Below are 62,628 nucleotides of genomic sequence, written 5' to 3'. Positions count from 1 at the left end.
GGGGGATAAGAGACGTTCAACCACCTGCAGCTTCCAAAGCCTCAGGACCTCTGAAAATCAGCCCTTCAGAGGAGACCCAGAAAGGTCTATAGAGCAATGCCAGCTGCAATGCATATTGCAGCTCACAGAGCCTGCAAATCCCAGCATGCAGCATCCCATACTGGCCAGAGCAGGGGCCATGGAGACCACAGGCACAGCTCCAAGCATGGGGGATGACAGAGGGTGTATATCCTGTCCCAAATGTGTTGCATCAAAAGGTGAGCTGGCCGCTGGCAAAGGACAGTGTGACTGTATTTAAATGTGGCACCTTCACCATGTTCCATCCACAGACAAAGCCCATGCTTCGAAAGGGGGGAATTATCTACACCCCATAGATAGGGAAACTGAGGCATAGCCTCAGAGGGAAAGTTACTTGCCCAAGATCACACAGCAAGTTCAGGACAGAGCTGGAATGGAACCCAGGAGTCCTGGCTCCCAGTCCCCTGCTCTAACCTTCCATGAACAATGACAGACCCCAGACTTTTCTTAGCCCATTTTAAACACCAGCTACAGCATTTCCCTCCCTATCAGAGCACATGGTCCAGTTCTTGGATGCTACAGGTCCCAGCATGGTCTTCGGGGCTGCAAAGTTTGGACACCTTAGCCCCTGCTTCAGCACTTCCCCTCATCAGTCTGATAAACTAAACAGCCCCGGCCCTAGCTAGTCAGAGGCCAGAGAGCGGGGGAGCAGGGAAGGGCAGAGAGGGTCTCTTGGAAGGAAAGAAATCAAACTGCCTCAAGAGGCACTGGCAGGGACCTCAATGCACGAGCATACACGCACTGCTGGTTCCCCACAAGTCACACTGTGTTTGGAGTCTCCTATTTGCACCCACTCCCTGGTGAGCCTTGGCCCTGGGGCAGAGTAGGGCTAGACAGGAGTGTACCTCTGCCTGGCAGCAGGACTCTGCCTGAACAGCTTTCATTTGACCCAAACTTATTGGAGCATCTCCTGGGGCTGGTCCCAATGTCCGACACATTCACTCTCCCCTGGACTCTAGTCCTAGTCACTTCAACCTCAATATTCCCCTCTCTCCCTACCCCAAGGCCTCAAAGGGGAGGCCAGATGTTGAGCTTTGGCCACCAGAGCTGGACTCTGGGAGCCACCAACAGCCAGCAAGGGCTCGGGAGAGGGAGGCAGGAAGGGGGCCTGGGCTAGGGACCCATTGCCAGGTCGCCAGTTCTGACCTAGCCCAGGGAAGTTGTGACTAGATGTTGTTGGCTGTCCAGGATGTGAGGGGAGCTCGTGGGATGGGAATCCACCTTATGCTCTGCAGCACTGGTACAGACATGGCCAGGTATGCTGAAGGGCTTGTGAGATGCAGGGACAGGGATCATGCTGGGCTGGAATATGCTGGTGATTGAAAGGTTTTGGGTGTTAGCTGGCAGCACCCCCCTGCCCCACCCTGTTTGACTCTTGGCCTGTGTAGACTGCCGAGGTTACCAGTAGCCACTGGACCTACAGGTGACCAACACTGGGGCCCCCCCAACCAAAGCATCCTGGGGACCTTTCTGCAGCCACAAATTCATCCAATGCACATGGGCCTCCAGAGGGGTACATGACCCCTCACCCATGTGCCACCACACTGCTCTTATTGCTGTCACTCGTTAACGGACCACCCCCTCCCCCTGGCATACAGGTCAGTATACATCACTGAACGTCCTGGCTATGGGGGGCCAAGGTCAGATTACACTATGGGATTTTTGGGCTGAATAAGGTCAAGGTCTGCGTGAGAGGCAAAGAGCCACGGCCCCAGAAAGATCCTGGCAGAATCTACTGCCTGCATCCAGGCAGGCTGAGTGTTAGATAACCAATTCCTTTCTGCAAGAAACAGGCTGTGGGGCCTAGCCCTGAAAAAAGCTTGTGAAAATAAAGGTGTTTCCAGTGTGTGATTTCAAACAGCGTTCAGAAATCCAGACACTCAGCACACACCACAGGCTGTGTTGGTCTAGGGATACCTGCCGGACTGTGGTAGGAGAGGAGGGGTCAATTCCTGGTGAGTGTGTCAGCCCAACTCTGAAATACCTGTGGTGCATAGGTCACTCATTCCTCTCAGCGCTCTGGGAAGCAGAGGGGTTGTTGATCCAAGGCTCTGACTCTGGGCATGAGAGCTGCTAGAAGAACCTGCACAGCAGTTGTGACAGTTGAAGTCTCAAGCAAGTTTTGCACTAAAGCTTCATGGCTCATTACCAAGGCCCTTCCCCCTCCAAGAGAAAAAGCTACAGTTAAGCACTTTAGTGCCCTCAGACAAACATAGCACTGACTACCTGAAGGTCCTTGGTTCAGTCCTGACTTTGGCAGGCCCATCATCAAGTGCCTTTGCCAAAGGAGGCCCTTTTCAATGATGACAGCTAAGTGCATTCCCCCCTTTGTGATATAGGGAGGGTAAGGAAAGAGCTTCTGCCTCTACCTAGGGGTGGAAGGAAAGGAATCCTTATGGCCAACCAACCAGCTGCAGGAGTACTCCAGGCTCTGTGCCTGTGTAATCTGCAATCTGTACTAAACTGTATCAGCACAGCAGGCCTCAAGCTCAATAGGTCCAAATGCAAATTTAGACAAACTGAACTCTCCTTTCTGGGGCATACAACTTCACAGGCTGGCCTAAAACCTGATCCGGCTCATATCCTGGCAATTTCAAATGCTCCTCCTCCAACAGATTTGCAAACCTTATGTTCCTTCTTGGGTCTTACCTCCTGATATGCAAAATTCATTCCCAATTAAGCTTCTGTCATTGAACCATTACGAGAATTACTATGGGGAAGTTTAACCTTAGTGTGGACAACAGATGCACAAGCTAGTTTTGAAATGGTGAAAGACTTGATTGTACATAGTCCAGTACTTGCACTATTCAGTCCTGCATTGCCCACAATTGTAACTACTGATGCTTCTGATTATGGACTTGGGGCTGTCGTCATACAACTTCACGAGGACAACAAAGAGAGCACTGTTGCATTTGCTTCAAGGACACTAAGTAATCCTGAGAGAAAATATTCTACAGTCAAAAACGAAGCACTTGCTTGTGTCTGGGTTACTGAAAAATGGAGAACTTACCTGTGGGGCTGCACGTTCAAGTTGCGCACAGACCACAGCCCTTTGATGACGTTGCTCGCCACGAAAGGACTGGGAAGAGCAGGATATCGTATTGCTAGGTGGTCTGCAAGACCACTCTCTTTCAATTATGAACTGGAATATGTCTGGAAACCAAAATGTGGTAGCTGATTGCCTTTCTCGCCTGCCTTTGCCTTCACCAGATTATCCACCAGAGGATGAGGATGTAGTGGTTGCGCTTATTACAAGCACTCTTACTGCAGTTACAAGAGAACAATTTCAAGCTGCTTGTTCAGTGTGTCCAATTCAACAAAAACTACAGGAATTTCTGACAAAGAGATGGCCCACTATCCCCAAAAACCTTGACCCAGTTTTGCGGCCTTATTTTAGAGTTCAGGATGAACTTTCTTAGCTCGATGGCTGTGTGCTACGAGGTACACACCGGCTACTTGTGCCAGAAGAATTACAGTCAAAATTCATACACCTGGCACACGATACTCATCAAGGAATTGTCAGAACCAAACAACGACCACAGGATCTATATTGGTGGCCAGGGATGGACTCTCAAACTGAAGCACTCATAAAATCCTGCGTCACTTACCAAATGCATGATAAGACAGCAGTGACATGTACCCCTCCATTACAGCCCTGTTCCTCTTCCTGAATCTGCATGGGAAAAAGTGGCGATTGACATTATAGGACCCTTTGATACTGCTCCAATTGACTGTCGTTATGCCATCACCTTAATAGACTATTTCAGTAAATGGCCTGAGGTAGCGTTTACATTGCAAATCTCTTCTGCTACTTGATTATCATACACATTGTAAGAAAAGTGATCACTTTAGATAAGCTATTACCAGCAGGAGAGTGGGGTGGGGGGAGAGAAAACCTTTTTGTAGTGGTAAACACCCATTTTTTCATGGTTTGTGTGTATAAAAAGATCTTCTGTACTTTCCACAGTATGCATCCGATGAAGTGAGCTGTAGCTCACGAAAGCTTATGCTCAAATAAATTGGTTAGTCTCTAAGGTGCCACAAGTCCTCCTTTTCTTCTGCTACAGTAATTAAGTTCCTCTCTTCAGTTTTTAGCAGGGAAGGTAACCCCAAAGAACTGGTTCCAGATAATGGTAGTCAATTTACTTCCCTGGAGTTTGAAACTTTTCTAGTAGAGAGGAACATTTTACACAGAAGGTCATCCCTATACTACCCTCAAGCCTATGGGGAAACTGAATGGTTTAACAGAAGTTTGAAAGAGAGTTTGCAAACGGCTAATTGTGGATAACCTTCACTACTGATTTCTTGCAAGCATACTGGGCATACACGACATGCCATAACGCAAAGATCACCCGCAGAGTTACTACACGGGAAACAGATGAATACGAAACTGAACATTGCTGGATTGTTAAAGGCATGACCTGAGGCCCCAACCGAGGATGATGTGAGAAAAACAGTTGAACAGAACCAAGCAAAGTATAAGGCTTTCACAGACAAGCGGTGCGGTGCTAAGGAACCAAAGTTTCAGTGTTGTTCCTTTGCTAGAATACGAAAACCTGGAACTTTACGCAAAGGGGACCATAAATTCACAGCTCCTCTTAAAATCATAGGTGTAAGGTCCCTTCTTCTGTATCGACTTTCTGACAGGAGAGTATGAAAGTCTTGCACCTGTCTATGCATCAAGAGGAGATCATACAAACCCAGTCTGCATTGGATGACTTCACCGTAGTATCAACACAAGACAGTGCCCTGGAACCGGGGCTTGAGAGATGGCCTGTCAGACCCAGACGACCACCTGTCTGGACTAGAGACTATGTTATGTAGTATCTATAGTGTTTTTAGTGTAATAATTCTGTCTACAGTCTAGTGTTTTGTTTCCTATTTGTTCCTAGGGTTAGAACAACGTTTATTATAATTGGGAGAGTTTCTTAAGAGAGGAGGGAATGTGGTGTTTAGATGTTGCTACAGCGCTCCCTCACACCCCAGATGTGTTCCTCCCTAAAGCTTTGCCAAGGACAGCTGGGGGGAGCTTAAGTAGGGTATTTACATGCAGCGCCACCTGATGGCTGAACAGTATAATGCAGATTAGGAACCATTGTACCCGTGGCCAGCCCCCCCCCATCTTCCCCACCCACCTACTCCTGCCCCAGACACCGCACAGCCCCCCGGGTCACAGTGTGGCGCGTGTCCGTCCCCCCCCCCCGCTTCTCCCGCCCGGGGTCACAGTGCGGCGCGTGTCCCCCCCCCCAGGCCCAAGGTCACAGTGCGGCGCGTGTCCGTCTCCCCCCCAGCTCCTCCCACCCGGGGTCACAGTGCGGCGCGTGTCCCGTTTCCCCCCGCCCGGGGTCACAGTGCGGCGCGTGTCCCGTTTCCCCCCCCCAGCTCCTTCCCCCCCGGGGTCACAGTGCGGCGCGTGTCCCCCCCCAGCTCCTTCCGCCCGGGGTCACAGTACGGCGCGTGTCCCCCCCCAGCTCCTCCCCACCGGGGTCACAGTGCGGCGCGTGTCCCGTTCTCCCCCCCCAAGCTCCTCCTGCCTGGGGTCACAGTGCGGCGCGTGTCCCCCCCCAGCTCCTCCCGCCCGGGGTCACAGTGCGGCGCGAATCCGCCCCCCCCAGCTCCTTCCGCCCGGGGTCACAGTGCGGCGCGTGTCCCCCCCCAGCTCCTCCCCACCGGGGTCACAGTGCGGCGCGTGTCCCGTTCTCCCCCCCCAAGCTCCTCCTGCCTGCGGTCACAGTGCGGCGCGTGTCCCCCCCCAGCTCCTCCCGCCCGGGGTCACAGTGCGGCGCGAATCCCCCCCCCAGCTCCTTCCGCCCGGGGTCACAGTGCGGCGCGTGTCCCCCCCCAGCTCCTCCCCACCGGGGTCACAGTGCGGCGCGTGTCCCGTTCTCCCCCCACCCAAGCTCCTCCTGCCTGCGGTCACAGTGCGGCGCGTGTCCCCCCCCCAGCTCCTCCCGCCCGGGATCACAGTGCGGCGCGTGTCCCCCCCCAGCTCCTCCCGCCCGGGGTCACAGTGCGGCGCGTGTCCCCCCCCCAGCTCCTCCCCCCCGGGGTCACAGTGCGGCGCGTGTCCCCCCCCCCCAGCTCCTCCCGCCCGGGATCACAGTGCGGCGCGAATCCCCCCCCCAGCTCCTTCCGCCCGGGGTCACAGTGCGGCGCGAATCCCGCCCCCCCAGCTCCTCCCGCCCGGGGTCACAGTGCGGCGCGAATCCCCCCCCCAGCTCCTCCCGCCCGGGGTCACAGTGCGGCTCCTCCCCCGTCTCGTCGGTCCAGGCGCACTCGCAGGTAATAAGCCCGCGAGCTCAGTGAGAGTCCCGCCCCCTCCCGCGACCACGTTTTTCGTAGCTGGGATCCGCCTCTGTTGCCTTTCCTCACTGCCCCACCTCTTGGTCGCAGCAGCCAATCACGACTGTGGGCAGCAGCCAGGGGTCACGAGGAGGGCGGCGCTAAGGAGCTACTCCCGCCACCTCTCCTCGCTGCCCACCCCCGGGAAGTGGGCTCTGGCCAGCTCTGCCTGGGAGTAAAGAGCCGCTCCCCTCCCCGGCCTGGACCGAACCCAGCATGCCGCGCGGCCGCGCCTCACTGCCCACAGCTTTGATCTGATTGCTGATTCGCTAGCAGGGCCACGGGTGGCGCTACAGCGCCCGCCTCCTGGGAATGGAATTGCTCGGATTGGGTGATGGCTGTTGCATTGGTGTCACACGCCGTGGTCTGATTGGCTGGATGCGGACAGTGGGCTCGGTGATCGGCTGTTTCAGGGGTGGCTCCGCCCCGCAGCTCTGTGATAGGTCAGCGCACAGAGGGGGGTTAGCCTCTCTCTCGTCGCGGCTCCGTGTGGTGATGGCGGCTCTGACGGGGAGCGCGGGCGCGGCGGGGCTGCTGCCCTCCCTCTCGGTGCCCGGCGTGACCGAGCTGAAGCCGCTGAGCCGCTACGAGGCCATGCGGCTCGGGCCCGGCTGGAGCCACTCGTGCCACGCCATGCTGTACGCGCCCAACCCGGGCATGCTCTTCGGGCGCATCCCGCTGCGCTACGCCGTGCTGGTCAGCGGGGCCTGGGGCGGGCCTCGGGCGGGTTCCATGGGGCGGGGCCTGGGGTCCGGTTGGGGGCTGGGGCCTAGGTCAGGTCCGGTTGGGCGAGGTGGGGAGCCGGGCCTGGGGCCGGGTTTGGGGTTTCGGGTGGGGTCGGGGGCGGGGCCGGTTGGGCGAGGGCTGGGGGCGGGAGTCGGGAGTGGTTGGGTGGCGATTGGGGCCCGCGGTGGGGAGTGGGGAGCCGGCCTTCAGGGTGCGGGAACGCCATGAGTCCCCTTGGCGGGATGGAGAGCTGGGACCCCCGCCCAGGGCTAGGGCTGAGGCCTTCCCCGCGCTACTGCACCAACTCCCTAGGGTGGCTGCCTGTCGCTGCTCGAGCACAGATCTGCTAGTTCTGCCCTGCCTGGCCCTGCCTCGCCCTAGCAGGGTGTGAGCAGCCGGCCTGAGGACAGTGGCTAACCTTCTTCCCCTACACACCACTAGCCCTCCCAGCTCATGCTGCGCGTTGAGCGGGGTCTCCCTAGGCCAGTGGATTCTATGCTGGCAGTTGTTGCAGAATAGGCCCTTTAATCCATAGAGAGAGGGTGTGTGTGTGTGCGTGTGTGCGCGCATGTGTCTCTACCTATAGTTGTAAGGCCCTTATGGCTTTGCAGACGTGAACTTCTGCAATGCTGTCTGCCTGAGTTTGCAGACGGGGTGTTCCATTGCCTCTGCTGTCGCACAGGATTTTGCTGAGCAAGAACAAAGGGAACTGAACAAGTCTGGCTGGTTTTGCTGTTGCTCTCCACAGTGCTGTAAGTGACATTGAAACTGACAAGAGTCATGTCCGTTTCACTCTGCTGCTCCTTGGGAAGGGCTGAGCAGAGCCCAGAGGTAGTCACCCAGAAGGATTCAAACCCAGATGTAGGGGAGGGGCAGAGCAGCAGAAATGCCCCCTTCATAGCAGCCTGCAGAGGAGAGATCCATCTCCGTTCCTGCAGGCAGAAAGGCTGGAGCTTCAGATTTTTCAACCATCCACTATCTGAGGCTGATCCAAAATGTGGAGCTCCAAAACTGGCATGCCACTCCTGGACAGTAGCTAGGAGGTGGGAACTGAATGTGCCCCTTGAGCTCACCAGTGGCTGTGTCTTTTCTGTGTATCTCTGGTTGGTAGGCTTGGTCCTCTGGCTGCGATGTGTCTGGTGCACTTGTCAAGACTTGATGCTGGCTGTTCGCAGGTCACCTGACTCCAACAGTGGCACGAGGCTGGATGGGTTTCCCTTTTAGGCTCTTCATATGGTGCAGTACTGATGTGTCAGGATTCCCCAGTACTGTTTTGTCATTCTGTGGGTATCTCATAAGAAGGCGATCCGCTTGAGGCTCAGCTTCATCCTGCAGAGAAGTAGGAATGGGCTTTCTGGGGGTACCACTAAGCTAAAATTGGAGGGGGTAGGCAAAATGGACAGTATCAAACTGTTCAAATACCAAGGATTTTCTGCTAAAAATGATCACAGTGAAAGAGCTGTTTGGCCTTCAGCACTTATTTCCTAGTGAGATGAGTGGGGCAGTTCATGCCTCTCAGCTGCAAAAACTGTCTGACAGCCCAGCACTGGGTCAGGTTCTAGGTTTTCCTTCACAAAGGCAATTTAAAAAGAAGCTAATATTGTGCCAAAGCAAGTGGGGCAATGGAAGAGGGGTACAATAAAGCCTCAAACCTCTCTGATTAGGGTACAGACTGTCTTGTGCCTCACCTGCTTTAGCCCCTTTGTCTTGGAGAGGTTTCCTGTGGTGGTAAGTGTCCAGCTCTTGGCTGGGGGTACCCTCTCCTCTCCCACAGGGTCCCTGGGGCTATGTGCTGTGCCCCATTAACATAATGCGCCTCTATTGCAGATGCAGATGCGATTTGATGGACTACTGGGCTTTCCTGGGGGGTTCGTGGATCGCCGTTACTGGTCCCTGGAGGATGGTCTGAATCGGGTGCTGGGCTTGGGTTTGGGCTGTGTGCGCCTGACGGAAGCTGATTATCTGTGCTCGCACCTGACAGAGGGGCCACATCGCGTGGTGGCGCACTTCTACGCCAGGCAGCTGACCCTGGAGGAGCTGCACACCATCGAGATCTGCGCGGTGCATTCCCGAGACCACGGGCTGGAGGTGGGGTATTCGGGGGGGTGTCTGGAAGCTCTGAGACTTCACATCATCGGGGAATGAAGCTTCCCTCACTAGGCCTGCTGGGCTGCTATCCATTGCAGCTGGGCGGGGGAATGCACCGCATTTAACAGCTACTAGTGGCAACTGGCAAGTGCTACGCACTGCCACATGGCAATCCTAGTTGTGAGCCCTGGCCTTTCACTGCGGAGCTGGCAGGAATGCGGTAGCATAGGGAGGGCTTTGTGCTGCACTTTGAAGGGGAGTCCTGTTTGCTTGTCAGTCATAAAGATGGTGCCTCTGACATGCGGGTTGGGTGAACTTCAAGTCACCCTCAGCTCTGGTGAGCATCACGTGAGGTCTGGATGTGTTGTGTCTGACTGGAACTGTGATCTTCTGTGTGGCAGTGCATTGCTTTAATCAACAAGGTATTGGGCCCAGCTTGGATTGCACACAAGTTCGTAAGAAGTCAGAGAAAGAGACATGAGTTTCTTTCTGGGGAATCTGGTGCTACAGCATTCTCTGGCAGGGTTGGCGAGCTTGTGCCAGGTCATCTAATGCCCCTGATGTAGAACACAGATGGTGGAGGACCCTTTGTACAGCCTGGGTGCGATGCTGTGATCTGCCAGGAGTGATGCTGCGTGTGCACTAAATGTGACCCTGGGTTGTGGCACCTGTTGAGGGGGACATGGAGCCACAGCACTCTTGCAGAGTGGTATGAAGGGCACGGCCTAGACCCAGAACATAGATCATCCCTGGGGGCAGTTGGTGGTACACCTGGGATGTGGTGGTGGGGAGTGGTATGGAACATGGGGTAGGGAAAGGTGGGTGGTAAGCTGTGGTGCTTATACTGGGGGATGGGATAGAGCAAAGGGTAAGGTGTGGTACACTGGAGGGAAGAAGTGGTGGTGTTTTGGGTTGGTTGGTGGAATGGGTAAGTAGGGTGGGTGGTCAGACTGGGGCTAGGGTGCTTGTGCAGAGGGTATGTGGGGCATCACCTGGGTTTGGTATGGAGTAATGGGCAGGGGTGTGGTATTCATGCTGGGGGTTGGGGTGTTGGATGTGGCACCTGTGCTCATCCTGGGGGAATAAGAGGGGCTGGTATGAGGAGGGCATATGTGGTCTGGGAGCTAGGATGTGGTCTGGGGAGGTATGGCACCTGCAGATAAGCTGGTGCTCATCCTGCATGGATCATGGTGGTTGGTGGGGCTTGCACTGAGGGTGGGCTGAAAGTGTAATTTGTTGTTACTGAATTGTGTGTGCTGTTGCAGGTGATGGGAATGGTCCGTGTCCCCTTGTACACCCAGAAGGACCGCATGGGCGGACTGCCAAACTTCCTGGGGAACTCCTTCATCGGGACTGCTAAATTCCAGCTGCTCTTTGCCCTGAAGGTTTTGAATATGGTGCCTGAGGAGAAGCTGGCAGAAGCAGTGGCTGCCACCCAGAAGCAAAAAAAGCCTGCAGCTGAGCCTGCTGCTGTGACGGCCAGTGTGACGGCTGCTGTGACGGCCAGTGTGACGGCTGCTGTGACGGCCAGTGTGACGGCTGCTGTGACGGCCAATCAGATGGTGGCTAAACCAGCAAATGAGCTGGCAAATCGGCCTTTAGCTGTGTCAGTGGCTGAACCAGCAGCAAAGCCAGCAGCTGAGTCAGCTGCAGAGCCTGTGACTGAGCCAGCGGCTGAGTCTATGGCTGAGTGATGAATTTTTTGTTTGACTTGGTTAATAATGGGTAAAGAGACTTTCTTCTTACTTTCCAGACAGTCACTGGCTGCAAATGCTGCCCATTTGACTCCACCTCAGTGCTCCTCAGGTGGAATGGGATTAGATTTGCCTGAAGCAATGGAAAGCTATATTTTGTAAGGCCCATACACAGTACCAAGCTTTCCAGATCTCTCTTAACTGTCCCCCTCTGGAGTCCATGTGCTTACCTGAGGACTCTCTTAGAATGCTTTAATTTACAGGGATGCTCTGCTCCATTCAGGTCCCAGCTTGGGTATTGTTTTAATGAACTGAAATGTTACTTTTTAAATTGTTCCAAGCAGGGTTTTTAGCCCCCTGCTGCAGTATTGTGAACCCATCACAGCTGTGTTGGGGGGGTGGGGGTGGGGGGAAATAAGTGAACCCAGCTGAAGAGAGGCAAGTCTGCCAGCTCTAGCTCCATGCCATGTGCAGAAATGAAACTACCCTCCTGTAGGAACAGTCCAGGGATGCTCCTAGTTTTCCCAGGTTTCGTGACTTTGGTATCACATGGAAGTTTTTACAGTGGCAGCTTACCTGGCTAGTGGCAGTTCCCAGGTGGCTTAGTTGTCGGTGTCCCTGTGGGGTGCAGAAAGGTAGTGTGTGGCTTTGCGTATGGTGAGTTGGGGGAGCAGGAAAATTAAATAAATGGCTTTGCTGTACTTCTTCGCACTTGAGATCTTTTCTTTCTTGTAATGAAAACTGGAGAGCAAAGCTATTTGAGTGGCTGTACGCCTTGGTGTCTGCATCTGTGTGGAATGGAGCAGCCAGCACTTGATTGCTGGGAGCTTCCATTTGCTGAGTTGCCAGACTCATAAGAGGTTAGTAACTTTTGATTTTGTTGTAGGGTGATCCTGGGCTTTGTGTCCCCTCTGACTACAGTAATAGCACTTAACTGGTTCCTTTCCTTTCTCCACTGGACTAGCCATTTTCAGTTTACCCTTATATTTCTCACCCCCTTTTCCTTTAGTCCACCCTGGCCCACAGTCTTTGTTCCCTTATTCACTTCAAACTCAGGTGGAACTGGAGCAGTCCTTATTTGGAAATCCACCAGGCATCACCACTATAGGTCTGCCAACATCACCATGCCTGTGCTGGACTGTGGTTGCCACTCTTGGACCTACATATTGAATTCCTTCCCCAATATGGTTAGGAACTGTTCCCAGGTCTCCTCTTTGGCTGCAGCCAGTGCCTGTGGTCTCAGTCTCGGGGGTGGGAGAGGGAGAGATGAGTGTCTGGAGTTCTCAGTGGCCATGAACCACTGTCAATGTCTCGTAATTTGGTATTTTCAAAGAATTGCCTTCTTCACTTCTGCATAATCATTTACCAAATCCTTGCTGACGGCACGAGTTGCATCCAGAGCTTTCCCTGACAACAGGGGAACCAAACAGATGGCCCCTTTCTCCTCCTGTAGTCAGGCATGTTATTTCCATTCATTCACATCTGACTCTGTGTTTTCCTGCTCAACAGATGAGATAATTTCAGCTCTATGAACTATCCTCCAGCAGATCCTCTGCAGCCCAATCTTGCCCTACCAAGGGTCATAGGGTGGAGCCTGATGCTGCCATGTCTGTGTTTCAGGTACTCCTACCAAGCTGTTTGCTTTGGTCACTGAACAATCATTCTGAGCCAAGGGAGCTCTCTAAACTGAGCCTGTAGCTCTCCACTGTGGGCCTGTCTCTGTATCCCTCTTCTCCTGACAGCTCAGATTGCTGTAACAGGATGCTCAAGGCAGGAATAGATTCCTTGATGCTTGGTATGGTGTTCTCCTTCTAAGATTGGCCAGTACCTCACTTTCTTCCCATTAATCCTCTTCTCCACTCCCTCTTTCTCCAGCCCCCTCTGCCTCTTGGAGTGGAATGAGTTTTCTCTAGCTTGAGAGCCAGAGTCTGACCCCAGAGTCATCTCTGACGACATGTCTCCATCTCCTGGTTTGTGCCCCACCAGGACATCCCACAGCTCACACCAAATGTCACCAAGTTATTATCTGGTGGGCCTGATGAGCTGACCAACCCCTCCATTTGTTCCAGTTTCTACTCGGGCCTTGGACCCCCTGTCTCCTTGCCCAGTAAGTTCTTGTCCCACCTAGCCAGACTTTTCTCCCTCCTCCTGGTCTCCTTGTCCAGTTGATGCTAGTTCCCTCCAACTCCCTACTCTGCCTCCTGCCTCATATTCTCCATTTCCCCTGGCTTCTCATTCAGTCTGTATCCTTCATGCTTCCCCCAGCTCCTTGTGCCAGCCACTCAGTACTCCCCCTGCATCTGGCTCCTTGTCAGCTCCATCTCCCCCCATACTCTGCTGGTTCCCAGGTTCCGCATCTGATCAGTTCCCTCCTCTGCCCTACCCACTGGCTCCATGTCCCTCCTCCCTGACACCCAGCCTCCACATTCAGTCTCTGCTCCCAGGCTCCTTGTTCCATCTAATCCCCCCAGCCCTCTTCTACAGCGCCTTATGTCTGCTAGTCATTTCAGTGTTTGAAGGGGATGGCTTTGTCTTTTACTGTGCCTGATCGCCAGTGAGAGCGGGCAGGGGATGGCACCTAGCACACAGGAAAGACAGCTTCTCTGCTCCCTAGCCCCATTGCAGCCCTGGGCTGGAGCATGCTCAGTGGGGCTGTAGGGTTGGTGCATGCAGTCCAGGTTGACGTGGAGTGAGGTGACGTGGGGGAAGAGAACATGCACCATAAAAACAGTTTTTAGAGACTTTTCTTTCCAGGGTTGGTGCTAGATACTAGACAAAGTGAGTCACATTTTATTGGATCCACTTCTCTGGAGATTTTTGGAGTTAAACTTTAGCACCCCCAGCCCTTCCCCTGCAGCCTCAACACAGCAAGCAAGCTAGCTCCTGCTGGGCGGTGTGGCTGCTAGACATGCTGCTTTGAGCGGCATGGTATTGGGGGGGGGGGTTGGATAAGGGGCAGAGGGTCCTGGGGGGCAGTCAGATGGGGCAGAGGTTTGGGGGGTGGTGGTCAGGAGATGGGTTGGATAAGTGTGGGGAGTCCCAGGGGGCCTGGTAGGGGTGTGGATAGGGGGCAGGGAGGGGGTGGTCAGGGGTTCTGAGGGCAGCAGGAAGTGTGTGTGGGGGGGGGGGGGGGAGGCTGTTGAGGAGGCACAACCTTCCCTACCTAGCCCTCCATACAGTTTTGCAACCCTGCTGTGGCCCTTGGGCCAAAAAGTTTGCCCACCCCTGCTCTAGCAAGTCTTCACAAAGCATAGGCAAGCTCATTTTTTGAAAGGCTTAAGTGGCCAACTGTGGGTGGATTTTCAGACAAAGACACATGCCTGACATGAAGGCCTATGCCTCTTGCATGTCCCTGTTCCACAAAAAAAATCTGTTTTCTCATATTGACAAAATGTCTTGCCCCTCGCCTGCTTTTGAGAGAGAGCTGGAATTTAAAAAAAGTCAGCTCGAGGCAGACAACCAGCATGGACATGTGGAGTAGTTAATAGTTGCCCTAGAGAGATGTTAACCATCTCTGCTAGAGCCTGTCCACTCCATTGATGGGTCCACTGTTATTGGCAGGAGAGGTGCTAGATCCAGCTCCTGCTCCCCTGACATCACTGCAGGGGCCCTTAGCTAGATTGCCCTGGAGCCTGGGGAAAGAGGTCAGGTTAGCCTTAAAAGTCTTACCTCAACCCAGCAAAGATGTATGTAGTTTCAGGGAAGTCCCTGTTAACCTCTTTCACAATAGCAATCCTGGACATTCTCTGCAGCATGTGTCTCATCCCAATGCACTACAGTGATAGCTGTCACCCCTCTGTCTATCCTTGTAACCTGCCAGATCCATTGCTATGGTTGCTTAATGCCAATGCTATGGGGCTAGGGTAACTGGCAGCCAGCAGCACTGCACTCAGGATCTGGTTAGTTCAGACAGATTGCTCTGGTGAGGCTGCACGGGAGATCAGTGACAGCTATCATGGGGCTGAAATAGAGGAAGAAGCCACCTCCCCTCACACTTGTGCTGGTTGGGTAGTCAGCAAGGCTCTGCTAGGTCCTTTAAGGCTGTCAGCTCTGTGAGCTCTGATGAAAGGACCAGAGATGATGGGAAGATAAAGTGACATCAAGTATTGCATCAGCCAGCCCCCATAGAGCTGGAGAGAGCCAATGCTCAGGTTATACTTGCCCAGGAAGGGGGGGTAGTATGACTTCCACATAAGATGCCATTTCCCCCCTTCAGCTACATGGGTGGGGAGAGGCAAAAATAGGAGCAGCACCAAGGGATGTGCTTGGATCAGCAGCAGTGAGATGCTTGTCAGTACAACCCCCTTAATGCAGCCATCCAGAAAGTGTGTTTGAGGGGGACAAGGGGCAAGAAGAGGGTGAACTATGAATCTTACTGACCCCCAGGAGAAAGACCTGCTGATGAGACAGAAGAGCTGCTACGCAGACAGCCCTGACAGTGCAGAGAACACTACCAGGTGCCACTGTCAATGGGAAGTAGTGCAAGTCACTTCAACCAAAATTCATAGGTGTGCAGGATTGTGCTGACTCTTGGCAGGGCTCTCCCCAGCCACTTTCTGAAAGGAAATGGCTGTTCCAGCAATGGGGTCACTGAAGCCCCTCAGCAATGCTCTCTGCTAGGGCTGACTGGGGCAAAGCTTGTCTGGGAGGATGGCCCAGCTAACTCACCCAGCACTCTAAGGAGAACAGGTGCTTTTTGCCTTTGACACCTGTGTTTATGGAGCACACTGCAGCATGGTTGCCGTTGGCAAGAGCAGCAGTTTAAATCCAGACTTATACTTGAAAACAAGCAGGAGAATCACAAAAGAAAAAATCATTTTAATTAAAGACATTTAGAGAGACAGGCTGACTGTGGCAGCAATATGCTCTTCAATAAATAACAGGGCAGGAGGGGTGGTGTGACTGACAAGCTGTTGCAATGAGGACAGAGTTCATACAGGGGCATCGCAGGTAGGACAAGTAGCTTGTCTCCTCTTGCTGGAGTACTGGTAGTTAGCATAGACAACAGCTATGGGTACAAAAACAGTTGGAAGAGTTCAAACCCAGACCCATGGGAAAAAACATTCTGTATTGTACAGCTATTTCAGAGAGATAGTAAAGTGCAAGGAACACAAACCCCATGCACACTGAAGCATATTTAGCAACTAAATCCTCAGGCACAGGTGTACACACTTAAAAAAATGAGCTACTGGGGGGGAGGGGGGAGATACAAAACCAGTTACTACAAATTAGGTTAAGATGCCTTGAGAGAAACCAAAGCCTCTCCCTCTGGATGTGAGGAAATGGAATCTGCCTGGAGCCACTAGATGAAGGGTCATTTACATTGGAAAATTCACAGTCCTAAATACTACAGTGTAGGATACATGATTGAAAGCTCAAACAGAGCACCTGGCAAAGTCTGCTTGGGCAGGGAGCCGGGCTTGAATAGGTGCCCCTGTAATTTCACAGCTGGGAGCCTCCATACAGCATTACCAGGAACAGTTTCAACTGACAAATCCTTTCAGCCAGAGGCCTTGGCCAAAGCAGATTGGCAATGGCTGCTCTGCCTGGGAAGATCTCACTGGCACAGAAGGGAGAGCTCAGGATTTTTCCCACTAGGGACCCAACTCATTTACAGTGGGAAGAACCAACAAGCCCCATCTAAAAACATGTTGAGAATAAAGCCATCTGTCACACAATGACTGTGAATGGCAAGGCCTCTCCAGGAAGGGTCTGTAATAGGAGTTCAAGCCAATCAGACCCTGTCCCTCTGAGTACCTCTACGGCAGCCCCAAAACGGAAGGATTGTTGGTGATTTTACTGGCAGCTAGAGAATCTGTTCCTCTGTGGCGCATGTTAATGCAGCAGCTGCACCAACAACAGACTGATCACTCCCTATTTTGGTTCCTGTGTGTACAAGAGCAGGCTAACTCAGCCATGTGGCCCTGCACTTCATTAGCACACACAAATTAAAAATGCAATACTAGGACATGTGCATGGGGATAGGACAAGGGAGTGAACAAGGAGGTTCCACAGGGTAACTGCCCCTCCCTAGGAAAAGCCCATCAGTCCTAGGATGCCCACATTTCCTCCACTTCCTGCACACAGAAGCTAGAGAGGCCCAACCAGGAGCAGTACAAGTCTTATGGCAGGCAGGGGGAAGGCTAGATGGCACCCATTCCTAACTACACAGAAAGCAGGTTGCCAGTGAGAAGCAGATTCAGTCTATTACAGACATCTCTGGTCCCCTCACCCTCTTAGCTCCCATACCACCAACAGCACAGGTCCAACAGGGGAAGCAGGATGGCGTTTCCTGACTAGAATACAGATGGGCACTGAAGGGAGAGGAAATCTCAGGCTGCTGTAAATCAGCCAGAGTCTGGAGACCTGGGCTGGGCAGATCAGAGGGATGTACCCCACAAGGGCTGCAGCCCTTAACATCCCATGTGGCCCAGCAGCTGAGTGCATAATGAATACTGGGTTAGAACTTCTTTACACTGAAAACATTTGCTAAAAGTTTCTGTTGGATGATTACGAAACAGTTCTTCCTCCCTCGCCCGCCCCCCATACAGAGCACACTGGTATCCATACCAGGCAGGTGGGCCAGGGAGACAAGAAAAACAAGGTGACAGGAGAACAAGGCTGACAAGTTCTCTGGGGAGGTGTCAGCCCATCCCAAGGAAACAGGCTTGGTTCAGAGTAGCCCTTTAAAAAAACCACTTCTAAGCAGCTTAACTGTCATGCTGGATCTAAGACATTTCAGTGTCAGGAGAGGACTGTCATCTTGCCCAGCCTGCTGGGTGGGGTGGCCCTGGCTGCAAAGCATGGAGTGCACATACACATACAGAGATTCCATTCCTTCCTGGGAGACAACTTTGCAAGAGAAGGGCTCCCCAGCCAAAAGACCTGAAAGATGTAAGGTACATGCACAAAAATGAAGCAGAGCTGGTGGGGTAGGAGGGCTGATTCTCAGTCTGAATGGGTGAAGATCATCCCATTGCAGGACCTGGTGAGATCACTGCATGGCACTGGCTAGATCTCCCCTCCTCACAGAGAATGGGGGAAGTTTGCCCATAAAACTCTGGTCCCAGCCCATGCTGGTCAGTCACTGCCCTCTTTCTCAGGCAGGGGCTCTACCTGCCACACTGCACTGAATTAGACACACAATGACGACTGTGCAGCCCCAACACCAACCCATTCTCCAGCTTTCCCCAGAGGCCCTCTCCCTTCGAGTCATTAGCCTCCTTCAGCCCACATGATCTACACCAAGTGAAGCATCCATTTTGAAGCTCAGACATTTCCCCACTGCACAGCAGCAGTTTGTGCATCTGTACCAGCTCCACAAAAGGAATTTTCCTGCTAAAATCCCAGCTGTTCTTACGCATTATAGCTAGAATGCTTTGACTGAGAAACAATCTATTCCAGCAATATAACAAATGAAGCTGAGCATGTCCTGCTGAGCTGGGAAATGAACAACACCTTCAATAATGATCCCCACTGCTGCCTCAAGGGAAGACACACAGTGGCATCCCAGGGCCTGATTGAAGAAACTTCCTGGGCTTGGCTCCAACCCACATGGGACAGGGTTAAGAGTGCAAGCTGTATCTGCAGCACACATTCTGTATTTAAAAAACGGGCTTCTCAGAGCCTCCTGAAGGGGGGTGCCAACACTGCCCTTTATTTGGGATTCTGGCAGTGCCAGGCAGAGGCCCCTGACAAGACAGATGCTATTCTCACCCTATTTAGATAGCAGCTGGCATGGTAATAGCAAGGGGATAGTTATCCTCTACAGTTAGACATTGACTTGTCTTTAAGTGACATCTGGAGAGCTAGTTCTTCCAGCAGATTTAAGTTACTTTAAGCAACTTTGTGCTGTAAGACCCCATCACTCCCTGTCTCAATAGTAACCTCCTAGATACCTGCCACCCACACTGCCAGCAGCAGGAGACAACACACCAACTTTAGTTCAAGACTTCCTCTGCCAACTCCCAGTTTCAAAGTGGGTACATGAACAGTGGGGACAGGGGTGCAGAGCCAAGGGAGCACAGCCTCCGCCAGGGGAAGAAGGGGCTTGTTGACCATTGCTGGAAGGAGGCCAGGCATTTACCAACAGTGTATGCTTTGCTCCTATTTGCTCCGTTCTAAATGCTCCCACTAGCAGAGCTGAGGGACAGCACTATTCTAATGTCCTGCTTGCACTCAGGTGCCACTCCTGTGGCTATGGGATCTTTTTGCACATTAATTTAATACGTGGGGAGGGTCTGGGGCCTTCTGCCTATTGGGGAGGTCAATGTCTGGCAAGCTCCACATGGGGAGACAAGTGTCCTGCACAAGTCTTGTACAAACAAAGCAAGCATTTCACTATTGACAGTCACATTGCAGCCTCCTCAGGGACTTCAATACCAGACTCCTGGCAAAGACGCAGGGAGGCTGCCCATCCCCTGCACATCTCTCATGGCCTGCAGTCTCTACAAACACAAGAGGGGCAGCAGCTAATTTACTTCAAAAGCAGCAATCTGTGCACAAATCTCATTCCTAGAGAGCCTGCGGGAGATTAACTTAGGTTCCAATGGTGACAAGGTAAGGGAATGGAGATGTCTCACTCTCTTTCCTCAGGGGCTCCAACTACAGGAATAACTCTATACATCTCCCCCACTCATATCCTGGTGAGCTCTAGCTCACACTCAAGGCAGAAGGATCTATACAGTATATATATATTTCACTATGAAACAGTAATTTCAATCCCTGTCTTCTACTTTGGAGCATCGTGAATCAGACACTTCTTTTTAAGTCATGGGGTGATGACTATCTCTGGGCATCTCAGCAGCAATTTCCTTCCTGTGAGTGGTCAGGAGTGTTACCAGCAGCAACACAGACTCCTCAGCAGGAGCACGGGAGCCCAAGAGAAATGTGCCCCATTTCCATTGGGCCTTGGACTAAGAGGACATGGCCCAGCCCTGGCCCTCTGATGTATTGTGTGGGTTCTAACATGGTTGATCAGTGCATGTTGATTGCCTTATTGTACATTCCTGTCATTAGCTATGCTATGGCAAAGCAGATGACTGCATCCTTGTCCATCTCATGTACAACTATGTGCATCTACGTGAGTACTGGCCAAAAGCAAGGGGAGAGGGAGAGGAGGGGAGGAGTAACACACAGAGCTGTAATAGGAAGGGCCACTTGCCTACAGCACAGTGACACCCCTTATAAGACAGTAATGACTGTCAATCCACACAAGATGCCTTGGGACTCTGGCAAGAAGATGGCAAATCAGGGCTACAGCAAGTCAAGCATACGGTCTGCCAAATCTCAGTCAATCCACCGCTGAGTGGTCAATTTTAAGAGGCTGGGTTGTTGATAGGAAGCCCGCATAACTGGAATCAGTGCAGAGCCAGATGATTCAGGAGATAAAGGGAAGAATGATCCTATTAAAGACAAGAGAACAGCTGTCTGAAAACCATGGAAGGGACAGGACAGACATTGTGCTTACAGTCTAAGACGCCGGGGCTTTGCGCATTTAAGCCAGTGGGAGGAGAATGGGGAGTTTGCTATTCTGATTTCCAGACCCTGTGGAACTGGGGGGGCAGTCTCAAATGCTCAGGGCCCAGCTGAGGTGCTCTAAAAGCTCAAGGAAAGGGGTCACCAGCAGCAGATTGCTTTTAACAACATTCACTGGGCTCAAATAAATTACATCACATTAACTCTCGGGGGTGGGGGGGCGGAGGAAATCAGGGCCTTAAGTCAATAGGCATTCTGCCATCAACTGTAGCAGGAGCAAAGTCAAAAACAAAAGAGGCAAGATTATTAAATAGTTGCCAGTTTACAGCCCTGCACAGAATCATAGAATCATAGAATATCAGGGTTGGAAGGGACCCCAGAAGGTCATCTAGTCCAACCCCCTGCTCAAAGCAGGACCAATTCCCAGTTAAATCATCCCAGCCAGGGCTTTGTCAAGCCTGACCTTAAAAACCTCTAAGGAAGGAGATTCTACCACCTCCCTAGGTAACGCATTCCAGTGTTTCACCACCCTCTTTAGTGAAAAAGTTTTTCCTAATATCCAATCTAAACCTCCCCCACTGCAACTTGAGACCAGAGGGATCCCAGGGTGCAGCTCTCTCAGAAGCTGGGCTCTAGCCGTTTCCAAGAGGCTGAATTGTATGCTGAGCCGCACAGTCTATGTTGCAGTGACCCTTGCTTTAGGCATCTTGCCTCATATGCCCCAGACGCTTCAGTGGAGCGATTATGCCACTGACTTGTTGCAGTGCAGTGCTCCAGAGAGAAGGTAAACCCCATTCTCACAGCTCCCTACCTCTCGCTTTGCTGTCACCATCTGACTGTGTCACGTTGCCCGGCTGTATTCAATACCACTCTTTGCGGAAATGCCAGACCATGGCAGCAGGCTGCGGAGGAGACTCTGGGCTTGGCGGTATATCCGGTGAGGAATCGAACATGGGCTCAGGCTGGCGAGCGTTGAGCCAATGTGCTGTAGGTAGTCAGTGAGCCTCAGTTAAGGAGAAGAGGGATATTTACAGTGAAATGTAAGAAACAACCTAAAACACTGTATTGACAGCAGCCCGTAGGACAGTAATAGGCAATGAGAGCTAAGCCATGCAAAGCAGCACTGGCCAGCTACCTGCCCTTCATATCTAACTGCTCAGGTACAAATAAGCAGGTCTGTACTGCACAGTAAGAGGAGGACACTTGGGGAACATTCCTTGTAATTTGCCCAGGAAATGCTTTAGCTGAATAACCACTAGTGTCCCTTTCACTCCACAGCACTCCAGCTGCTGGAGCCATGGCCCGTCTGACAGCAGAGACATTTTGATTGCTCAGATACAACCACGTTACCATAAAGAGTTAGGGAGAAGGGACTTCTTTATGCTCCACCGAGACTGACTGACCTGAAGTATATCCTATAATTTAGTTTGTCATCTCTGTTCTGTACCCACTCTGCCTCCCTCAGGAGAGTGTGGATCCTTAGAGCCGTTCAGAAGTGTGGAGTAAGACAGGTCACTGAATAGCATGCGTCCAGCTGCATTTGGAGCCCACCACACCATTAGCGTTGTGAAGGCTCCACTCTGCATGACCTACGATGGTTAGCAAGTTTCTGATATACCCAACAAAAGGGCAGACATTGCCTGACTTCTCTGGACAGGAGGAAAAGAGCTCACTAGCCCTTCATTTCTGAGACTTGACTTCAAGTCCCCAGACATGTCAGCAGCGAAACCATTTGGAAGGCACCGGGTGGAAGCCACCACACAATGGAGCAGTCTCTGCTCAAGCGGAAGCCAAGACCGGATCAGAAGATGATGCTGTAGGTTGGGATTAAGGCTTTGGATACTAAGTGTTGCTAGCACAGCTGTGTCAGCTAGGAGCATGTGGGGTGGGAAATCACACCCCCTAGCCAGCACAGCAATGTTGGCAACCCCCCAGTGTAGACACAACTATGCTGACTGAAGGGTGCTTCTGCTCCCCGATCATCATTAGCTATGCTGACAGAACAACTGTTGGTTTGTGCTCCATCTCCACCAGGGGGCTCTGCTGACACAGCTATGCCAGCAAAGCCTATGTACTGTACAAAGGAGTACTTGTGGCACCTTAGAGGTTAACAAATTTATTAGAGCATAAGCTTTCGTGAATTTGTTAACCTCTAAGGTGCCACAAGTACTCCTTTTCTTTTTGCGGATACAGACTAACACAGCTGCTACTCTGAAAACTATGTACTGTACAGGAGTCCTTAGATACATTGACAGAGCCATGTGGGGAGCCCAGGACTGGAATAGCAGGGCAGGAACTGCAGGTCTTGCCTCAGGTGCAATCAGCAGAGCTGTGCTGAGGGAGTTTTGCACAGTGCCCATCCACACCACACCTAGTCCTAGCTAAACAGTTGCATTACCATCAGTCACCCAATGTAGACAAGATATACATCTCTAACCTCACAAGAGACATGTACTGTTCTACTGAACGGATCCCACAGCACCCTTGAGGAAGTCCGGCACAAACATGCCAGAGACAAATCCAAATCTCTTCTGGAAAGCAAGGAATCCAGTTCAGTGAAGCCTACCCTTAAATTGGGATGAGTCACCAAATGCAAACAGACTTGCTTTGCAGGATTTGTTTTACTCCAAATACCATGTGTCTGGTTATCTCGCTCTGCAGCTAATCAAATCCAAGGTAAAGGATATAAGATTGTCCAAGGAGGATGTCCGCCATTGATGTATAGAACGTAGGTGAAGCCGTCTTTGAGGACCCCTCTGATAGAATAATAATAGGGCAGGTAGTGGTGCTGTCTAAAGTCTCTATTTTCATAGAAGTTAATTGCTGTATTGTTGGTGGTGAGGACATGCAAGTAGATGGCTTTACAGTGGTCTTGGGCAGTTGTCGATATATGATCCTTCAAGCTTTCAAGTAAGAGGGAACCTATCAAAGGAAGGAAGAACAGCATTACACAGAGCAGCAGCGCTCTCACTGGGACAGGGTGGAGAGTGCAGCCAAGCCTCTGCACGCACCATCACTGCCTCTGAACAAAGCTCCTAGATTAAGTTCCCTGTAAGCTGCGTGGCCACGCAGCAGGCTCTCAAGGGCCGTGCAGGTAGGCGGGGAGAGGCGCCCCTCCCCCAGCCCCGAGCTCCTGAGGCCACAGCCCTCACCCCCTGCACACCAACCCTCAGCCCCACCTCCAAGCCCCCTCCCACACTCTGAACCCCTTGGCCCTTCCTCCACCACACATCAACTCCATATTGGTGTACATAAGAAAATTCATTCTGCACATGGATGTAAAAAAATTAGAGGGAACACTGCTCCTAGATCTTTCCTCATTCTCATTCACCCTTTTCAGAACAGCCAGCAGAACCTGGGTTGGGTGGTCTTAATAAGCTCCTTCCTCTCTACAATACTGGGCTTCAGAAAACTCAAGGCTGTATAGGGTGGGAGCGGTCCCTCCTAAAAGCCATTGATTGGTGGGAGTCTGCAGGGCTGGATTTAGACTGTAACAAGGTTTACACATGCAGCTGTGGCCCCCACAGTTATGAGCATTCCAGGCACAAGGACTTACCAGCAATAGCCCACTGCCAGCCAAACAGCTACTCCCATTGGGCTGGCAAGGTGGTTGCTGGAACCATTTAGTTTTAGAATGGCTGACCTGTCACCTTGACTAGCAGCAGCTAGGTCACAGGAGTACATTCAGTGTTCTAGAGAGACAAGGCGGGTGATGTGATATCTTTTATTGGACTAATTTCTGCTGGTGGAAGGGACAAGCTCTTGAGCTACACAGAGCTCTTCTTCAGGTCTGAACACTCAGTGTTTTAAAGTCATTTTGAAATTGTAAAGAGCAAAATGCAACTGACAAACAGGTCACATGCACTTGTCTTGCTAAACTCTAATTAAAAGATAAGGGAGGGCTTTAGCTCTCCATCAGCTCCTGGGAGTTTGGCTCCAGCCATCTAGAATCTTTCATCTGGCACTTGTCAGTGAAGGGGCACAGTGCATGCACTTGGCCTTGGGAGACTAGGTCTGGAGGTTCATCTGAGCAGTCAGTACCGTGTGGTGGACCCAGCTTTATGTGTCTTCACACACGCCTCTAATGTTGAATATCTAGCCTCACACACTAAGAGGCTCCTTTGACCTGAAGTGGCTTCTACTGGTTCTGTACCCCTAAATGCCCCAAGTCTCATATGAACAGCCCAGGATACAGTCAAGGGGCACAGCTTCCATGCATGACTTCCAGTGTGAATCTGGGATGGCCACATTACAATAACTGAACAAAACACATTTGCCCAAGTTAAGCTATTGTTAACTTCTCCCAGTAGAGGTACCACTGGGCAATGGTAAAGACATGATTCACTAGCAGACGTCCTAACACATGAACCTCATTTGTGCTACGGTTTTACAATCCATGTGTAAAGAACCACATAGTGAATGGGATTTTTCAGAAGTGCCCAAGTAGTTTAGGAGCACAAGTCTCATTGAAAGTCAGGAGTTGTACCCCTACGCCATGTAGGTGCTTCTGAAAATCCCTACCCAGTACATAACGTTACCCCCTCTGCCTAAGTACAAGGCCAGCTAAGGAGGCTGATATAAAACAAGAGGTCTCTTCTGGTCCTAAACAACAGGTCATCCAGTCCAGCCCCTAGCACTGAGGTAGAATTAAAACAAACTAGATATCAGCAATACAGAACCTGGTTTTGGGAATTCAATGTGGAAGAGTATTTAAATATAGAAGCTGCATGGTAATTTCTCTTCTGTGTACCTGGAAAGATAAGTACTGCATTGCTAAGATTTTGCACACTTTCCCACCCATCCCAGGAAATCTAAATGAGTAATAAAATAAGAGCAGTTCAATTCTCAACAGTTTATTGCACTTTTCTGTATCCCACGCTCCATCCCGTTCCTTTCTAGGTGCGGGAGAAGAAAGAACCAGAAACGGAAGCCATGTAGAATCTGCTACAGAAATCAGAGCTACAATAAAGGTGGAAAATGCCTGGAGCAAAAAGTCTCCTGCATGAAAGGTTTTGCTCTTACAATCATAGAATATATCAGGGTTGGAAGGGACCTCAGGAGGTCAACTAGACCAACCCCCTGCTCAAAGCAGGACAAGTCCCCAATTTTTGCCCCAGATCCCTAAATGGTCCCCTCAAAAGGATTGAGCTCACAACCCTGGGTTTAGCAGGCCAATGCTCAAACCACTGAGCTATCCCTCCCCCTTCCTCTTGAGTGGAAATGGAAGAGCTCTTGGATAAGAAAAGAAGGGCTCTCAAAACATCAATCCCTCAAACGTCGTTATGTAGTTCTGGAACATTTCAATGTACTAGTCTGTAATAGCTATCTAATCCTGAACGCTGATCCAAGGCGATGGATGGACTTTAGAGAGGGTCTTTCAGAAAAATGTGTTCCTAAATTCTGTCCCAATTTAATAAGTGCAAGAAATGTTGACTTTAACGGAGAAACTCCAGCAAGATGCACCAACCAGCTGGGGCATCTGAAGGTGACTCAGAGACCTCCTTATGAAAACAGGAGATCCCTCCCTTTACCAACTTCCCTGAATTCCGTTCTCCGGATAACCTAGAGTTTGTCCCAAGACAGCGCTTGAACCAAGGCTTCAGTTTGGTGCTCTCCCACACAGACACAACCCAGATCATTTCTATGGCATATCATATCAGCCTGGGTCTGCAGATGTGAGCACTCAGGGGAGGACAATTATAATCCTATCTACTGTGACAAAGTTCCTTCTCTACCTTGGTGGGTCTTGCGCTTATTGGCGGATTTGCTCACCTCAGAGATTCACGGCAGCCCTCAGTTTGGCTGTTTTCGTGAACCCATAGTCCAGGTCAACTCCTTTTGTGTCTGATCAGGAGTTGGCCCGCCCTCTACTCCGGGTTCCAGCCCAGGGCCTGTGAAATGCAGCTGTCTAGAGTGCCTCCTGGAACAGCTGTGAGACAGCTACAACTCCCTGGGCTACTTTCCCATGGCCTCCTCCCAACACCTTCTTTATCCTCAACATAAGACCTTCCTCCTGGAGTCTGATAATGCTTGTACTCCTCAGTTCTCCAGCAGTATGCCTTCTCACTCTCAGCTCCTAGTGCCTCTTGCTCCCAGCTCCTCACACGCACACCGCACTAACTGGAGTGACAGCCTTTTTAAACCAAGTGTCCTGATTAGCCTTAATTAATTCTAGCAGCTTCCCAATTGGCTACAGGTGTCCTAATTAGCCTGCCTACCTTAATTAGTTCTAGAAAGTTCCTGAGTGTTCTGGAATAGTCCCTGTTATCTTACCCAGGGAAAAGGGACCTGCTTAAGCTGGAACTAACGTATCTACCTTCGACCACTCTCTTATAGCCATCTGGCCTGACTCTGTCACACTACTGAACAGGTCAAATAAATCAAGTCAAGTCTAACATGGTCCCAGCTGCACGACACCTTAACGTGGTCACTGCTTTCAGACTTGGCATGGGTCCCAGCTGCTAGTGTCTGAATGGCACATTTCTTTCTATGAATTGGATGCTTAAGGACAAGGATGGTACATGCTCTCACACCAGAAAACCATACTAACCTGTTCTGTAAGTGCTGTTCTTCGAGATGCGTTGCACATCTCCACTCCACTCTTGATGTGCGTCCCCCATGCACAGTTGTCAGAAATTTTTCCCTCAGTAATACCCATCAAGGAGGCATGAGTGCCCTCTGTTGCCATGCATCACTGCACAAAGGTATAAACTGTGGAGCCGACCACAAACCCCATCAGTTCCTTCTTGCTGGAAAAGTCTGATGCAGAGGGATGGGAGGGCGGGATGTAGAATGGACATGTAGAACATCTCAAAAGAGCAACAGTTATGGAACAGGTGACAGTTTTTTCTTTTAGCAATTGACCATGTGAATACTCTTGGTGGCTCACAACTCAGGAAATCAGGAGGGCAGATTAGAGAGTCTATCTGAACAAGCACTGGAGGACAACTCACCCAAATATGGCAGAATGCTGAGTGATGGCATAATGGGATGCAAACATGTGCATTGAAGACCATGTTGCCACCCTACAAATGCTTGGAACTTGAACAAGGAAGGTCACAGAGAATGCTTGCAATCTTGTCAAATATGCCATCACTCCATTTGGCAGCATGTCAGCCAAGTCACAGCACAAGCAAATACAGGAGGCTAACTGAGACAAAATCCACTGACAAGAGAGTGGGAGGCTCTTCATCCTGTCTGTGACCACCACAAACAGCTGGGAAGACAAATGGAACTGCTTGGATCTGCTGAGTTAGAATGCCGACACTCTCCTGACATCCAGAGTGTGCAGCTGTTCCCCATCTTTATTCAAGAGGGACTTCGAGGAGAAGGAAGGCAGGTAAATCACTTGGTTGACGTGGAAGTTAGAAACTCAATTTTGACTCAAACTTTGGATGAGGACGTGGGTAAACTGTCTTAAGGCTTAAAAGGAGCCCCATAAGTTTTGACAACACCAAGTTTAAGTCCCACGGAGAAACAGGATCTTGTACCTGAGGATACAACTGTTCCAGGCCATTCTTTTTTTCTAAAAAGATGTCAATAAGATTTTTGAAAGTGATCACCAACTTGACAGGGGAAAGGAGAGCGAGCTGCTAGGTGGACTTTGATAGAATTAAACAGTCAACTCTTGCTGTTTTAGGTACAGATACGCCAAGATATGCTGGATTCGGCCAAATTCTAGATTGTCAATACCAGACAGAGAAACGGTTCCACTTCGAGAGGTAACTAGATCTAGTAGGTGGTTTCCTACTATTTAAAAGCACATCCTGAACCTCTTTTGAGTACTACTCCTCCCTAGAGTCTGACCATGGGCCATCAAGGTTGTTAAATGAAGTGCCTGCAGGTTTGGGTGGAGCAGGGGACCATGATCTTGAGATACTAGCTCTGGGGCCAATGGAAGTGATATCAGAGCTTCCACTGAAAGGGATAGGAGGGTGGAGAGCCAGTGCTGCTGAGGCCAAGCTGGGGCTATAAACATGAATCGAGCATGGGCCAGTCTGATTTTTAGCAACCCTCTGTGAAGGAGTGGAACTGTTGGGAAAGCATACAGGAGCTTGCCTGTCCAGGGCAAAGAAAAGTGTCCATGAGGGAACCCAGACTGTGATCTCGCTGGCACTTCCTGTTTGTTCTCGTTGCAAATGGGCCTGCTTGCAATGTGAACAAATTCCCACAGCTTGAAAATGAATCTGGCTACATCTAAACAGAAAGACCACTTGTGTTGAGTTGTAAATGACCTGTGTGTGTGGCTGCATTGCTTTTTGACAGAGCAGGGACAAGTGGCCCCCTCCCTGGCTGCTGAGTTAGAACACTACCACTGTTCTCTGAAAATGAGCAGGCTTTTCCCCTTGACATGGTGTAGGAGAGCTATCCGACTGGTGTCAGGCTTTCAACTCCCTGACGTTTATGTGCAGAGTCAAGTCCTTTGTGGACCATAACCCTCGCATTTGCAGGGAACCCAGATGAGCTGCTCAACACCCAAGGCAGACACGTCTATCACCAACATCAGTGGCAGCTGAGGGTGGACAAACGAACACCTAGGTATACGTTGACAGGGTTTGTTCCCCAATCTACAAGGTAAAATATGAGAAGGCACCCTCACCAAGATGTTTAGAGGGCAATGGCTTGGCAAGAATATGGAAGACAGCCAATTTTGTAGATGCCCGAGACGTAAGTCTGTCACACCAGATTATACAAGTGCAAGAGGCCATATGCCTAAGAAGCCTCATACAATTAAGTGAGTGAACCTTGAGATCTAAAACAATGGAACAAATTGTCTGAAACTTTGACCTTGGAATGAAAACTCTGGCTTGAGCGGAGCCCAATAATGTTATTGTAAATTCTATCCTCTCCCCAGTTCAGAGGATAGACATCTGAGTTGATCAACAGACCCAATGCATTGAAAGTTGACTGGATACAAACTACTCTGAACTGCACCTGAAACCGCCTTTCACAAACCAGTCATCCAGGTAAAGACAGACTTGTACTTCTTACTCCTGCGGGAATTCTGCGCCACCACACCTGTGCAGAATTTATGTCCCCTGCAGATTTCTTGGTTTCTCCACAGAAAAATGATTTTCTGGCAGGTAAGCAAAGGGAAGCCACAAAAGCAGTCACGTGACCCTCCCCAGCAGTATGTTTCGGGTGCCCAGGGCAGCCAGTAGAGAGGTAAATCACCATGGGGCAGGGGTGGAACTGGGGAAGACATGGCTGGTGGTTCCTACCCTGCGCTGGACTCAGCTGCTAGTCCCGGCTGGGCTGGGCGGGACGGGACTTCCTCTTCCCCTGCATGGCATCCAGGGTTGGATCAGATCCAGCCCCAGGATTTCTCCCCTGGCTGCAGGAAGCTCTGCAAACTCCCCCCTCCACGCTTCTTGTGCCCATTGCTCCTCAGCTGCAGGGGGAGCGATCACTCTACAGGGAGCTGCGCCCCCATCCGTCCAAACCCCATGAATCCAGACCCCCTCATACCCAGAAACCCCCCTGCACCTGGACCACCCTGACAAGCCACCCGCACCCCCACCTTACCGAGCCCCAACCCCACTGAGCCCTATTCCCCCAGCATCTGGACCCCCCACTGAGCCCTATTCCCCCACACCCAGACCCTCCTACTGAGCTCCAACCACCTTCACCTGGACCCCCCTGCAGAGTCCCATTACCGTTGCACCCAGAACCCCACAACAAGCTGCTGTGCATCCAGATCCTCCCCGCACCCGGATCCCCCACTGAGCTGCCCACATCCAGATTGCCCCACACAGAACCCTCTTAACCCACATCTGGATTTCCCCTACGCTAAGCCCCTCCACTCTTGGATCCTGCCTGCCTACCCACACCTGGTGCACCTGGATGGAGGGGCAAGGCTCTGGGGTGTTTCTGGGGCAGGCCCGGTCCTTGTGCTGTGTCAGGGTTGGGTGCAGCCTCACTGCTGAGTCAGTGTCCCGAGAGTGGGGAGCTGCACAGTGATCTCCCACCTCTGTGCAGCCAGCGGCCTGTGCTCCCCAATACCATGCTGTAGCTTCCACATTTATTTGACAAATAAAATTTTTGAAAATGCTGCGGTGCAGACTGCCCTCAGGAGTAACTCCTAACTTTCGCAGGAAGGCACACATTTTGTAAAAATCCAGGAAGCTGATGACAGGGCTAAGAGGCAGCACCATGAACTGGCAATTAGACTGGTTTATAGGAACCTGAGATACTTCCTGTGGCCTTGATAAATCACCACATAGAAATACGTGTCCTTTAAGTTGAGCGTGACATTCCAGCCTACAGGGCAGGGATAATGGAAACCGGTGTGACCATGCAAAATTATCTTTTTTAGAGATCTTTTGAATTGCCAGAGGTCTAAAAATATGAGACCTCCCTTTGCTTTTGGGATTAGGAAATAGCAGGAATAAAACCCTGTTCCTTTGACATTCGGGAACCTCTTCTATGGCTTCCACGCAAAAGAAAGATTGCACTTCCTGGAAGAGGAGTTCCTTGTGAGAGTGGTCCCTGAAGAGGGATGGGGAGGGAGGGTGGGAAGGAGGGGAAGAAACAAAATGAAGAGAGTGTTCCCACTTCCAAGTCACTTAAGACCCATTGGGCCAAAGTAATTCAAGACCAAGCACTGAGGAAGTGTCTGTTAGGTCCTGGCAAGGTTCAAGAGTAGGGTATCGATGGAACTGCTGAGGATGAAAGTGTTTCCTTGACGGGTCAAAAGTATACATACCAAGGAATTCAGAGTCACCTTGGAGCTGTGAAGTTTATAACCTGTCTGCATCAGGAAGAGGGATGACCCTTCAAATGGCAGGTCTTGAATAGTCTGCTGTACTTCTTAGGCCAACCCCAAAGAGTACATGAGCACCAGTGCATGATGATGGCAGAGGCCAGAGTCCTAGCAGCCACTTCAGCTGCATCTAAACTATCCTGAAGTGAAGTTATCATCACTAACTTCCCCTCATTCACCTGCGAAAGGAACTCTTGTTTAGCATCCTCCCACAGCTTGTCCCTAAATTTCAGTACACAGTTCCAGGTGTTAGAATCATATCACCCTAACAAAGCCTGCTGGTTGGTGATTCTAAGCTGTAACCCCACCGTAGAACACATTTTTCTACCAAATAAGTCAAGCTTTTTGGCGTCCTTCAACTTAGGGACAGCCGCCTGCTGCCCCAGCGTTCCCTCTTGTTGGTAGCTGAGACAACAAAGGATCCAGGAGAGGGTTGGGAATAAAAATGCTGGAAGCCTTGAGAGAGAACACAATACCTATCCTCCGCTTGTTTTTACGTGGGAGGGGAGCAGCAAGACACTGCAGTTGGGAGACAAGAGTCAGAAGATTAAGAATAACCTTCTCCTGACACCTGCTGAAGATTAGTGTCAAGAAACCAGAGATAACTGAAGAGAAGCCATCACCACCATCTTTCCTCGATGGTACTGACAGGTAAGAGGTCTGGGATACAGGAGGTTGATGTGGTGCTAGGTGCTGCACCATGGAGCCTGATGATCTGCCAGTACCATAGAAACAATCTCCTGCACCTTTGGGGACACTGGCACCAACAAGCTCAACAAGTTCCTTGTTCCTACACATGTGTCTGTCATGGATGGTAATGGAATTGTCTTTAACTGGTGCACAAGAGACAAAAACTTTGGGCCCCAGATTCAATCGTGCCTGCCCTGCAGCCAGAGTTGATGGTGCTCTCTTGGCTGATGAATGAGAGGTGGAGTGCTTCACTTTTTATTGCACTCTATTTGACCCTTTGTCCCCTTGCTTGATGGACTTGGGAACTGATGATCTTCCTGTCCCAGCAGCCTCCGTGGAAGCCTTGTTTCTTCCCAGGCACCAGAGAAAGCAAGGAGTGCTAGGACTAATCCAACATTGGAGGTACGCTTCTCACAGAAGCCAAAGTGCTCAGCACCCTCCCCCAACCAGGAAGACTCTTAAGGTCGTTTCAGAGCAGCCTACATCAAAAGAAACTTCAATCTGGCTTCTCTATCTTTCTTGCTCCTTGCCTTGAAGTCCTTACAAATTTGACACCAACCCCTAATGTGAGACTCACCCAGACACTTTAAACAACTTGAGTGCAGGTCACTCATGAGCATCGATTTAGAACATGAAAGACAGGCCTTGAAGCTCAGTGACTGAGGCATTCCTTGGTCCCAACAGTGGAACCCCATATTGGGGAACCAAGAAAGTAGTAAACTTTGGTTAGTGCAAGTTCTAACACTAAAACCCATGCAAACAGGTAACTATAACATGCTGAGAGTACTTGTTAAAGCAAGACAAATACATTCCAACAACTGTCATGGGCAGTAAGAAAGAACTGAAGTGGGCTGGGGCAGCTCCCCACTTTATACCTGCATGTAGTGGCGAGTGACAGCAGGGGGAGCTTGAGCTGTCCCAACAGATACTGCTGAGGGAAAATTTTTCCACCAGCTATGCACACTTCCCAAGAGTGGAATACACATGTGCAAATCACTTGAAGAAAAAGTATTTTATCTGGCCTTGAAGCATACATTCTGCCACATCAAAGGGGTAAGACATTTGTTACTTTAGGATTTCCCCATGGCAGTGAAATTGTTGTGCTGTAGCTGGGGTTCAAACTGATCACTGCACTCACTTGATGGACATATTCTGATCCACATTATGATGTTATTTCTTGAATCCCCCTTGTTTCCTCTCCCTCTTTTTTTTTTTTTTTAAAACAGCTGGAGATGTCATCACACATTTGCAACCTCCGAGGCCTGTAGTTCTCCCTCACAGCACAACACAGGCATGGTATGATCAATGGCGGTGCCCACTCCCCACCCCTCATCATTATCAGCATGCCTCAACCCCGTCCTGGAGGGACCAGCTTCATGGGCTTGAGGAGTTCTGTTTCCATGGCCACTCAGTCCACAGCAGATCTGCTGGCACTGCTAGCAAGTTTGACAGTTATGACGGTGTTTTCAGCATGGTCAGCTATCCACTGGGAATTGGACTGAGATCCACTTACTCTTTTCAGAGGCCACTGAACAGCAACCAGATGGTATGGACTCTCAATCACTCTGTATATGCAACAGCGGGCTACTGTGATGTAATCTGTATCCCATTTCCAATTCTGTGAGACATGACAAGTTCTATACAAGCTTAGCGTACAAGCTAGTCTCTGAAGTGGGCAGAGTCAAGGCATTCTTAGTTCTATAACCTTCACCCACATACCAAACATGAGTCACGAGGGATAAATAAACCACACAATGGATTGGTGCTCAGCAACAGACATAGAAAAGCTATTTAGAATGTTCTTACCTATTCCATGTTTTCTAAATTCTTTCACCACTCCTAGACTTAAAATGTAAGCAACTTGAGTATCGACCGCAAAATTGGAAGCTAGAATATCCCCATCCTGAGCAGAGACATGACAAAGCATTTAGTAGGATACAGGTGTATAGCACAGTGTATAATGTAAAAACAAAAGCAAGCATCAATTTACAGAAGAGTTTTCTTATACCAGGTGCCTTTATGGAGCTGTTGGAAATGGGGAGATAAACACAGCCCCCTAAATGGAGGAAAAGGAAAGAACCTATTTGGGCTGGGGGAGGGGTTTCTGCTATTTTCATATTTCTTGCCAGTTGGGGGATAGTAATCATTAAGTTCCTTTAATGTCCTCCACAGTTAACTGTTAACTAAACACGCTTGTTTCATGTTTAGTCGTTTACTGAAAGGTGTTAAATGGCATTGTGGGGTTCCACATTTGAGTGTCCAGATCAAACGTCAGCAGTTTACCAGCTAGAATGTGCTTTTTCTGCCAACCTGCATAAGAACGGCCCTATTGGGTCAGACCAGTGGTCTATCTAGCCCAGTATCCTGTCTTCCGACAGTGGTGATCCATGCCCTGTCATCCGCTCCCAGCTTCTGCAAACAGACTCTAGGCTTTGAGTCAAACTGGGATCCTCTCTTACACATCAATAGTAATACAAATGTTCTACAGGCCATGTTATGCCCTCAGCAACATCACAGCCTTCAATGGGATTTGCACAGGTGTAACCAACTGGAGCTTAGTAAAATGAACTGCTGGTGGTGCACAATAAAAGATCCTGAAAAATGTAGTCTTTTGACTTCTCTCCTTGCCTGGCTACTCATGTGAGAAATGGGCCCCAGAGCAGGTAATCATTTGGGGGTATACGCACATCTTATTTTAGACTATGGCTTGCCTACCTCTTTATGCACCTTTGTTCTGCTCTTTATTTCAGCTACTATCATTCCCACAATGGTGCCTCTGTAGGTGGCTCCAAGGGAAAAGAACTTCTTGTTGGAAGTGATGTCCTGATACCATGAGTCAGGGTACCTGGGAAGAAAAACGAACAATACCCATGAATGCTTAGGGGGACACACAGCATTTCAAATTGAGCCATGAGCCTGCAGTCAGGCCACCCTGTGGAATCTGTCAGGGTTACAGCATAAGCTGGGCCAGAATAAGACTTCAGTGGGAGACCTGCAATAAACACTCAGATGCTGAAGGAAGTAGTTGGTAGTCTAGTAGGCAGCACTCTTCTACAAGAGTCAATAGATATGCAAGCTAGGAAGCTTTGCTGATGGAGGGAGTCTCTTCTGGATGGAGTTAAAACTAAGGCCTCCGCATGTAATCATTAAAGATCTGTTGGCACTTTTTGTAAGGGTGTGAGTGTTGACCCAGGTGTCTGGAGTACATCCCAGCTTGGCTAATTTCATTCTATGCTACCAGTAACCCATCTGACAAGTATTCCCTTAATGGGGTGGGGGGAGAAAAGCAGCCCTCTCCAAGATTTCCCCCCTTTATTACAAAGCTCCTTGTAAGATGCCCACAGTTCCCTTGGTGAGGGCTTTGACATTCTTTAGGATGTTGGTGCTGAAGAAACGAGAGTTTATCTGTTTCTGCTGTTCATTCTCAAGACCCCCTGAATACTGATGGACCATTGGCAGTGTTGTATAGGTGACATAGGACTGGACAGGCAGTGGGTGATGGTCAGGACTGAAGTACATTAGCACGTGGGGCAGCTGTCACAGTACCTGCCTATGCTCTCAGCTCCGCACTTTCACACCAATTGTTTATAGACCGTCTCTCTACGCGCCCCCTCCACCCGCCGCAGGACTGTTACATACTCTATTGGGAACCAGTCACCGCAGAGCTGTTTCACTACATCTATGTCATCGTGGCAGAGAAGACGCAGGTTTATGTCACTAACTGCAGTTGGGGGCACCTCCTCTGTCATTCACACCTGCGAAGGAAAAGGAAGCATATTAAGAAGGATGCACCTGAAAGCTTCAGGTTTGAGACCTGTTAGTATCTGGAATAAAGGCAACACTGGGGCTAGGGGGAGTCTTCACTGCCAGGCAAGTCATTCTTAGGCCAATCTGAATCTGCACAGCACGGGGAGATAAAAATAATGATTTTTTTAAAAATGGATTTTTTCATTTAAATTACAAGTTTTTCTTTTAAAAATAAATCTGTTTAAAATTAAATCTGAAGTTAGTACAAAATATGTTAATTAAAAAATAAATACTTGACTTCATGAGCCTTCATAAAAAAAAAAGCTTTGGGTTAAAGACTGCTTTTCTAAATAAAGACAGAATTAGGAGGGAAAACATTCAAATTTGGAGGTCACACTTTATAACTATGGCACAATAGGTCATGTACTGTATTAGGAGCTTGAGCCTGTGGGAGATCCAGGCCTGTGCTACTGGATTCAAGAGACTTGCAAAGTCATCACAGGCTTTGAGACCTGGCCTCTAACTCCAGGAGACACCATCCTGTATCTCATCACGATCATCTGCTGAGCCCACCTGGGTGATCTCATGTTCCTGTGTTATAGCTTCTCCTTACCTGAGCTGTGATTGGCTCAGTTCTCAAATTATTAGTATTTATGATTCCACCCATCATGGATACTTACTCTAGTTATAGTGTACCCGCCTAAATGGCAAAAAAAAAAAAAACCCATCAAATCCAGTGTAAAGGCTCTATCTATTTAATTGTAAAACAACATGTTTTAACAATTCTCAACCAATAAGCACCTTTCTTTAGAAAATAAAGAAGTACAAAAGGAAATATTGATTTAAGTCAGGGGCGGGCAAACTTTTTGGCCTGGGGGCCACATCGGGGTTGCGAAACTGTATGGAGGGCTGGGTAGGGAAGGCTGTGCCACCGCAAACAGCCTGGCCCCCACCCCCTCCCACTTCCTGGCCCCTGACTGCCCCCCTCAGAACCACCGACCCATCCAACCCCTCCTGCTCCTTGTCCCCGGACCACCCCTTCCTGGGACCCCTTGCCCCAACCACCCCCGAGACCCTCACCCCCTATCCAAGCCCCCCTACTCCCTGTCCCCTATCCACACCCCTGCCCCCTGACCCATCCAACCCCCCCATCCCTTACCGCCCCCTCCTGGGACCCCCGTCCTTAACTGCCCAGCCCCCGGACCCCACCCCCTATCCAACCCCCCTTGCACCTGTCCCCCCCTCCCAGGACCCCACCCTCAATCCAACCCCCCTGCTCCCTGTCTCCCGACCGCTCTCCACCCCATCCAACCACCTCCTGTCCCCTGGGACCTTCTGCCCATTATCCAACACCCCACCCCGCCCCACTTACCATTCCAGTCAGAGCAGCAGGACAGGCTCATTGGAAAGCCTGGGAGGTGGGCGGGTGCAAGTCATGCTGCCTGCATGCACCACAACTACATGGGAGAGAGGACAGCGGGGGAGGGGCTGGGGGCTAGCCGCCCCGGCTGGGAGGTCAGGGGCTGGTCCCACAGGCCGGATGTGGCCTGCGGGCCGTAGTTTGCCCACCTCTGATTTAAATCATCAGTTCTAATCAAAGTTTCCATTTAATGATTTAAATCAGGATTTAAGTGACTGATGTAAATCAATCCACCCTGCAGGGAATGTTTAAATACAAACCTTGACACCATCTCTTCCCACCCCAGAATCAGTGTAATTATAGCAAAACTATCATGAAACTTTTCTAGGACAATATTGTCAAATGTATTTAAGTACTACAGAATAAAGTAGCCAATAGGTGGCAGAGTGAATATACACATTGGTATGCACAAAGGAAGCGCAGAGCCAGGTTATATTTGCTAGTCAGAACAAGCATTCTCTACAAGATGCCAAGTGGCAGGTGACCTAGAGCAGGGGTTTTCGAATTGTGGGTCGCGACCCAGTATTGGGTCACGGGATGTAAGGCACTGGGTTGCCGCAGCTTTGGTCAGCACCGCTGACCAGGCCATTAACAGTCCCGGCAGCGGTGATGCTCGGCTAAGACAGGCTAGTCCCTACCTGTTCTGACACCACGCTGCGCCCTGGAAGTGGCCAGCAGCAGGTCTGGCTCCTAGGCGGGGGGGCCACGGGGCTCCGCACTCTGCCCCCGCCCTAAGCACCGGCTCCACAAAGGGCTCCAAGCTGGGGGGGGGGGGCAGTGCCTGCGGGTGAGAGCTGTGCAGAGCTGCTTACACACCTCCGCCTAGGAGCCGGACCTGCTGCTGGCCGCTTCTGGGGTGCAGTGTGGTCCACAGTGCCAGGACAGGCAGGAAGCCTGCCTTAGCACCCCCACTGCACCATCGACCGGGAGCCACACATGGTAACCCCACATCCAAACCCCATGCCCCAGCCCCCCTTCCTGCACCCCAAACCGCTCATTCCCAGCCCCAGCCCAGAGCCTGCACCCCCAGCCCAGAGCCTGACCCCCCTCCCACACCCCAACCCCAGCTCAGATCCCCCTCCCACACCTGAACCCCTCATTCCTGGCCCCACCCCGCAACCCAACGCTCTGCCCCAGCCCTGAGCCCCTCTCACACCCTTCACCCCCAGCTCCGTTGGGTTGTGGGCATCAACAATTTTCTTCAACTGGGTCGCCGGAAAATTTTTTTGAAAACCGCTGGCTTAGAGTAGTAAACAAGTTATGCAGAGCCAGAGCAACAACAGGTGAATGAACAGCAACTGTTTAATCTGAATCCCCACAAGCCATCTTTAGTTATTAGTATTTCTGTTGGTCTCCAGTATCCTATAGCTTCAGAGTTTTTCCCTATTACAGCAGCTCTTAGATGATCTGTTGAACTTTCCGTCACAACCATGAAGCATTCCTCAGGACTTCAAGCAATGCCTTCTACTAGTTGTAATCCAATTCAGGTTTCAGAGTAGTAGTCTAACATGGCTTCCACTCTGAAACCTGCCACCATGCAGGGCACTGCATTTATCTGTATGAAGTGGAAATCCATCAACTTCATGAAAAAAAAAAAAAAAAAACTCGTACAAATACAGACAGACATCATCTTCCTTCCCAAATGCAAACAGATGGACATCATACCAAAAGGACAAGGTAAAAAAAACTCCACTACAATCTACATACCACACAGACTATGCTGAGAGATTGTGCCACACACTCTCAAAGAAACTGCAGGACCACCTGATCAACATCCTATACAGCAAACAGGGAAAGATTCCACTGCATGCATCCAATGAAGTGGGTTTTAGCCCACAAAAGCTTATGCTCAAATAAATTTGTTAGTCTCTAAGGTGCCACAAGTACTCCTAATCCAATTTGGGACTCTCAAGATTTCCAAATGCTTGTTTGATGAATACTCAAAACAAGACAGCTCCCTCTTTTTGTCTGGTGCTTCTCTGTGTCAAATTCAAGTGATCAAATACCTGAACACCAGAACCGGAAGGGAAAGCAGTGAAGGACATAATGGGGGCTGCAGGCAACCTGTAAAATCCTAGGGTATGTCTACACTTGCAGAGTTTTTGCTTTGAAAAGCACTGGTTTGTGTACTCAATCCCTCAGGCATCAGAGAGCGTTTACATTAGCAGCACTTCTATCACCAATGAGAGCAACCCTGTAGGTCAGTTATCCCACAGTGCAGCTCTCTCCAGTTTGAGGATGGGTCTTGTGTGAAGAGGGGGTGGGGGAAGGGGGCATCCTGGGTCCCTGCACAGCCTCATCTCCCCAAACACTGGTCAGTTCCAGTAGCTCAGCATTGCTCCAAGCGGGGAATCATTTGCTCCCCTGGAGCAGGCCTTGTCACCTGGTCAGAGAAGTGACCACTTGCCAAGAGACCAGGAAGGGGAGTTTCGAAGTCCCCAGGGCTTTACAGTGGGAAGGGTAGATGTCGGTTTACCTGGCAGCAGAGCAGCTGGCTAGAGTAGTCACCTACGCACTGTGGGATATCCTGTGGAGGCTAAAAGCTCTAAACAGGAAGAGCATGTCTTCACTTGCACATCACTGCAAAAGCATCACTGATAAAAGCTGTATGCCTCTCATGGAAGTGGTTTTCTTTGTGCAGTGAAACTGCAAAAAGTCATTGGCAAGTGTAGTCACTCCCATGGTTTTTGCGCAAAAAAGGGACTTTTTCCGCTTTAAGTGGCAAGTGTAGACATGCGCCTAGAGACAAAACACCCATCACACTGCTGCGAGTTTATTTTCATCTGATCTCTCTGATCCTGTCCTAATGACTTAAACTGCCCTCAGAAAGGCATAGAGCCAGAGGGGAGGGGTGGTGTCCACCAGAGAATCTCTACGTCAAGACATGGTCTATAGCTACAGCATAAAATAGTCTGAGAAACCCTGTCCTACAGACTTGGATGTTTCATGAGAGGGTCCCTCTCAGAACTACAGCGCACACAGATTCAGAACGAGCAATGAGACAGGATGCAGACACTCAAGTCACTGATTGCAGTCACTCCACCCATTCATCAGCTGTCACCCCATTAACTTGTTTGAGCCCAGTGATAGTGTAAAGACCAAAGGCCCCACTGCAATACAGAAGCCCTTTTCCTTTTGTCTCATGGCTTTGATGGATTACAGGTACATTACCACAGGTAATGGTATACAGAAAAAGGTTATCTTTAGAAAGCATGGAGTTAAGTATAGGATTAGAATAAGGTACCCCAGAGACAAAGCATCTTGTAGTCTGTATTTTGTTTTGCTGGAAATAGAAGGACCACCATTAACCTTCTTGTACTGGGCTGGTCCACAGCACATGGTAGATGAGTAACAAGGAGACAGAGAACAAAACCAACTAGTATTAAGAATCAGGAAAATTACTGATCCATCTGTAACACTGTGGGAAACCCAGGAGGATCATGCTCTCACTTTCATAGATTTTAAGGCCAGAGGGGACCACTGGATAATCTAGTTTGACCTAACACAGGGGTTCCCAAACTTGGTTCGCAGCTTGTTCAGGGTAAGCCCCTGGCAGGCTGCGAGACGCTTTGTTTACCTGAGCGTCCGCAGGTACAGCCACTCGCAGCTCCCAGTGGCCGAGGTTCGCCGTTCCCAGCCAATGGGAGCTGCGGGAAGCGGTGGCGCAGGCTGCACTGCTTCCCACAGCTCCCATTGGCCGGGAACGGCGAATCCCAGCTACTGGGAGCTGAAAGCGGCTGTACCTGTGGACGCTCAGGTAAACAAAGCGTCTCGCAGCCTGCCAGGGGCTTACCCTGAACAAGCTGCGAACCAAGTTTGGGAACCCCTGACCTAACATTATCCTGATGATATCCCACTGAGGGAATCCCCAAAGCAGAAGGCTGTGTCTACACTGACTGATGCTCTCAGCGCTTCCCCATCTGGGCCAGCAAGAGCAGAGACACAATCCCACCATGTGGTCAGCTTATGGCGGGTGTGTTTCTCTAAATGAAGAGGTGCTTGTCTCACAGCCCTATGCATAGAAGGGATAGAGCCAGAGCAGAAACACAAAGTTTCCCCAACCATGGCTCAACAGAAATTGGAGGGCTCATCTCTTTGGCAGAGAGGAGAGTCCATGATCCACAGTCCATTCATCCTTGATGCTTCTGCTTAGAGGGGGCTAATTCAAGTGTGGTTTTTGTAATGTAGATATCTGTTCGATCGGAAGAGGAGTGAGGCCAAAAAAAATCATTTGACCCAGGCCACTGAACAATCTTGGTCAGTTATACTGCCGCAGGAGGTGCGGTTACCAACTCTGACAATTTTACTGCAAATTTCACAATATATGGTGTTTTTCTTAGACTCAGCTCCCAGATTCATATAACCAAAAATCTCCACATCTTTAAAAAAAGTTTCTAGCCCTCATATTTAGAGAAAAGCCAGGAACATGAACAGAGTAAAACCTAAATGTTCAGAAATCAGAAGGCCAAAAGGGAAAAAAAATTCATATTTTTTTTAAACAAAGATTTTAAACTCTGTCTTCTAATTTTTGGAGGGCTAACACTGATTTTTGATTGCTTGGGGTTGGTGATACTGAAAAGAACAGTGTGTGAAAGCAAGTGCATAATCCCCTACTGTTGAAGTGGGGGCTCTGCCCAATTTAGAGGTGCTCCAGTAAAGCTCTGATCCTAGTACTCTTGAGACGGAACAGATTCAATTCCAGTCAATGCCATGATTGTGCAGGGTGTGCGATTTAAAACAGTAATGATTACAAAATCACTTCAGCTCGCTATCGCTGTCAAATAAAGAGAAGCAAGCAATTGCAGCAATGATTTGGGTTTGAGTTGCTCTGACAGGACATTCAGTGCTGACCAATCCTCCAGGGAACTGGGAACAACAAAATTGTTCCCAGGGACCTCAAGGAACATGGAGAAAACATTTTTTTAAAGTTGTGGCTGTAGCAAAGTAGGCATTTAATTCAACTCCCTGCTGAAGAGCCATTGAAGCTATCCAAAAATAACAGCTACAATCACAATGCAGAATATTTCCGTGCAAGACCACAAGATTCCCAGGATGCTTGGTCCTTGGAATACAGTTAAAACCCTAAGAAAGGGATACAGTTACTGATACTAATGAGAACAACCTTCAGCCATGACCCTGGCATTCTTCCACTGCACTTCTGCAGTCCACAGGCATGTTCCTGGAAGAGTATTTGGGAACAGCTGACCATACCTCATTCTTCCAATAATATGGGGCTGTTGTGGCCTAGTGGACAGAGCACCAGGCTGGGAACTAGGAGCTCAGCCATTGGCTCGTTGTGTGACCTTGAACACGTTACAACACCTCTGAGGCTCAGATACCCCAAAATACAACAGGGATAAGTGTACTTTCCTATCCTTTAAAACACTTTGAGATCCAAGGATGGTAAGCACTATACCAAACTACTGAGTATTATTATTAGTGTTTTCTGCAGTTATCTCACTTTTAAGAACAAAACTTCGCTAACCCTTCCCCATCCAGAAAAGCTTTAAACAGACCTGGGGCAGCGTTTCCCAAATGGTGGCTCCATCAGTAGGTCACAAGAAGGGTCTTGGGATGCCTGTCACTGTCCCTCCCAGCGTGCCCTGTGCATACCCCAGAAGTACCCTACCCTACCCCCAGCAGGGGCAAGAGGGGCAGTTTGACCCAGGCCCCCACCCTGAGTGGCATTGTGACATGGTGCACAGGGTTGCAATGCCATTCAGGTCTGGCCCAGCTACTGCTCCATCATTCAGTCCCATACTTCAAGAATAAGAGGGCAGATGAAATTAAAAAAAAAAACATTTAAACAAATCAGAAACTACTTTTATGCAGCCTATAATTAACATATCTCAGGATATTAAAGGAAATAACTTAGTAAGTTTCAAAAGAGGACTGGTCACATATGAGCAGGAACAGCATAGCAGTGATACCAGCTAGACCAGAGGTGGGCAAATTACGGCCTGCGGGACCGTCCTGCCCTGAGCTCCTGGGCCCCCAGCCCCATCCCTGCTGTTCCCCCTCCCCCGCTGCCGCGCAGGCAGCACTCTGGGTGGTGGGGCTGCACGCTCATGCGGGGCAGTGTGTCTGGCTCCAGCCGGGTGGCGTGGCGGCCCAACATGCTGCTCTGAGCTGCATGGTAAGGAGGCCAGGGCCAGGGGGTTGGATAAGGGGCAGAAGGTGCCGGGGCGCAGTCAGGGGACAGGGGGCGGTTGGATGGGGCGGAGGTTCGGGGGGGGGAGGGGAGCAGTCAGGGGATTGGGGGTGGTTAGATAGGAGGTGGAGTCCCAGGGAGGTGGTCAGGGGACAAGGAGCAAGGGGACGTTGGATGGGTGGGGAGTTCTGAGGGGGCCAGGCTGTTTGGGGAGGCACAGCCTTCCCGGCCCTCCATACAGTTTCACACCCAATACAGCCCTCAGGCCAAAAAGTTTGCCCACCCCTGAGCTGGACTAACAACTACAAGACCCATCAAATCCTCAGACTTCAGCAGATTACCAGCTGGAACAGCATTGTATTCACAGTTAGATACTCTGAAGGGTTTTACATCTACCTCCTATATTGCTATTATCACAGAAGTGACACTTGACTAGAAGGATCATTGGTCCTTTCTAGTCTGGCAGATCCTGTGCGTTCTGAAAGACGACAACCTAACATGTCTCTTGAGCCAAGATACGAAAGGTACAAGAGATTAAGCTAAAGCAAGCATGGACATACCCATCCAGTTACATCATTTCACAACATTTAGCAGCAGTCTCCAACGGAAATACAGTATTTGTATCTTATTACTACAACGTCTGGTTTGTGCTCTGTTTGTGTAATTGTTCACCGTGTATCTTGACTCCTGGGAACTCTCGAAGCCAGGTTTAGTCTGGTCTGTATGTAACCCTCAAGCTCTTTCTACAGCAGCTGGGAAGGGTTTCAGTGTTCTCCAAGGACATGTAACCGGCGAGAAGAACAATTGTTTCCACTCGTGATGGGTCTGGAAATTCATAGGGAAGTATACTCAAGAAGAGCTACTGCCAACCAGGGGGAGAAACAAATAAATCAAGTTACCAGAAGAGGCAACTACAGAAAAGCATGCCAGTATGATTTTGTTTTCTTCCAGATTAAAATAGCATAGAGCCAAGAACCAATCCGTGTGGAATCCTACTAGAAATACATCTGCTCAATGATGATTCCCCATTTACAATTACATTTTGAGACCTATCAGTTAGCTAGCTTTTAATCCATTTAACGTGTGTCATGTTATTTTAAATTGTTCTAGTTTTTCTTAACTAAAATGTCATGTGGTACCAAGTCAAACGCCTTACAGAAGTCCAAGTATTTTATGTCAATACTATTACCTTTATCAATCAAACTTGTAATCTCATTGAAAAAGACAAGTTAGTCTGATAGGATCTGTTTTCCATAACTGCATAATACTTGGCAGTACATTACCCTCCTTTAATTCTTCATTAACAGATTTCAGAACAACAGCCATGTTAGTCTGTATTTGCAAAAAGAAAAGGAGTACTTGTGGCACCTTAGAGACTAACCAGTTTATTTGAGCATAAGCTTTCATGAGCTACAGCTCACTTCATCGGATGCATACTGTGGAAAGTACAGAAGACGTTTTAATACACACAAACCATGAAAAAATGGGTGATCATCACTACAAAAGGTTTTCTCTCCCCCCGCCCCACTCTCCTGCTGGTAATAGCTTATGTAACGTGATCACTCTCCTTACAATGTGTATGATAATCAAGGTGGGCCATTTCCAGCACGAATCCAGGTTATCTTCCCCCCCCCCCCCAGCATTTGACATTGGTCAAACTGGACAGTCTCTATGTAAAAGAATAAATGGACACAAACCAGATGTCAAGAATTATAACATTCATAAACCAGTTGGGGAACACTTCAATCTCTCTGGTCACGCGATTACAGACATGAAAGTTGCGATATTACAACAGAAAAACTTCAAATCCAGACTCCAGTGAGGCTGCTGAATTGGAATTCATTTGCAAATTGGATACAATTAATTTAGGCTTGAATAGAGATTGGGAGTGGCTAAGTCATTATGCAAGGTAACCTATTTCCCCTTGTTTTTCCCCCCCTCCCCCCCAGACGTTCTTGTTAAACCCTGGTTTTGTGCTGGAAATGGCCCACCTTGATTATCATACACATTGTAAGGAGAGTGATCACTTTACATAAGCTATTACCAGCAGGAGAGTGGGGTGGGGGGAGAGAAAACCTTTCGTAGTGATAATCACCCATTTTTTTATGGTTTGTGTGTATAAAAACGTCTTCTGTACTTTCCACAGTATGCATCCGATGAAGTGAGCTGTAGGTCACGAAAGCTTATGCTCAAATAAATTGGTTAGTCTCTAAGGTGCCACAAGTACTCCTTTTCTTTTTTCATTAACAGAGTATTATAACAGTCCCTCCATTATCTTGCCCAGGAACAGGCCAATAATTATCTGGGTCACCTAATTTACTGGCACATCAGCTTTCTTCTAGTGTTTTGGACCTTCCCTGGTATGCCAAGGCTTATAGGGCCGGGGAGAGGAACCACCACCATTAACAGTCCAACAAGCTCCTAAACCAATTTGGAAGCAAGTTATCCAGACCTGACGATTTTAAAATGTCTAACTTTAGTAGCTGCTTAACATCTTCCTGAGGTGCTAGTGGAATGGAAAGAGTACTGTGATGTTCCCCCCTTCCCAAATACAAAGCAGAGATATTTATTGAACATTTATTACTTTTCTCCATTATTATTGATAATTCTACCATTTCCATCTAGTAACGGACCAGTACCATTGTTAGGATTTTTTGTTCCTAAACTATTTGTCCTTAACTGTGCCAGCCATGGATTTCTCCTTATGCCCCTTTGCTTCCTTATCAATTTTCTACAATCCCTAGCTTCTGATTTATATTCATTACTCTCAACTTCCCTTTTCACCAACATTTTTTTGTTGCATGCCTGGATCATATGGTTATGCATTTGAAAGAGACAATCCATTTTTTCCCTTCCCCTTATACCTGTGAACAATGGCACTGATCTAAATTTTAGTGGAAGGGGCTTAATATTCCCCTAAGCCTACAGATGTCAGGAGGATACAACATATGATAGTGCCACTGAATTTTAAATAGACTGCAGAGAAGCTGTGAAAAATATAGGAAGACAAGGATCATGTGCATCCAAACTAATTTTATGCCTCCCCCTTCAGTGATATAAAAAGTTCAGCAAAATAACTGGTTTTAGGAATCAGATTTTTATCCCATCAATGTGCACTGGTTATAAGGGAACTCACCAATTTTTTTTTATTTTTATATATCTATATATAAATAAATAAATAAATAAATTTTAAATTCAACGGTCTAACAGGAATCAATTGCAGCTGGAGGGAGTTTCCTGAAGACAGGGAGATGGTGGCAATTTGCCTCACCAGCAGTGGAGAGGAAGGGAGAAGAACCAGAGCAAGCGGGGGGGTCAGGGGACGGAGAAGCAGCATACAAGCCAACAAAGAAGCAGGAGCACAGGCAGGGTGGATTTGATTTAAATCACCAGTCAGGAAGACTCAATTTAATCATGGATTTCTACATAGAAGTGCATTCTTGTTGGTTGTTATAACCTTAATACATATTCTTCACAACTCAGAAAGATGGTTTCATTTTTAGAAGGTACAAACTATACATTTTTAAAGCGATTTATTTTGAAAAATTTTCAGATTAGTTTTACAGCTGTATCAGAAAATGAATGATTGTTTGTTTATTTCATTTACAAAGGTAATTGAAGCAGATATTTATGAAGTCATTGGGAGGTCAACTATCATTAATATTTGGAGGATTTTCTTGCCATACTGTGTTAGGAGGAAATCACCACCAGACAGACATTTAAATTGTTTTATTTAACTAAAACAACAACGTTATGTATTCTGGATTTTTTCTTCAACAGCAAACCTAGTATTTTAACAACAAGCATATGAATTTTTGAATTTAGTTAAACATTCAAGCTTTTTAAAATCAGGTTCCCACAGCTCCCATTGGCCAGGAACAGCAAACTGTGGCCACTGGGAGTTGCCGTACCTATGGACGCTCAGTTAAACAAAGTGTCTTGTGACCCGCCAGGTGCTTACCCTGAACAAGTTGCAAACCAAGTTTGGGAACTCCTGTTCTAGGCTGAGAACTGAGTCCAATTGGGTAGATAGAAAGATTAACCTAAATAATCTATACAGATGCCCCTGGAACTCCATAAAATTGGGTTCTTAATCCATGAACTATTGGAACTCATTTACAAAATGTTTCTTAAACATTACATGAATATATTGTCTCATACTATAGAATTAGAATCCTTATTCCATGAGGAGACACCTTTGAGCTATAATGTATCTATCTTTAGATGGTTTTTCCCTCAAACAGCATTTTTATAAAAAAAATCCGATTTAAATAAAAAAATTGGATTTTTTAATTTAAAAAAAAAATCACTGATTTTTATCCACCCTGAGCACAGGGATCCCCTGTAAGCAAACTCCCTGATCTGAACCTCAGAATTTATTCAGCTTAGGTGTCAGGTTTTATTCTTGTTGCCCCCACACAAACTTAGATGGATGACCAACATTTTCTATAGCAAACTTCTCTTGGTTTTGTTTATTTTATAATAGCCATTGTATGTAACTCAATTTACCAACAACATACAAGAGCTGTGGTTAGAGAAACATCTTCCTGTAGGTGGAGATACATGACAATTTCTACAGCGCCATCTACACCACTTTATTACTAAGGGTATGTCTATACTACAAGTGCTACATTGGCACTGCTGCAGCGTAGACACTTACTACAGTGATGGAAGGGGGGTTTCCACCACTGAAGTAAATCCACCTCACCAAGAAGTCTTCCATTGACTTAGCTGCATCTACAGTGGAGAGTTAAGTCAATCTAACTACAGCACACAGGGTGTGAAATTTTTCACACCCCTGACCAATGTAGCTAAGTTTTAGGTGTAGACCAGGCCTAACAACATTGGAAAAGTGGAAGGAAATGAGGGTGGATGAAAGGATAAAGAACAACTAGATTTCTTCAGGTTAGTGAATCCTATAATTTAGGGAATGTTATCCTGATTTTACCATGAGCCAGCCATTATGTTTTTATGGACAGCTGAATCAGTTAGTGCTACAAGTCATTCGTTAGTTGTGGAGGGTCCCAGCCTTGAGAATTACTGTGGATCTTCACTACCAGGCATGGCTGCTCTGCATGGGGAGCACAACTGTTTAGCTGTTACCACTCAAGAAAGATCTTGGAGTCACTGTGGATAGCTCTTTGAAAACACCCGCTCAATGTGCAGTGAAAATCAAAAAAGCGAACAGAACCTTAAGAACCATTAGCAAAAGTATAGATAAGACAGTAAATATCATAATGTCACTATATAAGTCCATGGTATGCCCACACCTTGAATACTGCATGCCTTTCGGGTTGTCCCATCTCAAAAAAAGATACATTAGAAATAGAAAAGATACAGAGAAGGGCAACAAAAATGATTATCGGTATGGAGATTAAAAAGACTGGGACTGTTCAGCCAGGGAAAGACAACACTAAAGGGGGATGTGATAGAGGTCTATAAAATCAAGAATGGTGTGGAGAAAGTGAATAAGGAAGTGTTATTTACCCCTTCATATAACACAAGAATCAGATGTCACCCAATGAAATTAATAGGCAGCAGGATTAAAACAAACAAAAGGAAATATTTCTTCACACAATGCACGGTCAACCTGTGGAACTTGTTGCCAGGGGATGTTGTGAAGGCCAAAAATAACTGGGTTCAAAAAAGAAAGAAATTCATGGAGAAGAGGTCCATCAATGGCTATTAGTCAAGATGGTCACCGATGCAACCCCATGCTCTAGGTGTTCCTAGACCTTTGACTGCCACATGCTGAGACTCTGTGACAGAAGATGGGTCATGTAATGATTACCCTGTTCCGTTCATTCCCTCTGAAGCAGCTGGCACTCAGCACGGTCAGAAGACAGGATACTGGGCTAAATGGACCACTGATCTGACTCAGTATGGCCATTCTTATGTACAACAGTTCACCCTTCCTTTAGTTTATCCTGCTTGTTCCTCTTCACTTCTCGTACACCACCAGGCACAGCTAAAAATCCACTGAACGCTTTAAGAGATATTCAAGAGGCAGGGGGAGAGTTTATGATCAGCTAAAACTGGTGAAGAGCACTTTTTTGAGTTTGAGACAAGAGATTAGAACTTACTCTCTTTAGAAGTGATTATTCCTTTTGAGAATCTCAGGAGTCTCCCCCAAGGCATGTCTACACTACAGCTGGGAGGTGATATTCCCAATGGGGAGAGTAGACTTGTGCTAGCTAAGCTTGAGCTGGTGCCTAAAAATAACAGTGTGGATGCTACAGCACTGGCAGCCGCTCAGGCTAGCCACTCAAGTCCAACCTGACATGACCGCAGGGGTTTAAGCATAGGTACCTAGCCAGAGCTGCCGCCAGTGCCGCAGCATCCTACTTATTGGAAGCTTTAACAGATCGAGGAGTTAATCAGTGCTTGACCTTTCACCTAGAGATAGTTAATCTCAATCAGAATCGAGGCACTTGGGCTCTCAGTCTGGGGAAACTTGCACTGCTGTATCTCTTCTCTGAATAAAAGCCTTCAGTGCTACCAAAACCAGTGTCTTTCACCAACATTAAATTACCTACAAAACAGTTACACAAATAAGTAGTACATGCTTCTTTCCTCCTATTGTCCCAAACTTCTCAGCCAGCTCCGATTACCGTGTGCACACAGAACCTGGACCAAAATTTCAGAGCAGAATGCACAAAACCAGAGCCATTAACTCTCACCTTTGATCTTCTGTGGCAGGAAGAAAACCTGAGTATGAAACTGACTTCAGAAAGATGTCAAGAAATGCACATTCAAAAACACCGCCCAACCTACGCAGTAAGTGCTTCTTCACAGTAGTTACATATTTGGAGTCAAAACAATAGCCTTTAACCCATTTATAGCAAACCCCTAATACTGTGAACATTTCAAGCCTTGACTCCTTACACCAGAGGTGAGCAAACTACGGCCCGCCAGCCGTTTTAATCAGTCCTCGAGCTCCCACTGGAGAACAGGGTCTGGGGCCTGCCCCACTCCAGCTGGGGTGCAGGGTCGGGGGCCGCTCCACGCGGCTCCCAGAAGCAGTGGCATGGCCTTGCTCTGGCGCTCCAGCTGGGGAACAGGGTCAGGAGCTGCTCCACGAAGCTCCCGGAAGCAGCGGCATGGCCTCCCTCCGGCTCCTACGTGTAAGAGCAGCCAGGGGGCTCCACTCTGTATGCTGCCCCCACCCCAAGCGCCGCCCCCACAGCTCCTATTGGCCGGGAACTGAAGCCAAGGGGAGCTGCAGGGACGGTGCCTGTGGACAGGGCAGCGTGCAGAGCCGCCTGGCCGCACCTCCATGTAGGAGCTGGAGAAGGGACATGCCGTTGCTTCCAGGAGCCACTTGAGGTAAGCGCGGCCCAGAGAGCGCACTCCTGACCCTCACTACGCCCCAACCCCCTGCCTCAGCCCTGATCCCCTTCCCACGCTCTGAACCCCTCAGTCCCAGCCCGGAGCACCCTCCTACACCCCAAACTCCTCATTCCCAGCCCCACCCCAGAGCCCTCCCCCCTACTCCCCTGTCCCAGCCCGGAGTCTCCTCCTGCACCCTGAACTCATTTCTGGCCCTGCTCCAGAGCCCACACCCCCAACCAGAGCCCTCACCCCCTCCCGCACCCCAACCCCAATTTTGTGAGCATTCATGGCCCGCCATACAATTTCTATTCCCAGATGTGGCCCTCGGGCCAAAAAGTTTGCCCTGTCTTACACTGTCTTTCAATGGCATAAAATATCAGTGCCATTGACAATGTGAATTATCTTCCTGTCTCATCAATTTAAATCAAAACTTCACCAGCTCTTCTGCCATGTAGCTACAGTTTTAAACTACATTATTGAAGTGGTAGGGTGTGCTGGAGTCCATACACCAGTAACATTCTGTCTTCAAAGCAGGCTGCAAATGGTATAACTTTCTGCTGTCCCGGATACAGCATTCCCTTAGGGAATGATGAACAAGAGTCACTGAGAGGGTTTTTCTGTTAAATCTATTCTGGCTAGATGTGGAAAAGAAACTTACTTTGTGCAACAATGTTAACGGGGGATGAAGCAAGAGGGTCAGATTAAAGCCAAATCTGTTGCACAAGATCTGCCAACAAGAGAAGAGATTTAATGCCAAGACTGAATACGGCAATTTTCCAATAAGCAGCTGCTGCTCCTCCTCCAAACCCAAGCCACTCAGTGTACACGCTGGCATTGCAAAATTAGAACAGGCAGTGACTAACAAAAAAGCAGCTAGTCTCAATCCAGTTAGCAGTGCACACACTCGGAGGCTAGAATTTCATATCTATCTAAAGGGGACAGGATCTAGAAATTCAAGACTTGAGCTCCTGAGCAATTATTTGTAGTGGTAGTTCTGGAGCACTACCTGTCAATTAATCAAATCCATTCACTTAGCACACATGCCATTATAAGAGACACTGCCAAGTACCTGGTTATGGTTTTTAATACCTTGTTTGCAGTAGCCTCCAAGAGGCTTAGAGAGAATATTTTTCCCGCCTTGGTAAACACATTCTTCTCCCAGATCCTGCATTTCAAATACAGTGTAAACCAGTGATTCTCAAACTTTTGTATTGGTGACCCCTTTCACATAACAAGCCTCTGAGTTTGATACCCCTTATAATTTTTTTTAAAAATATATTTAACACCATTATAAATGCTGGAGGCAAAGCGGGGTTTGGGGTGGAGGCTGACAGTTCACGACCCTCCACATAATAACCTCACAACCCCCTCAGGGGTCCCAACCCCCAGTTTGAGAACCCCTGGTGTAAACCAACATGGCTCCTCCAATTTCTTCCCCGATGGAGTTTTCCAACATCAGTGATGTAGGCACAGCTCTGAGACACTTTGTAGCTCTTCCAACATAGTAACATTTCAAAGAGAGTCTGGTACAGATTTGTGCCAGTGTCCCAAATAATCAGGCTAAGGGAAGAATTCAAAATAGAATGGCGATTTAGATAGCTTTTAAAAACTGGATTATCTTGGTATTCCTACCTTTCCAGAAGAGTGAAAAAGACATTCTAGGATATCAAATCCCAGAAGCCTTATTCTAATTATTTGTATTTAAGGCATCACAGGATGGACGGTGCACTCCAAGTATCATCAAGAAAGCAGGAATGATGTACATAATTTAATGTAGGTTTTAGACTGTGCTAAACTTTGAACTTTGCAGAAGTGTCTAGAATGAGAGAGAAAAATGCCAGAAAATAAAGTTAAGTTTCTCCAGTCTCTCTTTTTTAAGATGTCCCAAACACAGAATCATAGAACTGGAAGGACTCATCTAGTCCAGTCCCCTACACTTGTGGCAGGACTAATTATCTAGACTATTCCTGACAGGTGTTTGTCTAACCTGCTCTTAAAAATCTCCAATGATGGATATTCCACAACCTCCCTCGGCAATTTATTCCAGTGCTTAATCACTGACAGTTAGGAAGTTTTTCCTAATGTCCAACCTAAACCTCCCTTGCTGCAATTTAAGCCCATTGCTTCTTGTCCTATCCTCAGAGCTTAAGAAAAACAATTTTTCTTCCTCCTCCTTGTAACAACCTTTTTACATACTTGAAAAAGGTATGTCCCCACTCAGTTCTCTCTTTTCCAGACTAAACAAACCCAATTTTTTCAAATCTTCCCTCATAGGTCATGTTTTCCCGATCTTTAATCATTTTTGCTGCTCTTCTCTGAACTCTCCAATTTGTCCACATCCTTCCTAAAATGTGGTCCCCAGAACTGGACACAATACTCCAGTTGAGGCCCAACCAGTGCAGAGTAGAGTGGAAGAATTACTTCTTGTGTCTTGCTTACAAATCTCCTGCTAATACATCCCAGAATGATGTTCACTTTTTTTGCAACAGCGTTACACTGTTGATTTATATTTAGCTTGTGGTCCACTATGGCCTCCAGATCCCTTTCCACAGTACTCCATCCTAGGCAGTCATTTCCCATTTTGTATGTGTGCAACTGATTGTTCCTTCCTAAATGGAGTACTTTGCATTTGTCCTTATTGAATTTCATCCTATTAACTTCAGACCATTTCTCCAGATCATTCTGAATTTTAATCCTATCCTCCAAAGCACTTGCAACTCCTCCAAAGCACTTGCAACTCCTCGCAGCTTGGTATCGCCCACAAACTTTAAGTGTACTCTCTATGCCATTATCTAAATCAATGATGAAGATATTGAACAGAACCGGACCCAGACCTGATCCCCACGGGAGCCCACTCGTTATGCCCGTCCAGCATGACTGTGAACCACTGATGATTACTCTCTGGGAACGGTTTTCCAAATAGTTTTGTACCCACCTTATAGTAGCTCCATCTAGGTTGCATTTCCCCAGTTTATTTATGGAAGATCATGTGGGACAGTATCAAAAGCTTTACTAAAATCAAGATGTGATTATCATAAGAATGAAGTACTAATGGTAACCCTACGGGCGTTAGAGGTCAATAGAGGCACTAAAGCTCACCTACCAAAGGCTGCTTTCGCTGAAGCCCACACCTCTAGTCTGTACCATATGGTGAAGATAGGCACACTGAGGCCTATATGTGTTGCTTTGCAGATTGCTAACAGGGAGGTATCTGTGCTGTGTGCACAGGATACCACCACTGACTGAGTCAAAATATATTTATTTGTGCAGCATCAGTGTTCTCAGTACTGAAGAACACCCAAAAGTAAAGACAATCACCGCCCCAAAGAGCTAACAGTAGGCCTAAAAGAAATGCTGGACTGTTCCCTGATACAAAAACAAGCGTGGGTGATTCTGTCTTTTTCATACGCATAATGTTAAATTGGAGGCACCTTGTCCTTCCACAGGCAAACACAGATACTCTGAATTCCACTGTCACAGCTCCTCTGAATTTGCAATATCTGAGCAGCATAATCTAGACTCAGACTTCCATAAAGAAGGTGATAATACTTCTTAGCTTAGATAAAGATATGAGGGTGAGGAACTCCAAATCTTTCAAGTGGCATTAATAAAAGATGTCCTTGCAAGCCAAATGCTTTTTCAGTTTCTCTGCAAGATCTCACAATAAAATAATAATATCCCACAATAAAAAACTCTTACTTTTTAGTAAGAAGTAGTCAGCTAAAAGTACAGAACAGAAGAGCTACTCCAAAAGGACAACAGTATACCAGAGTAACGTTTACTATATCACTGTATGATTCTTCATTATTACCAGTCAGACAAGGACTTGTTAAAGAAGACGTAATCTATTTTTTTCAAAGTGCAAATTTCTTGGTCAAGGTATTTAGCCAAGGTGCAGACTCCAGAGAAAATAATACAAAACATAACAACAACAACAACGATAAGTAAATAAAAAGATTTCATGGTCTCTGGCTTTCCGGATTTGGCCTGCGGTCCACCTATTGACTATCCCTGGGTTAAAGCATTGGTTTGCAAGGCAAGACACAGATTATTTGATGAACTGTAATTAAAATCATCTACTTAAAATATTATTTTGGAACCCAGCCTTGTGGCAGCATTCTGAGGAATCATCAGGGCTCTACCAGAGAAGAAGAGGTTAAGAGATCTGATTAGTCCACGGGTAAATTCACTGGGAGAAGCTATTCCATACCAGAGGACTCTTTAACCTAGCAGACAAGGCCAAATGAGATCCTGCAGTTAAAAGTTAAGTCAGCAACATTCAAACTAGAAATAAGATGCATATTTTTATCAATGAAGGTAATTAATCATGGGAATAGCTTACCAAGGAATATGGTAAATTCTCCATCACTTGGAGTCTATAGATAAAGACAGGATTTTTTCTGAAAGGTATGCTCCAGTTCAACAAGTTGTTGGACTGGAGACAGGAATCACTGGGACAAAACTATGGCCCGTGTGATGCAAGAGGTCAGACTAGATCATAATGGTCCCTTCTGGCCTTAAAATATGAGACATTAAGCCACTCAACCCTGCACAGGAAAGCAAAGACATGAATTTGAAACCCTGGAAATGGGTTAAGTACTTGGAGATGAAACTGGATGCTCATGCAGAATGCATAACAGTGTACTTGCAGAATCCTTTTTGATGCCAATGCACTGGGCATTTTCTGTGCTGTTCAACAAGCAAAAGGGAAAAAAAAATCAAACCACTGTACAATCCACTGCTAAAAGAAAAGCTGACAAACTATCATTCTAGTGCAATAAGAAATTGAATATGCTTTCCCATGTGCAAGTTAGATTGTAAACTCTTCAGAACAGGGAACTTTTTTTTTTTTTTTTTAAATGTTGTACTGAAACTGCATATGTTTACAGTGCTAGAAAACAGGCTGCTCTAAACCTCAAGAAGAGAAAGGTGCTGGTTATTTTGTAGATGGTGCTGGTCATTCTGTACTCTTCTTTCCAAGTCAAAATTGAGCGAGTCCCCCCAACCTGGTGCTGGTGGGCACTATGCTGAAGTGCTATCTTTCAGATCAGACACAAAACTGAGTTTGACCTATTGTGATTAAAAATCTCATAACATTTCATGAAAGAACGTGGTGTTCATCTGGCATCCTGCTCAAATTCCAAGTTGTGTGACTACATTCTCCCAACTGAAACCTCCACCGGCAATTTCAACTGGACATGATCTTCTTCTTCAGTCCTTGTCCTAACTAGGGATCTAAATAGCGTTTAAAAAAGTAACCATTTAAACTACTGAAACTGTATCGGCTAAACATTTAATCATTAACAAGTTCACAATCTACCCCATGTACATATTACCTTTGTCAAGTGTCTTTACTAACAACAAAAATAGTCTTATGTGTAAAACCCGCTTTTTTGTTTAACTTTTTACATAATATCCCCGAGCTGGCCAAAAAACACAAAAAATCCAATTAGAATTTCAACTCTACTGCTGATTTTTGTTAAGAAAAATTAACACGTTTACATGCTCTGGTGTCAGTCTCATGCACAGATAAACAACAGTAAGGCGAGCATTGGAAACATGTTCTATAGGCATAGACAATGCTAGAATGCACAGGTATGTACATTCCAAGCCTTAAAAAACGCTGTGCGATGGACTGCATCACGCCAATGAACTGCATTCCAATGAAGGACAAGGCTCCCTGAAATAACATTCCAGTTCATTTTCTACCGCATTCTCCTCATTGGTATAATCTTCACCTAAAAGCATCACTACAGCACTTCTCAGTTTCACACATTTTTTTCAGTGCTGGCTCTATCGGCTCATCCAATTCAGCCACAGCACTTGGAGGTGCTTCTATTTCTAACATCGATGCAAGTGCAGAAGCTTTGATTTAGCAGCCATCTGGACAACCGGCGAAAGAAACTGCATGTGTTTATGACATGGATCTAAAAAGGAGGCAATAAGTGCAGGTTTGGCAGTTATGGCCGGATCATTGGGTTTCATGTGATGCTCCAGAGAGTGACGAACAACAGCCCTGAAATCAGCAACTTTTCCATTTTCAACAGGAGCTTTGCTTTTGCGGTCAGTTTGGAGAAGATTGACTGTTCAGCAGACATGGCAGTTGTAGTGCATTTTAAAGTGGAAAGTAGCAATAAGATATCCTCTACTAATTACCAGTGCTCATCTTGCAGCTGAAGTGTTTGGGTATCAGATTGTTTTGTTATAGGGCTATCTGAAAGCGCAGCTGTTATAGCCCACCTTTGCTCACTGAGTCAGATGCTGAACATGTCATAAAACGAATTCTAGTGAGTTTTACATAACTGGATCGGACAGCATCGCCTACCCTGAAGCTGTGTTTGTTTTCTTTCAAGTGCTTTTGCAGTCACGGTGCTGTGGTGGCAGTGTGCACCTAGTCTACTTGCAGCCGCAACAGCACGATTCACGCTACTTGAAGAAAACTCATAATTTACGGCTAGCTGCCATGTACGGGCAAAACAATTGACAGATTCCCATGCAACATACCTCGGTGTGTTGGCGAACACAATGTTGCTTGCATTATCGTATATGCACACCAAGACACAGCCTGCCAGACCCTATCTTTCCACTGTAGCGTTTAATTTTTCAGCAAGGTTTTCCGCTATACGTCGTTCTGCCATACTTTTGGTTTGTAGAACCGTGGACTGAAGCTCCCAATTTTCAATATAATAGCAAGTGACAATCATGTAGCTTTCTGTAGTTAATGCTGTCCAGCAGTCGGTGGTGAAAGCTACTTTAACAGTGTTTTCCAATTTTTCCTGGACACATTTCACACAGTCCTCATAGCACTTCTCTAGTCAGAAGGTTATAGTCTGTCTCACAGGCACACAGTATTCACATTCTACCAAACTTATCAATGCACAAAAAACTGTATCCTCAACAACACTTGGAGGCAGCATATCTGTAGTGATCATGGTGCACAACACCTCAGTTAGTTTTTTGCCACTTTGTGTGTTGCATTTTCTTGAACTATCAGAAACACTGTCAGTGTTGTTTGAGTTTTGCCTTCTTTTTCACATGAAACAGAGGGATGTTTCAGCTTCAAATGGTTCAGCATTGCTCCGATGCTGTTTGCATACCTCAGCTCTGTCGTACGCAGTTTACATTTAACTGCATCTTCTGTTATTTTTGTGAAATGATTCCAGGCATTACTCCTTTTCGATCGCTCCATCTTCACTAGGGAAAAGTAGTTACCAAAAATCACGATAACCTACATGATGCTGTTTGAAGGTTTACTACCACCAAAAAGTGACATCAGTTCCATAGCAATGCTCCTAACAATGCAGAACCTAGTTCCACATACACTATGAAATGGTATTGCTGTGGCGTTTCTAATGTGCGCATTCGGTATTACGTCACAAAATTATTTTACCAAGCTGTTTTAAACATTTACTGAATACATTCGAAGTAAGACTAATGCTTATTGGTTAACCGTTTAATATTTTACATGCCTAGTCCTAACCTGTTGTAGCATTGCTGTGAACCATTACAAAAAAATTCAGCAATGTACCCCAAATGGCTGCATTTCATTAGAGGGTGAAAACAATTCTTGTATATATGTATAGATGTACACAGGTGCTTTTTGTTCTGTATATTTGCAATATTAAAATAAAATCATACTAAAAAAACAGAACAAATTCAGTGGAGGAATCTACTCCAGACACATATCCCAGGCTCAGCAACATCTGAAAAATTGTAAAATGCTATGAGATCGTTCAGACTGAAAGACAAGAAACAAACTAAAACTGCTTCACCTCAGTATGTGGGGGTGAGCCCTTCAGAATGAGAATATACCTTAAAATGTGTAGCTGTTGCCTAATCTAATTTTAAAAGCAAACTCTCCCTTCACTAAATTATACGTAAAATAAAGTTGTACCTTACAGCAGCTACGAAAGTATAGCCTGGTAGTCTAGAGCAGCAAACACTTCCAACCAGGAATCAATGTTTGAGAGTAACTATGCAGGAAACAATAGGAAACATTTAATTTAAAATCAGTTCCATCCTCTTTTCCTGAATAGTTAGCCATGAGACAAGGGCTATGGCTACACAGGCACTTTACAGTGCTGCAACTTTCTCGCTCAGGGGTATGAAAAAACACCCCCCTGAGCGCAGCAAGTTACAGCGCTGTAAAGTGCCAGTGTGCGCCATGCTCCCAGCGCTCTAAGCTAATCCCCTCATGAGGGTGGAGCACCAGGAGCGCTGTCTCCCAGCACTGGCGCGTGACCACACTCACACTTCAAAGCGCTCCCGCGGCAGCGCTTTGAAGTTTCAAGTGTAGCCATGCCCAAGGTGTAATTCCCTTTAAACTTGATTTATAGATCTTTTCTATTTCTCACACTAAAGTTTATATTAGACAATGAGAATTTAAGTTGTCACACTCATATCAGATAGTTAAACAATTATGAAACTGAACCATAGTAAGTAAAAAAACAAAAAAACAAAACACTCTCCACACATATCCACTATCACAAACATTAAGTAAACACATCCCTCTAGAGCAGGGAAGTAGTATTACTACCAAGTTTACAAATGAGGCAAGGCACACAGAAATTAGCTTGATTTTCTAAGGAACTGGACCACTGCAGTCAACAGGAGCTGCAAGTGTTCAGCACCTCTGAAAATTGGGCCATAAGTAATTTGCACAGGGCTACCTAGTGACTCAGTGACAGAGTTGGGATTACATCTCAGACCACTAAAGACCTGACCCAAATCTTTCCATTAACTCTAGATACTTGTATCACAGCAACAAGTGTCCCAATTAAACTAGGCTAGTTAATACTGCCAAAAAAAGCTTACAAATTACAGCAATAATTTCCATGAAATGGTGAGATGAAAGGAGGAAATGAATTCCAAGAAGTGTGTGATCTTTGAATTCTCCACATCAAACCACAGATTTGATAAAAACAAGACGAACAGAGCTGCCTGACAGGGGTCTCTACAGGGAATCCAGATATCCCAGCGCTGGCACTGAAGATTGGGACTGTGTCATGGCAGAGAATTCGGAAATCACTTCCTTTACCTCTTCCCACAGCCCAAGAGAAACATCTGGAACCAAAACTAAGGGCGCGTGTCCACCTGGCGTCACTCCTGAGGGACTCTCCCCGAGCAAGGCACCAGAAGACGCGAGGTCGGTCAGGGGGAGCTCCGCCTGCAGACAAACCCTTACGCGCTCGGAAGCGGGGCCCGGAGTCCCCGGCGCTCCGGGCCGCGCCGCTCCTTGCCCCGCAGGGCGAAGGGGTGTGAGCGGCGAGGGACGCCCGGCTGCGGCTGGCTCAAGACGCTCCCCGGGCCCGGCGCAGCAGTTCGGCGGGAGCACGGACTCGAGGCCGGGCAGCGACTCCCGGGGCGGGGCGGGGCGGGGGCTCCGCACCTCAGGCTCGCTGAGGCAGGTCCTTCCGTCAGGCGGGGCCGGGCCGAGCGGCACCAGCGGCCGGGGCTCCAGCCCCCGTCACTCACCTCGGGCGAGGCGGCGGCTGCCTCGGTCTGCTACGGGAACGCGGCGGCGGCGGCGGCGTCGCTCAGCACATTCCGGGCCGGCGGAGGCTGCGGGGCCGCCCCTGAGGAACCAGCAGGCGCCACAGGCCCAGACACCGACTCCCGGCGACCCCGCAGCAAGCCGCCGCCCCATAGGCTCCCCGGCCCCACGTGACACTCGGATCGCCGTCGTTGCCGGAACTGTTCGCGCATGCGCACCAGCTGATTCTCGGGGGTTGGCAGCGGCCAGAGCGCAGAGCGGCGTGGGGGGGCAGCTGTAGACCCGCGGCCGTCCCGCTACAGCACTAGCCTCAAGGCTCTGCGCCTGTCCCTGGGGCGCGGCCGACCTGAGCAGTGTCTGCGACTGCTTCCCCTCCCCCCACCCCAGCTGCCAGAGGCTTCGCTCGGGAGTTGGCCCTGGGCAGCAGCGCCCCCTGCTGGGCGCATCTCCAGGAGCAACATTAAAGCACTGCCCGTTAAACCACCTCCAGGAGGGGACTAGCTAGCAGCGCTGGTGCACTGTCCACCCTGGCACTTTAAAGCACTGAACCTTGCAGTGCTCCGGGGGGTGTTTTTTACCCACAGAAAGCTTAAGCCCAAATAAATCTGTTAGTCTTTAAGGTCCCACCAGACTCCTCGTTGTTTCTGTGGATACAGCCTAACACAGCTACCCCTTTGATACAAAACACTTTAATGTAGCTCATGCATAATTCAGATTTCTCTCTAGGTCCAGAGTCAAAATCATGCATTCATGGAGACTTTTAAGATGAACATCTCCCCTTCATGCCTCCGGAAGATCTGGATGACCTTGTAAACTGGAGTAATAGGAATAGGATGAAATTTAATAGTGAGAAGTGCAAGGTCATGCATTTAGGGATTAATAACAAGAATTTTTGTAATAAACTGGGGATGCATCATTTCGAAGTAACAGAGGAGGATCAGGACCTCAGAATATTGGTTGATCACAGGATAACTATGAGCCATCAATTTGATATGGCTGTGAAAAAAGCTAATGCGGTCTTGGGATGCATCAGGTGAGGTATTTCCAGTAGAGATAAGGAGGTGTTAGTACTGTTATACAAAGCACTGGTGAGACCTCATCTGGAATATTTTGTGTAGTTCTGGTCTCCCATGTTTAAGAAGGATGAATTCAAACTGGAACAGGTACAGAAAAGGGCTACTAGGATGATCCGAGGAATGGAAAACCTGTCTTATGAAAGGAGACTCAAAGAACTTGGCTTGTTTAGCCTAACCAAAAGAAGGCTGAGGGGAGATATGATAGCTCTCTATAAATATATCCGAGGGAGAAATACCCGGGGGGGGGGGGGAAGAGGAATTATTTAAACTCAGTACCAACATAGACACAATAAGAAATGGATATAAACTGGCCATCAGGAAATTTAGACTTGAAATTAGGCAAAGGTTTCTAACCATCATAGGAGTGAAGTTCTAGAACCACCTTCCAAGGGGAGCAGTAGGCGCAAAAGACATATCTAGCTTCCAGACTAATCTCAATAAGTTTATGGAGGAGATGGTATGATGGGCTATCCTAATTTTGGCAATTAATTGATCTTCAGCTATTAGCAGTAAATATGCCCAATGGCCTGTGATGGGATGTTAGATGGGGTGGGATCCGAGTTACTACAGAGAATTCTTTCCTGGGTGTCTGGCTAGTGAGGCTTACCCACATGCTCAGGGTTTAGCTGATAGCCATATTTGGGGTCAGGAAGGAATTTTCCTCCAGGGCAGATTGCCTTCCTCTGCAGCGTAGGGCATGGTCACTTGCTGGAGGATTCTCTGCATCTTCAAGTCTTTAGACCATGATTTGAGGACTTCAATAGCTCAAACTATTAGGGGTTTGTTACAGGAGTGGGTGGGTGAGATTCTGTGGCCTGTGTTGTGCAGGAGGTCAGACTAGATGATCATAATGGTCCCTTCTGACCTTAAAGTCTATGATTCTGTGCCCACGCACTGGGAAAACACAGCCTGACAGAATTTCTCTGATGAAAGAGCTGTGTCATTGGAACTTTGTAAATGTACCTTGGAAGAATTTATTACAATCACAAAGCTGACATACATAAACTTTTGCAGTGAGATAAGTTAATGCATTTTAACATAAATAGAGACCCTTTTACAAGCCCCTTGCACTCCATAAGCCTCTGCTCCAGGAGCCATATTGCTTCAAAGGTGGCTCAATGGCAATTAGTGCAGAGGTGTATGGGACAAATGACAGGATCTTGTTACGAGTGAGCAAATGGGCAGATGACTATGGACAACTGCTAATGACGAAAGGGTCACCATGCATAAACTGAGCACTGCTGCTGTAAGCTATCTTGCTAGCTTTTCTAAGAACTGTGCAGATCACTACATGATAAACAGAAGATCATGTAAGCCCTTCCTGTGCCAGATGCAGTTTGATGCAACAGTGGCTGCTCTCACTATTCTACTCAGTCTACAGTAAACTTTGCCTTTTAAAGTTCAGCCAGTGGCCAGAATGGTCCACAATACACAGCAAGAATCCATCATGCACATTTTGGTTTTGAATGGAGAGAGCATCATGGGACATTCTACACTTGTTGAATACCATAATCAAAATTACTACAAACTTCACTGACATCAGAGATGTGTA

At 48.1% G+C, this 62,628-nt stretch overlaps 2 protein-coding genes across 7 annotated transcripts; one reads left to right on the top strand and one right to left on the bottom strand.

The window, feature by feature from the left end:
• Window positions 1-6,867: 6,867 nt before the first annotated feature.
• NUDT16L1 (nudix hydrolase 16 like 1) lies at window positions 6,868-11,629 on the top strand. Of its 2 annotated transcripts, XM_073362737.1 has the most exons (3): window positions 6,870-7,116; window positions 8,974-9,234; window positions 10,500-11,629. In XM_073362737.1, exons 1-3 carry the CDS (start codon window positions 6,916-6,918, stop codon window positions 10,926-10,928), a joined length of 891 nt encoding a protein of 296 aa, XP_073218838.1. In that variant the 5' UTR covers window positions 6,870-6,915; the 3' UTR covers window positions 10,929-11,629. The 2 variants fall into 2 exon arrangements, with proteins under 2 accessions (XP_073218839.1, XP_073218838.1); XM_073362738.1 differs by lacking the exon at window positions 8,974-9,234 and having other exon boundaries at window positions 6,868-7,116.
• Window positions 11,630-15,726: 4,097 nt separating this feature from the next.
• On the bottom strand, window positions 15,727-60,067 carry NAA60 (N-alpha-acetyltransferase 60, NatF catalytic subunit). 5 transcript variants are annotated; one of them, XM_073362731.1, is made up of 7 exons: window positions 59,982-60,067; window positions 35,497-35,612; window positions 34,573-34,702; window positions 33,664-33,760; window positions 23,093-23,327; window positions 21,217-21,403; window positions 15,727-20,332 (listed from the first exon to the last, which is right to left on the bottom strand). In XM_073362731.1, exons 2-6 carry the CDS (start codon window positions 35,604-35,606, stop codon window positions 21,247-21,249), a joined length of 729 nt encoding a protein of 242 aa, XP_073218832.1. In that variant the 5' UTR covers window positions 35,607-35,612; window positions 59,982-60,067; the 3' UTR covers window positions 15,727-20,332; window positions 21,217-21,246. The 5 variants fall into 5 exon arrangements, with proteins under 5 accessions (XP_073218832.1, XP_073218834.1, XP_073218833.1 ...); XM_073362733.1 differs by lacking the exon at window positions 59,982-60,067 and adding an exon at window positions 59,896-59,973; XM_073362732.1 differs by lacking the exon at window positions 59,982-60,067 and adding an exon at window positions 59,545-59,888.
• Between the last annotated feature and the right edge of the window lie 2,561 nt (window positions 60,068-62,628).

This window comes from Lepidochelys kempii, chromosome 10 (genome assembly GCF_965140265.1).
Source record: "Lepidochelys kempii isolate rLepKem1 chromosome 10, rLepKem1.hap2, whole genome shotgun sequence".
NCBI classification, from domain to species: domain Eukaryota; kingdom Metazoa; phylum Chordata; order Testudines; family Cheloniidae; genus Lepidochelys; species Lepidochelys kempii.
The sequence above is the reverse complement of the archived record's forward strand: the minus strand, read 5'-3'. Positions and strand labels throughout refer to the sequence as shown.

Coding starts and splice junctions, on each gene's coding strand:
- NAA60 (XM_073362731.1), bottom strand. CDS start 35,606: ATGACAGAGGAGGTGCCCCCAACTGCAGTTAGTGACATAAACCTGCGT. Junction 33,761..34,572: donor GAACAAAGGTGCATAAAGAG/GTAGGCAAGCCA, acceptor GTCTCTGCTCAG/GATGGGGATATTCTAGCTTC. Junction 23,328..33,663: donor ATTTAGAAAACATGGAATAG/GTAAGAACATTC, acceptor TTCCTTTGATAG/GTTCCCTCTTACTTGAAAGC.
- NUDT16L1 (XM_073362737.1), top strand. CDS start 6,916: ATGGCGGCTCTGACGGGGAGCGCGGGCGCGGCGGGGCTGCTGCCCTCC. Junction 7,117..8,973: donor CGCTGCGCTACGCCGTGCTG/GTCAGCGGGGCC, acceptor CCTCTATTGCAG/ATGCAGATGCGATTTGATGG. Junction 9,235..10,499: donor CCCGAGACCACGGGCTGGAG/GTGGGGTATTCG, acceptor GTGCTGTTGCAG/GTGATGGGAATGGTCCGTGT.